The sequence below is a fragment of the Rhea americana genome, unplaced genomic scaffold (genome assembly GCF_003343005.1).
Source record: "Rhea americana isolate MKP2758 unplaced genomic scaffold, rheAme1 scaffold_38, whole genome shotgun sequence".
Classification (NCBI taxonomy): domain Eukaryota; kingdom Metazoa; phylum Chordata; class Aves; order Rheiformes; family Rheidae; genus Rhea; species Rhea americana.
The window spans coordinates 2,472,648-2,544,736 of record NW_028186512.1 but is presented as its reverse complement, the minus strand read 5'-3'; the positions used below and the strand labels follow the sequence as shown (position 1 = coordinate 2,544,736).

At 39.4% G+C, this 72,089-nt stretch overlaps 2 protein-coding genes across 4 annotated transcripts; both read left to right on the top strand.

Moving 5' to 3' along the window:
- Positions 1 to 43,465: 43,465 nt before the first annotated feature.
- On the top strand, positions 43,466 to 50,554 carry LSM6 (LSM6 homolog, U6 small nuclear RNA and mRNA degradation associated). Of its 3 annotated transcripts, none has more exons than XM_085313180.1 (4): positions 43,466 to 43,547; positions 45,027 to 45,139; positions 48,666 to 48,779; positions 50,305 to 50,554. In XM_085313180.1, the coding sequence occupies exons 2-4, from the start codon at positions 45,046 to 45,048 to the stop codon at positions 50,337 to 50,339; spliced, it is 243 nt and encodes an 80-aa protein (XP_085169306.1). In that variant the 5' UTR covers positions 43,466 to 43,547; positions 45,027 to 45,045; the 3' UTR covers positions 50,340 to 50,554. The 3 variants fall into 3 exon arrangements, with proteins under 3 accessions (XP_085169306.1, XP_085169307.1, XP_085169308.1); XM_085313181.1 differs by lacking the exon at positions 43,466 to 43,547 and adding an exon at positions 43,600 to 43,667; XM_085313182.1 differs by lacking the exon at positions 43,466 to 43,547 and adding an exon at positions 44,033 to 44,112.
- Positions 50,555 to 59,619: 9,065 nt separating this feature from the next.
- Positions 59,620 to 69,529, top strand: REELD1 (reeler domain containing 1). The gene is made up of 6 exons (XM_085313157.1): positions 59,620 to 59,839; positions 61,038 to 61,260; positions 63,439 to 63,593; positions 64,301 to 64,625; positions 65,345 to 65,408; positions 68,930 to 69,529. Exons 1-6 carry the CDS (start codon positions 59,620 to 59,622, stop codon positions 69,527 to 69,529), a joined length of 1,587 nt encoding a protein of 528 aa, XP_085169283.1.
- The last annotated feature ends 2,560 nt before the right edge of the window (positions 69,530 to 72,089 follow it).

Sequence of the window (72,089 nt, the reverse complement as noted above, 5' to 3'; positions counted from 1 at the left end):
TTTGCCAGAAGTCAACTGAGTCAGCAGAATGAATTACATACCTTCACCTTAGCCATTGCATTTTGCAGACCAGATTAATACCTGGACACAGTCAGGCAAACTCAGTTAGTGCTCTTCATCTAGGTTAAGTGGTTGCTGACAATTTCTACTGCCTTACCACCTCCTCCTCTCATGTCTGTTGATTTCACTGTCTGTCTTACCACTTTCCAGTTCACGTCTAATTCATGTAATATTATTATGTATTAGAGGCTTTTTCTACCTTAAAACACAAAATATAGGTTGATACACTAGGCTTTTACACTCTGTTGTATAAGTGGCAGCCTATATCAGAGGAACATAGGTAAGTTATCAGAGGTTTTGTGTCACCTGAGAGTTATCCTCTCTAAAACCAATTCCAGCTAACCTAGTTTTGTCACTGAYAGAATTTCAGACATGCACTACCATCAGGCTTTGTATCAAAGCTTTCTGAAATTAATGGAAGATACCAGTCTTGGGGAGTTTTAGACAGTAGATAGCAAATACAAATTAGGCTAGTGTTCACTGCAGTAAGAGACTTAGCCATTTTACATAAACTAGGTTTCTAGGTTACCTGTTGCCAATACAGTGTGTTAAGCACTACCAGTTGGTAGTTCTTCCCATCCTATGGAAGGTAGGATCAATTGCCCTAAAGAAGCTTTGGTCCCTCCATGGACTATAGAGGGAACTGAAAGAATAGCACAGCCTAAATCATCATATCTGTAGCTGGCTAAACCTACCTTAAAGGCATAGTCCAGCTCCCTTAGAAATCAATTATCATTTCACCACTCATTTAACTAAAAGAAATACTGTCCAAGCTATCACAAATACTCTGAAATAGCCTAGTAACATGGCATGGTAGGATACTTAGTGGCAGTACAGTTTGAGCAAATGCAAGCAATTGCCACCCACCTTATCTACTCATTCATCCTTCTGCATCATACTAGCAAAAACATTTGTATGGCAGCACAACGAACAAGACTGGACAACAAACGTTGCTAAAATTCACACAGAAAAAACAAAAGCTCAAAGTCACTCACCATTCAGATGGGTTCCTAAAGACCCAACAAACTGGAACACCAAAGCAGAAAGCAAGGGGAAAGGAACTGCCTAAGCCTGGATGGACATTAAAGCTGTTTCAGTAAGACCACACATTTTTCCTGCAATTCCTTGGGCTTTTGTACACTGTTAATCTTTGGACATACCACTTTATTCTTGCAAATCACCATCTATACAGATGAGACTAACACATCCCTCACCTTACTGGGCTGTTGTGACCTTAAATATATTACATATTTTGAGTTGTTAATGTAACATATTATGTCATAAGCTCTGTAAGTATGTACATGTGAAGAGCAACAGTATCAGAAGCCCACCTATTAGTTACTATTCTCATACCAAATCTGTCCCTTCAAATTTCTCAGCACCTAAGGCAAGTTACACAAAGGATTATTTGCTCACCTGCAACTTATTAGAATTAACAGTTACTGTGTTTGCTGATGTTTTGGAGAGCTTCTGTAGTAGATCACATTTCTATCAGGAGTATATCACAGCTACCACAACCAGAAGGCCTACACTACAGAAACTTCAGCTGCCAGATCCTGTAAATTTTCAGGACTGGTGAGACCTAGTAAATATTCAGTAAGATAACCCATTTCCTCAGATAAGAAAATCAGGAAATGTTGCGAATATTCTAGGTACTGTGACTTAAGCAATTATACTTTCAGGTAAGATACTGATTTCTAGACTGATCCTGGAGGTCACTCCCATTGAGGATTAGGGTTTCTCAGGTTGGATAAAGAAATTGTCCTTTTTTCCATACAAGGCAATTAGGTAACTTGCAGGTTTCTTGGTCAGAATAAATCTGTCACTGTGTCTTGCTAAAGAACCTTATCACTGCGGCCATACTTCCTGCATTTTTACTAGCAAACTGCTAGCAAACTAGATAATTTACTAGCAATCTGCTGCAACTCTGATGGAGAYCAGGTAGCATGGCCCTACTCAGGTGTTCCCTGATTACAGGTGGAATTGCAAAAAAATCCCCAAACTGCTTCACAGGATGATAACTGGGTAGTTGCTCTTAGTATATTTAAAAGGTTTAAAAGAGATGCAACAACCACAACTTTCCAGATCTAGTACTATGGCACTAGAATATGGCATCAGAGAAGCTGAAGTAATAGTAGTGTTCTTGGTTTTCAGAAAGCAGCTTTACAGAAAGTGTAATGTATACTCATTTTCATGTCTATAATTATACTGATATGTCCATGAATTCTTTCATTCCATGAATGGCACCACCTTTTGAGTAACAGATCATTGGTATCCATCACTGATAAGGTATTACACTAATGTATCATTAAAGCAACAGATGTATTAGTGCAAATATTGGGTGCACATTATTGGGGCAAAGCACTCTCACGATGATGTATTTCTTAGAAGATGGCACCATCAAAAGAAGGCAAGACCCAGGAGAAGACTTTTGCTGATTTTAATAGAATAAAAGATATGCCTTCRTGCTCCCTATAAAAATACAGCACCACTATTAATTGTATTCCCATATGTATTGGTAATTTGAGGATCATATAGCTTGGGAAAGAATTTGCTGTAGCTGAGATGTCATTTAAAAACAACCTATCAGAGTACTTCACAGTTTCCACCAGAATGTCTGATCTCCTCAGCCCTCCAAACTTCATATCAAAATTCTCATAGTGTCAAGAGCCCCAAGATGCCTGTCCTGTGCTTCAGCAATGGGGCTATGGAAGAAGTTCAGAGGTTGGTGATGACAGGGCCTTGCAGAGTTTGCATGAGGAATGGGGCTCCATGAGCTAGGCGTCTCCAGCACTGAAGTTGTACTTAAATTTAGTCACATGCAGCTCTAGAGGCCTCAGTCTGGACACTCCTGTTCTAACCTCTATGTATCAACCTTATTGAAGACTACCCATACCAATGGATTACATTCAAATTTATGTAAAATCAATGTACTTTTAATGGTGAGTCAAATAAAACAAAGCATACTTTGGAAAAGGGTTCAAGAAGCTAAGCAGCACTTCCAGAAAACTCTCTGGTTTCCAGAAGTCCCAGGTTATCACACTATGACATATCTCTGGGCAGACATCAGGGATATCCCTCCTGGCCCAGATTGTTTCAAAGGAATTTCACATATTTAATTACAGAAGGTGTATACTGACTTATGAAGGTGAGGGCTCTGAATCAGTAGTTCTATGAAGCAGTCAACCTTTGTAGTTTACATATTTTGGTGTATTAAGTTTCTCACAGTAATTACAAGTGAAATGAGAAATTAATTAATCTGAAAAACCTTTAAAATAATTTTTTAAACAGAAAGGTCCAGATTACAATACCTTTAGTCATGCAGAGCTGTGCTGCATTGCTCAACTCTCAAGGAGGAATAACTCGCAAGGGAATATTCAGTCTCAACAATGATCAGTCTAGTCCTAAACGAAATAGATTTGAGAGGTAATAGCGAGTATATTGGCCACTTTGGAAATAACTCTGAGCAGCTGGAATATCAGGGGTAACAGCAGAATAACTGCAGAGAAAGAAAAAGGAAGAGAACAGTAAGCATAGCAGAAAAGGTAAGAGAAAGCGAGAAAGAAAGAGAGAAGAGGTAAGACAAAAGTTGGAGCTGCAAGGATAGAAGGAAAAAAAGGCAGATTTTTCTCCCTAATTTATAATGTCCAGTATTTACAAGTTTTATTGCATCAATTACATGCATGCACACACACTTTTCAATAAACAGAAGCAAACAGGCCCACTGGACCTGATTTATATTGTCTTATTTTGGTGATGCCACTAATGTTTACACTAAGCAGGTATAACTTTTTACTAGATTAATGCGATAAAGCTTTTCAGTGCCAAAAAGGACTACAGCAGGGGTGAGGCAAATGGGAATCAAGATTATAAAGATTATTTTGCAAAGCTTCATTCTAGTAATGTGTGCTATCATTTCTCTTAAAAAAATTAACTTCAAATTTATAAAGTGATAAGGCAGTTGAATTAAGATAAAAAAATAGTCTAACTAAATCTCTCTTTCATTCTCTCTCAACAAAACAGATATGTGAAAGGGTCTATATATTAGTACTATCAGAGTTAGGCCAACACACTCTCATCATGGAAAAGTGGATGATGTAAAATTATTCATGTATGGCATGTCTTCATATAATTTAGCTTTGTAGTCAAATTATTACCTAATTTTCTCTTCCTCAAATGTTCTCCAACAACCTTTTATATTTTTCAGCAATACTTTCATAATTGTCAGAGAGCAAAAGATACAGTTCTTTTTATCAACTTATTTCCTACATGGAAAATACAGTACCATATTCTTCGCCAGTGTAAATTAAATTGTCCTTAATGGATCCATGCTGATTTATTCTACCTGTTTCACAGGATACTATTTGGCTGATATCAGGGAATGGAAAACAGAGATGCATTTTTTATTTCTAGTACAGTACCACCCAACAACCAAAAACAAAGAGAAGGGCACTGCATCAGACACTGGAGAAACAAAAAATACAAAACTATTCCCTCACCAGTAAAACTTACAATCTAGGATTTTGTTTTGTTTTGTGACTCAGGTTCACAAATGATGACAACCCAGTGCTTTGACAGGTCCGAGCAGAACAAATGCACTATGGGGGAAGGTCTTATGTAATATTTGGAGCCYTTCCTCTCCTCTTCTAAATAGATGAGCATCTGCCTAAAAATTTAAGCCCCAAAGTCAGCTATGCATTGTTCATTTCACTAGTTATTCAGCTCAACAAAAGAAACATTAGTACAGAGTGATCTTTCATATATCATCTGGTCAATCTCCATGCAGATTTGCTCTTACTTTGCAGAAAGAATCTCTAGAAATAGGTACCTTCCCAGATGGTATCTTTTCTGCAGTGATTTTTAACCTGCAGTCTGTAGAACTTAGAGAGAACTAAGTGGACTAAAAGGAAATTAAAAGAAGTAAACTGACTTTGAGTAGGTTAAATTTGCCATATACTTACATTGGAAATCAAAAAGGTTAAAACTCACTATTTCTTTGAGATACAGCTTTACATTCTTTTATCCATATTAAGATCTCCTTTAACAGTATGTTCCATGTATTACTTGTCTTCTATCCATTATCCTATACTTTTCTTTTAGTTGGAAACTAAGAATTTTCCTTAAAACTTTTCTTTAAAATAGAATGTAATTATGCAGAAAGTCTCTTAAGAATCTGACGCAATTCTTTCTCTTGAATTCCACGATGGTTAAGAATGCCAGGACTATTCAAACATAAGAAAAACCCTCTAGGGTCAGATCAATGTTCCACTGACCCTAGGATTGGCTCTCTGATAGCAAGAAAAAGATGGGGTGGGAGATTCTGGCAACTATTCCATTTTCTTATCCTGTCACCTCTCTAGGTGCTCCGGGCAGCACACGACTAGGCAGCATCTACCAGTTACTTGAAGTTCCTTGAAACTCTTCTGGGAGCCGTGGGCATGACTACATGTTTTTTTTTTTTTCAGTGTTCGCCTTCAGTTCTCTATCTTCATATGGTTGATCCTCACATCCCTTCTCTTTTTTTAAATCTGTTGTTCCCATGAGCTGTTTTTTAATCCTCAATCAGTTGGGTTTTTCTCCTTTGTTTTCTTTTCCCTTAGCTCTCCTTCTCCCTAGGAAGTTTTGTGCCTGACCCTAAGTTGAAGCTAATCAGGATATTAACAAAAGGAAAAGCGAGTCAGGGAGAGCCCATGAATTTGCAGCTATCAATAATGTATTTCCCCCTGTACTTTTCTGGCATCCACAGTTGTTGTTTTAGAGATCTGAGAGGTTGCATCCCTGCCTAGTCATTCTATCATCCGTTTATGCACCTTTTGTCCCTGAAGATGTCTAATTCCTTCTGAACTTGCTGATATTAGTAAGATTTAACTAATCCATCACATTTGTGATTCTGTGAACCTCGATATCTTCTCTCACTCTTCTCCTCTCCAGACTGAAGAGTCACAGCTTTTTCAGCCTCTTCTCACAAGACTGTTGCTCCATCCCCATTATCATTTTAGTTGATCTTCTCTGTACTTTCTCTAATTCCCCTGACTTCTTGAGACATGGAAACCAGAACTGCCCACAGTGATAAAGATACAAGTGCATCACAGCTTTGTATGGTGACAAAATGTCACCTCTGTCTTGTACTCTGTACCTTCCTGATAATACCCAACATCTCACTGGGACATTTTTTGGCTGTCACAGCACACTGAGCTGATGATTTCAGAGAAGTGTGAACAATGACTTTCCTGAGTTCAGGAGTTCAGCACCTCAGTTCTGAGTTCAGCATCATGTAGGCAAGGGTTAGATTACTGTTCATTAGATGCATGATCTTCCATTTATCTACACTAAAAATTATCTGCCATCTATTTGCTTTTTCTGTCATACCCTGTGACCCAAAAGCATTCTCATCTGCAAATCTGAAGACTTCCCTGTTTCCTTCTGGCTCACTGTTTCTCTTTCACTGTTCTCCAGGTCTTGGATGAAGATCCTGAATGAAACTTGTCTCAGCACTGATTCCCGGGGAACCTCACTGCTGACTCTTCTCCACCCTCAGAAGTGGCCATCAGTCCTTATTCTCTGCTTCCTATTCCTTATCAAATTTTCAGTCCATACAAGGACCTTTCTCCCAGGCTCATGGCAACATAATTTCCTCTGGAAACCTTGACAAAGGCATTTTGAAAACTGAAATACATTATGTCCAGTGGATCCTCTTTATCCATATACATATTGCCACCACCAAAGAATTTCAGGTTAGTGAGGCAGCATTCCCCATTACAGAAGCCAGGTTGACTCCTTCTCAACAGATCATTGTTTATCCATGTGCTCAAGGATCTTATTCCTTATTATGACCCTACCATCGTACCAGGAATAACAGTAAGGCTTACTGGTCTGTAGTTCTCTAGATCCCATCCAGAGCCCTTCTGGTAGACGGGATTTGCCAATTTTGCAGACAGCTATCCACCTGCCCTCTGGCACAGTGGCTGTTATCATATGACAGATTACATCCAGCAGTTTTGCAATTTTGTATTTGAATTCCTTCACAGCTCTTCAGTGAATGTTATCCAGTCCTGGTGACTTACTGACATCTGACTTGTCTATTTGGACCAACACATACTTTATATTTACTTCAAATAGATAAATCAGAGAAAATAAATCAGTGATAAAGAATGCATCAAGGTTTGGAATCTGACAGCTTCTGCCATAAAGAGTGTCTCAGAAAATTCACTGAGCTTCGCTCATCAGCTAACGACACCTTTTACACCATTTTGTGGTCCCTCTGACGCTTGGCTGGCTTCCTCCTTTTGGTGTATTTAAAATTTTTTTACTATCAACTTGAATATTCATAAAGCACTCTTCAGATTCTTTTTGGTTATCTTAATTTCCTATTTGAATTTGACCTGCCAGGTTTTATGGGCTTGCCTGTTCTCATTTGGTCAAGCTTTCAATTTTTTAAAAGCCAACCTTTTCCCTTTGATGGACTCCATCATTTACACACTGAGCCACGCAAGGGATTTTTGGGCTGCTTTGTTTTCTTTTTGAGTTGCGGTACAGCTCTCCCACAACTATTTATTGAATGAGGTCCTATGCCCCATTCGAGACCAAACGCAGAATTGCATCTTTTCATCACTTTCCGCTCTAATATTTTATGCTCAGCTCCTTATAACTTGACCAAATGCTAAGTGATTGAGCTGAAATTTTCCATGTCAGATGACTGCTTGGTTCAGCACTTTCTGAGAATAAGACTAGCAGAAAATATGATACAAAATATGTTTGAGACTTTTGTTTTGAAATATTCTATATCCCCAGGCTCTGGAAAGAGACCTGAAATTTCACAGGAGTGAAGGATCAAGGATGTGCTTTTCTGCCATTTCTTTGGAAATTCACTCAGATTTAACCCAGTTATAAGCCTTTGAAAAAAAAATCACCATTTGCAGGAAAGATCTTATAGAACTTAAAACACCTAAAACCTCAGAATATTCCAACCTCAATGCATGCTTGAACTTAGAGGGCTGACCACACAACTCACCCTGTTGAGTATATCATTACAGTGCAACCTCGACCTATTGAAGCTCAAAAAGGCATTCTTTATAATGGCCACTCTTAGCTTGCTAGACACCAGGAGGGAAAACAGGGTCCTTGTCATGTCAGTGACTTGTAGGAATCCACAGAGTACAGGAGAGAAAGTTGTCTAATTCACATACAGAACAAAAACCACATCTACTGGAAGACAGGGGATGGACTGGGAGAAACATGCCTTGCTGTCAAAAAGCAAGTGAGTGAATGTCGGGGGGAATCTCTGAAATGGGACCCAGAAGAGCTACTAAGTCTGGCTTCACAGCAGTTAGGATTAGAAGCCTCAAGAGTAATAGCTAAAGTTAAGCAAAAAGAACAGGAAAGGAGGCCGTGAATGGGAAAGCAGTAGGATTGGGACAGGGTCAGCTTAAAGAAGGAGAGACAAGAAAGGGCTTGAGCTTGCAAAAGATGGGCAAGAGCTCCAGCGTGCATTTGGTATGTTGCTGACCAGACTACAGAGTGGAAATCGAGTCTCCACTGAGATACTGGTGTCCCTTTGCTGCATCCCATTGTACAAAGTAACAATCATTCATTAAAGATTATCATAAGGTATATATGCCCAAGGGGCTGAATTAAGGTTTTATTGCAGCATTGGTTCTAATACTTTCTATATCTTGAGAGAACTAATTGATCATCCTTTTAATATAGCTTTCTGGGTGTGGCAAAAGTAGAGGCTGAAGAAGGGTACAGTTGTATTGCTCCAGCAACTGAAAGGAGCCAGGTGGAGATGGTGAGGAAGGAACAGATGTGGTACCATCGCTACTGAGTAGAGCAATCTGAGCAACTGGGCTGCCCCTCCCCCTAAAGGATCACGCTTCCACTTTGGAAGTCAAGTAAGAATTTTAAAGAACAAACAGGCATCTTGCCTAAATTACATAATAAGTTGTAGACTTTAAGGAGATATGAAAAACCTGTAATTACATCGATGCCTGCACAGATCTTGGTATTCCTCTTCTCTAGCTGTCTTGAGGCAACTGATTTCTTCATTTTCTTATCTTATCCTTAATTCTTACTAAATTCTTATTATCCTTAATTTTTTTATTAAACTAGGTTGTATATACAAAAGGCCACTTCCCCCGACACACACACACTTTGGCATAAGTGAATATCAATGTGGAAATGACATAGAGATCTAAAGTAATCTGCTGGAGGGCTTTCTTTTCTCTTTTTTATTTTTGTATCAGAAATGAAATGAATTAGAGTAAGGAGCCTCCAGAGGTTGGTTATATCATTCTGCAGACTGATGTTTTTCACAGTACATTTATATACTACACTTTACAAAGTTCTGCTTAAAATATAGCGTAAAGTTCTTTCTAAAATACGTAATAATTCAGTAATTTATATTTTACCAATATGTATACATTTAATACAATGTACATAAAAATAGGATGCCTCCTTGGTGAAGACTAGAGAGAAATAAAATAGCAGCAATAGTTCCTTGACCTTTTTTCTTATTTAAAGATTAAATAGAAACTATATTGCTTCTTTTGGAAGAGCTTGTCTAATTCTTTCCCAGTGGCACAAGAGGTCATTACAATCACCAGGCCCCTGTCATCCTTTCCTCTGTAATGAAAATCTCTAATAATATGCATGGTTAATAAAATCTAATTGCATAATTCAACTGTAATTTCAGTCATGGTACCTGCCAAACACATCTTTCGTAACATATGCTTCTATGACATGAGTCCCTCCAACTCTACTCAGCTTCCTTATGAAGAATATACACTTTTAAATATTCAGTAATTGTGGCCTCTGGGTCTAAATGCAGCAAAATTTGGCACATTGCAATAAAATGAAAGGTCACTTCTCAACTGCTGCTTCTCTGAAGGTGACATTTCTTTGGTCAAGCTTCCTTACACTGTGTAATTCCTTCTTCTGTTTATTTTACCACCCTTCTACCTCATTAGCCCTTTCAAAAATGGGATTTCTTTGATTGTGGTTTGTACAGAGGACAGAACATATTGATACATACTTACAGAGTGTTAAAATAACAACTACATAAATGGAATTATTTAGGGACAATGTGTAAATGTAGCTCAATGAAGCAACACACAATAATAGCTTCAAAGCACTGAAAATGAAAGAACAGAATCAATACTGTGGCACAGGACTGTTAGTAGGTTATCTTCATTCTTCTGCAAGGAACGCATTTGACTTTATTACTCCTAAACTCATTTTGCTAGACAGATACTAACTCTCACCTTAACCATTCCCAAGACAGCCATTTCAGCACTCCCTTGACAACTTCTTCTTCTACTTCTACACAAATAAATGGGGCCAGAATCAAACTGTACCCACCTGCACTTGTGAAAACTATCTCAATCCTACATGCACTCAAAAGAATCAAGAGCAGTTAATCAGATTTTTGTTGCCTAGGGACAACATTGGCTTACCATCCCAAAAGCCCCATGGCATCTGCTTAGCCTTAGACAAATGAGCTGCTCTCCTCCTGCCCTTCTCGCGTGCTGAACTCCTGCTCCTCTCCTTGGCCAGCATTGCCAACTTGAGTTGAAAGACAAGGAGATTTTGTGCCACCACGAAGTCCATTCCCCTCTCCTCCAACAATCCAGCCTTCTACCTGGCACAATCCTCTCATGGAGCTAGCCTTAATATCCCATCCAAATTTCACCTCAACATACAGTTTAGCCTAGACTTGTCCTGTTCTTCTCCACTGGTGAGACTAAGCCCTCTTCTCCTTATAACATCCCTTTATTTATTTTTACAGATGATGTTTCTCTTCAAGTTTTGCTTCCTTATAGCAGGCTATAAGGCATGCCAAAATCTCAGTCTTCCCTCATAGGCCTCATTTTTCAGCATTTTGGTATTCTTGTTATTGTCAGCTGCACTCTTTCCAACAGGCTGAGGTAATTTTCAAATCTATTGCCCACAACTGAATGAGAGTTGCATAGGACTGTATTAAATTGAACAATTACCTCACTTATCTTACTGTATTAACAAAAATTGTACAATATTAGGCTTTTTAGTAACAATGCCTTGTCACAGTTAGAAACTGTGACAAGTGTGAGGCACTTGAGATCTGTAGTGTGGTTGTTCTGTTCAAGAAAAAAAAAAGGCTTAAGAGTTGGTAGTAATACTTCCCTGTGAAAAATAATGGATCTCAGAGTGCTGGAAAATGAAAGCCCGGGTTAGATGTCACAATCAGCTTGAGCAAGGTCAAGAAATGAAGCTCATCAGGGAATATGCAGTTAAAAGAGTAAGCAACTGCCAGGCCCAAGTTGAGAAGCTGGAGATGTCTAAACTCCAGGTGAGGAGAGGAGCAAGCAGGCCTGAGGCAAGGCCTGGCAGAAGCACAGCTGCAACCAACAGCCTGGCTCTCAGAGGTGATCTGAAAGCCCCTCAAGCTTCAGGAAATAGTTGATGCAACCCCTGCATAAGCAGCCACAAAGTGAATTAATTCAGCAGTCAGGCTCCAGCTGTGGTTGGTTGACTTCCATCAGATGCTATGGTAACAGGGAGCAGCTGGCATAAAGCTGGCCAGTACCTGATGGCCATCAGGTGGCCACCTGAAGAAAAAGGCATAATTCTTACATTAGCAGGTGTCTATTTATAAAAAGTATTCTTTATTTGGATTATGTATAAATTTTCATTCATTTTTATCCTACACTTCTGGTCTCAATTTCTTTCTCAGACATGTCAAACTACAAAGAAATTTGATCTTTAGCTCTCTTCCTCAATGATTTTATTTTCTTTCTTTTTCTAGTCTCCTCTCCTGCTGCTCCCCTTTAAAATTCCCATGTTTCTAACACTTCACTTCTACATTAATTTCACCTCCTAATTATGTGCAATGCCACATACAGAATCTTCAGTAAAAAACACTGAAAAAGGAAGGAAAGCACAGTGGATAGAGCAAAAAGATTCACCACACTTCTCTGTAAACTTACTGTAAAATAAACTTTACTGTAATACAAACTTTCCTTTATAGTTCAAAATTGGGCAGGAGGGATAACTGAAGAAAAAAAAACTTTTTTCTTATATTTATGTTGATGCAGAAAAACAGCCATTTCGTACTTTTCTAGTGAGAAATATGGGAAAAAGCTAAAANAAAAAAAAAAAAAAAAAAAAAAAAAAAAAAAGAGCAATGAGGAAAAATTTTTCTTACGCTTTCCTCAGAAAGAAACTGAAAAAAAAAGTTTAAAAACAGAAACTAATAACCTGTTGCTTTTTCAACTTTTAAGTAATGGTAAAAAAGAAAAGAAAGTTTTCCTCCTACACATTTCTTTTCTTTCCAAAAAGAGCAAGACAACAAAAGGAGCTTAACAGCAACTATCAAATTAAAAAAAATTAAAAGGTTACAAAATTTTGGTATTTTTTAAAAGAGATTCATTGTGACTTTCATGGGAGTGATGGAAACAGAGAATTAAAAAAAATCATTTTAGTGGTAAAAGGGAACAACTACCTGCAATCTTTTGTTATTTCACAGAATAGCTTTCAGTGTCATGGAACTTCTAAGGAATGATTGGTCATTTATCTTATACTGGTTTGATTCTTATATTCCAGCTCAAAGCTGAAGTGTATCACTGCCTTTAAAAGCAAAAGGGGATCTATAGAAATAACTGTAATGGGGAGGCTTAGCTCTACCTATCTTGTCTTCCACAAAATGTCTATTATTGCAGACATCAGTGCAGAAAGCTTAAATGAGGCATGCCACCTCAGAGACTCTTCTGTTGCTTTTTATGGTTTGTAGTATGTAAAGGTTAATTGTTATCTTTTGTATTCCCCTGCAGAGACTGAAGAAACGTAGAGGTGTTCAGGCATCTGTAAACACAGAAGTGTTTGGAAACTTGTGGCAAAGGTGCATTCTTTGCTACCTTTACCCTTTCTCTCCTGTAGTTCCCAGCATTGTCCTTTTGACAACATCCCCTGAAGTATTCATAAAATTATTTCAGAGGACAATGGAGTGTCACAAAGGCTAATTGACTTGTGCTGCTGCAGTGATCCATGGCTGTATACACACAGACAGCATTGTTTCCAGCCAAATGTATACATGCATGTGCAAGTGGAGCCTGGGATTTGAATTCATAACCTTCAGCTCCCAAAATTCAGGTCTTCAACCAGAGAGTTAAAAGAACAGCTGTAGTAACAGAAAAATGCTGCTATTCATGAGCATGTTTACCCTGCTGAAGTAAAGAGCAGCAGTGCATTTTCACTTTGGCCAGAGTGACATATTTCTCAGGCAAATCCACTTCTGGAAAAACACCACAGTTCCTTTATGGTTTTCAAAGTAGCTGTGCCTGCCTAGTACTGAACAGCAAATACTGGAGTCAGACTGAGCTGCCTCAGTATTTCCATCTTYGTGCCTCAGTTCAGGATCTTCTCCCTCTATATTCTACTCTTTTTTTCCCCCCACATTTCATTTGGCTTGTCTATTAGTTGGAAATGTAGTTTACCAGTATATGAAAAAGAAGCATGAGGTGCACTACTCCTAATACCATTACTGCCATTTGATTAATAGTGAGAACATGTTCACAATTGTGGTAATATATCAGATCCTAGTAATGTTTCTGAGCTTTCTGTCTAGTCTAATACTCTGGTCTAAGGAAATTCTTTAGGATCTAAATAGATACTGAGAGGATTTTCAGTGCTTATACTTCTTAATTTTATAATGAAGGATGTGGAGGGACATGTTTCCAAAAACTTTCTGAAAGATTACATTAGCCAAACTGCCTGCTGAGTCAAGATAGCATCACCTGCCTCATCACCTGCATAACAAAACCTATAGATACAGAAGTGCCCCTGATCATCTTTGGTAGTTTTTTTCAGAAACCAAGAGAGCTATTTCTACTATATAAGAAGGGCTTCAAATATTCTTTAAAAACTATTTATAGCATTTACTCTGATCTCAGCACAGCTATACTGTGCTTTTGGTGAAAACAGGTTTATCATAAAAACACTTCACAGGGCAAAATTACTGACATCCAAGGAGCCAGATCTCTATCCCAGGAGCAAACAAGTGGCGTCACATTTATTCATTCGCTCACTTCAACCCATTTTCACCTCTCTGCACAGCCCAAGATCCACACTTGAAAACAAGATGCCCCATTTGTCAGTGTGGAGGCACAGAGATGCCTTTTTTAAGTGTCCTCAGTGACCTCCATCGTGGTGACATGACACAAGGTAAAACAAAATCCTTAAGCCAGTTCAAAAGAGGTGGTGCGATTTCTTTCATGCTTTTCTCAATGTGGTAGTTAAACACTAAGAAGGAAAGAAAATGAGTATGTCTTTCTAGCATGGAGTACTGTATAACCAAACCAAGACCTAGGTTATGCTGCTGTAACATGACACAAAAACATCAGAAATGAAACATGAATCCACACCTTATTAAAACTGTTGATATGGGTAGTTGTGCAAGATTTTAGTGCTGAACAGAGGAAAGATGGAAAAAAAAMCAGAAAGGTAAAAATCACCATAAATAGAGAACCATCCAAAATAATGAAATCTTTTCAAAATATCTTTTCAAAATTAAAAACATTGTATATTGATTTTTCTATTTTGCAAACACAGAACAGCTACAGCTGTTTTAAAAGCACTCAAGTACATGAGTAAAATTTCTTCAGAATGTTGGTATTTTTAATTTTAATAAAAACACCACTGTGTGAAATGCATATATCTGTTTTGCTTTCTCATAGTACAAGTGCAGAATAACAATCATGAAATTAAGTTGCACCGACTAGCTTTTATTGCTTTTCATTTCTAAATAACCCAAAGCAATTTTATACATCAGAAGGGTCAGTAAGACCAGGAACTCAGCAACTATCAATGTGAAGCTACACGCCGTGACACTAAGTTGCTCAGGCCAGGAAGCGTAAATGCCATAGCCAACTGATACTGAAATTTATGAAGATAGAATTTAATTACGTAAAGGGGCTTGGGAAGCATCTAGGACTGCTACTCTTACAAAGAACCATTATCTGCCCAAAATGTCACCTCTAACAGCACAACATACTTGACAACTTAAGAGTGCCAGGTATTTGCTGACTCTGATCGCTTCCTTTTGTGTATTTACATTTTGTGAAGATTTACCATTCAAATACAACCCTTTTCCAGCTTAATGAAATCCAAGTTCATCACAGAGTCAAGGTGGTACTAGCTCATTAATCCATCATTTTGGTTCTTTTTTCCCCAAAAAAGGACAAAGGGCTCTATTTGTGCTTAACACCAATTACTATGTTTACTACAGGATCAAATATTTTGATGAGGTATTTTCTGAATGTGCTGCCCATCTCCATGGTGCAGTACTTTTGGCTCTTGGCTGTCTGTTGTCAACAAGTAATAGTACTGATGCATTGTATAGCTCATTTATAATCATTAGGAAGTGTAGCTAAATACCAGTCCAAAAGATATGACAAAAGTAGTTAAAAAGGGGGGGGGGGGGAAGGGAGGGAGAAATTGCAGAAGGGAAAAAAAAATCAATTTCAGTAATAGCTTGACAATTACAATTAAATAATCCAAAGCTCAAGCTGAGCATTTTTGTTATACACTGCATGAATGATGTTTGTACTTTGGAACCTTTAAAATATTTAAGCATAGAAGAAATGAAATGAACTGCAACCAGTTAAGGTCATCCATTTAGGAAAAAAATTGATAAAATATTAAAATGAAAGAAATAAATTTTCAAACAGAGATACTAAGGCTTCATAGAGATGTATTATTCAAAGCAGAGGAACATGTGTGACCTCTAGTCTATTACATAATGGAGAAGTGATACAAAAGTTCAAATGAGCCCGAACTGTAGGCAGCAAAGACAAAGAGGGGAACATGGAATAATCATTCTGTAAACCAGTGCTTCACTTCCAGGGTACTGAGATTGGACCCCAGTATTAAAACATTCCTCTCCCAGAGTCAGCTATTGGATCCAACCATTACATTGGGCTTAAAGACTTTGGAACAACCATGGATTTTTAATTACAGATTGATTTTGTGTCTAGCTGACTTTGTTCCTCCTCAGGCTGGTATTTAAAGCAGAGGTGCACCTAGGCTGCAGAGTTCCAGTGCCTGGGCTTCCTCCAACTCTAGAATCGTAACTGTGTCCTTACATGTCCTTTATAAAAAAGGTCTGAAGTCAGGACACTATGGGCTGCCTGAGGTATAATAAATCATGCTTTTCTCTTTCCATGGTCTCTTTCTATGGTTGTCTCTTTCCCTCTGCTGGCTTATGGCCCACCTCCTTCTCATCCATTCCTGTTCCATCGGGGCTTATTTACATTTTGGGCATCTTCAAGGGAAGCTGTCTAAAACTCTGGAAATAAATTCTCCTTTTTTAAATTTCTTAAGGCCAGAGGTTGTATTTCTGACAGGGTTTATTATAAAATAGGGTTCTGCAAGTATTACAACTCTTTTGTATATGAAATACTTGGGATAAATCTCTGCTAAATGAAGAAGTAGCTGTCTGAAACAAGAAGTATCTTTAAATCCCAGTGAAATCAGTGGAAGAGTCAGAAACTTCACTCTTCTGAAAAATTAATTTCTACCTTGCAGAGGCCCCTTGCCTCCAAGTTCAGCATTCTGATGTAACTCCTGTCGGCCAAAATGCTCAAGGTTCATGGAGCCAGCAATGTTGTGCCAAATGTAAGGTTCTGAACTGTGCTTCAGGGGCCAAGCATCAAAAAGTAACATGATGCCAAAGCTCTTTCTTGGACATAGCATAGCCTCTCTAGAGAAGATGCTCAAGAGCATCTAAGATATCACRAAAACAAGTATCACTGACAGTTATTAGTGATCTTAAGTCCTCCAAATGTTTTTGATCATCCTCCCATTCCTGCTTTGTTGTAATTTACTCCATTTGAAAAATATAACTTTGCATTTGCAGAACCATTTACTTCTAAATCTCAAAACTTCTTCCAAAACTAAGCATAAACATTATTGGATGACTTTCCAACAGTCCTAAGTGAAGAGATAGAGACAGTTTACAAATGAGGCACTCCATTCTTGTATCAAGGATGTAGGTGTAACCTATGATACTCATTTTCTGTTCCCGGCACTGCAACAGTGCTTCCTTAGTGACTTTTGGCAAGATGTGTAGTTACCTCACTGGAAAATGGGGATAATAGCATGGGTCTGACCTTTTGGAAATGGTATGAACAAAGTCCTAGTAAGGCTTATGGAGGACAGAGAATTTCAGTGGAAGAGCTGAGACCTGAGTTGTGGGCTTAAGCACTATACACTTCAGGAACACTTTGGAAGAGAAAGGCCATTAATTAGATCCTAGAGTTCTCTTTCAAATTTCAAAAGTAAATTTGGGGGGGAGGAAAAATAGATCAGATAGCCAAATCTATCCTCTCTCAATACCTTTTTCACTGATCAGCACACACAACTGAAGAGGCTCCTAAATTATAAAAACTAACCACTATTTCTTAACAATTCACTAGCCTTGCATTTTTCTGATGTCTGGTATTTCCATTTTTTGTAGTATAATTTTCAGGAACACAAAGAAACAGGAAGTGCTTAGAAAAAAAAAGTAAAACAACACCTTCAAGCAACAATCTCAGAAAGTTTTCCCTCATATTATGTAAAAGTTCAGAGCACATTTTAGTTGTCAGTATACTTTACGTTAGAAGCTGAAAATACAACTATTTTCTTTCTCTTTATCTCATTAATCAAGGAGGATTATATAATATGAAGCGTATAACAGAGTATTTCTGTGTAACAAACTAAAAAAAAAGGACTGAATTTCTAGTCTGACTGATTAGAAAGCTATTGCTATAGTTCTAAAAGAATGTTTTTTTCCTCTTGAGCCAAAATGAATTTTTCTTTTAGATAACTAAAACCAGATCAACTCAAAGGTCTATATCACGAAGCATCTTTCCTCCAGCAGAAGCCAATAATAAATGCCTAAGGAAGTGAATCAGATGGGGCAAACACAGAAAGATACAGCCTCAGTATAGTCCTGTAGTTTCCACTCAACTATGATTCATGGACTTTCTTGAAGCAGAGTTAGTATCTTGATATTTGTACGTCCCTTCTTGATGATGTCTAAGTACATTTTTAATACATATAAACTAGTGAGATTTACAAAATTCTGTAGCAATGATCTCCACAGTTTAATTACAAGCCATGTGAAAAATACCCCCATGATCTTCCTAAATTTCAGCTAAACAATATATGCTGGTATTTGTGTTCCTGCTGAACCCAACAGAAAAAAAAATCTGCTTATATTGGTGCAAAAAAGATCAGTATAATAACTGCCCAGAATAAAAACGATCAATATATTTTAATTAAAATCAGTCCATTGTCCTCAACATTTGATACAGGGGATATTTGCCAAGGCTGAAGAAGTAAACTACATTTTCAAATAATGGAGTCTTCCTCTGACTAGAGTCACATAACCTGAAAAACTTGCACCAAATGTTTTGAATATTTTCAAGAAAAAACCTGCTATGCCTTCAGCACAGACAGAGAAATTTTGTAGCCAACGTAAACTTTAAAACAGCGCTAAATATGTGTGCTGGGGGAGGAGATAACAGAGCTTTCTATTAATGGAAAGCAGTCTGGCTGAAGCCTGAACTGTGGTGTCTTCCCTCCCCATAATCATGGCATTAATTACTGCATAGGTCAAATTATGTTTCTGTTTGAAAGAGTCTGGCAATTTATGTGAATCAGAGCATGCATATTTAGATATACTGAATTTCCTAGGATAGACTTTTATTCTAGTTTGATGCATGGGGGCTAGTAAGTTAGTTTTTCAATGAAGACTGCTCTGTTTTGCTCTCCTGCACAACGGCAGTCTGGTTCTGTAATATATAGAACAAGCACACATTAATTGAATCTGAGGGCAAGTATACTTCCTTCTTCAACCATATGGACAGGATTTTTCTTTAAAATAAAAAGGCCAAAAAGTGACTGGAACAATGCCCAAAGGGGAGAATTAAGACAGACATTTAAAGGTGAGCTCACTAGATTTATAATAACAGGGGACACTATCATCCTTTCCAGACAGCTGCACAGTTAGCAGTAATGCTTATATCACAGCAAAGGCCCAGGAGATTCTTCTTTAAAAAATAATGGATACAGCTTTTAATAAAATGGGGAAGCTGCAGCAATCCATTTCAGATACTGATAATAAATTACATTTTTCAGATACGAGATTACATAACCCAGACAATCAGAAAAGCATCTTTTGTGTATCAGTGTTGTTAAGAACAGCTGCTCTAAAAAGTTTTAAGGAATTAAGTGCTTTTCCAGAAAGAATAGCCAAGCACTTTGAACAAAAATAATACTAATTATTTAAGCATATGAGAAGCCTGAATGATGTAGTAGCTAAGGGCTAATGGCAGAAGGTGCTGCTTCTAATAATAACCCAATTCCACCACTTGCAGAACAGTTTGTGAAATGACTTTGAAGGCATCAGAGACACTAGCAAATTAGGAAGAAGTAGAGAAAACATCAACATATTGCAACACATAGTACGTAATACTTGGCATCACACAGAACATCACTCTATTATTTTTTTCTGGTGGAACTACAGTGTAAATTAATGGTGTATTAGACATTTGTATGTGCCACTAACTGATGTACTAAGTCACACAGCTTGTACAATATAATTCAGTAGGAGAGGATCACCTAAAAGCCCTTTCACAACAGGCACCTGTATCACCTCTAACAGGGCCAGGAATGTTCTACCCACTGGAAGCAAACTCAGTCAAGACAAGCTGTCTTGGTCATTTGTAAAGCCATTGTGTAAAGGATTAGTTTACTCCCATGTGCAAGTGGATATAGGAATTCAGTTGTTGAAATATCAAAATAGGAAGCACAATGTGGAAACAGGAAATAAGCCTGAAAATCMCAATATTGTTAATCATAAACACATTAACAAATACTTAAGACTTCCTTTGGCACCCTGTTATACTTAAGAGCTCTGGTTTACCTTCTGGTGCTAAGACAAATGGATTCAATGTTCTAAAATTTTTCTCGGTCATGAAGGTTAGACTTCTAACTTTTTGCATAATGATAGCAAATATCCTTGTATTACCACAGCTATGAGAGCTAAGAGTTGTAAAAGCCCCTAAAAACCATGACCTTGTGATAAGGTTGTGAGAGCTGGTATCAGAAAGTCCAAAGACATTTCTGAACCTTCTATAAGCTCCCTTTCTTCTTCGTCTGATTTTTGACTTTGTTTATGGTGCAACAATTGCCACTGAAGCCTACAGAAGTTAAGACCCCATTACTTGAAGTGTTCAGTGCTTTGCAGGATCAGACTCTAAGCAGGGCTAACAAATCAGTACAATYAGTGCATTTTTTTAATGTACCTTTTTAACTGTGGAAGAATCTTTACCACCACGTTTTTAAAAATAACTGATTCTAAGAAGATAAGCATAATACAGCGAACTAGCAAAACTCCCTCTTTGGCACCACCGATTCAATTCTCAAGGTCATTGAACCTTTCACCTTTCTCAGATAGATGACTACTGCAATATTTAATATGAGATAAACCACACAAACATTTGACTGGATTTGACCTCTAAGGCAGCTTATAAATGCAAGAGCTTGTGTAACCTGTACCTCGGCAAGGAAATGAATATTTCTGCATTATTCCCTAACTCCAAGAACTGCAGATTTCTGAATCATCAAATATCAGAAAACATATGCTAAATGTTAGTCAATAGTACCACTAAAGAGATTTCTTAGATATACTCTCTAGTGTCAATGGCCATTCACTCAAGTGCTGAGTACGGGGTGAGTTCTAGCCATCCCTATGTCTGGTAAGCTCCAGCTCAGAAGTGGCTACACATCAGAGAGAAAGTGGTGAGTCTGTAAGAATGTAGGAACAGTAKTACTAGGCCAGACAAAAAGTCCTTCTCGTCTAGTTTCCGGTCCCTGACAGTGGCCAAAAGTAGATACTAGGAAGCACAGTAAAAAGAAAGCAAGTCTGTACTTGTAATGGAGCGTATACTTTCACAAGAATATTCTTCAGCCTCTGACAATTTATGATTTGGTCTTTCCTTGAGCTAACAACGGTTTCTTTGTGGTTTATAATCTTGTACTCTCTCCTTTGAGCTCATGTAAACTTTTAGCACCCACGCCCTCTATGCCAAGTAGTGCTGCAAAGCTTATCTATATACTATATGAAGAACTAACACTACTTCATTTTGACTCACCACCTGTTAGCTTCCTTTCATACAACCCGGTTCTTGCACTGAAACAATGGGCAGTCAGCCCTTACTCACTCTTCAGGCCGGTCACAATTTTACAGATAGCCCCTCCCAGACAGCTCTTCCAGACCGAAGTGTAGGTACTTGGACTGTTTCATATACCATTAATGCCATCTCTGATTCTTCTGTATCTCCCCGGGAGGGTGGCGTTCAGGTTGCTGGCACTCCCCGGTGCACACAGCCCCCCACTGGCACGCTCCTGTTGTGGTGGAGCGGGACACAACCGCGTGGGCAGCAAGGACCCCACGCACCCACAGGAAGTGACAGTTGGGAGCCGGCTCTGACCAGCCAGAGCCAGATTGAAGCAGCCCCCCGCCACCTGGGGCCAGGGAGGGGCTGGTGCGGGGCGGACATCCCGGCAGACAGCCAATCAGGGAGGGAGCGCCAGGGGCAGGGGCCAACCAGGGTGCAGGGGGCGCCTCCCCACAGCCAATTGCTGTGCCCGAGGCAGTGGGGGCTGAGTGGGGTCTGCTGGAGGGGAGCGAGGAGCATGGCCCTAAGGCACAGCTGTCCTGCAGGAGGGGAGGAGGCCGGCTCCAGAGACTGGAGGCTGCGGAAAGTAAAGGGCAACCCCCCCCCCCCCAAAAAAAAAAAAAAAAAAAGGATGCAGCATCAGGCAGCCAGGACACCAGAAAGCACTGAGCATAAGCATCAGGTGGCGAAGAAACCAATACACAATTGAGCAGTTCACCCCAATAAGTCCCTGGCCAGCTGTCCACTGCAGTGGACCCCTGATGTTATGATACCAAGTTTATGTTAACAGACAAATTATTTTGAATTCCCTGCTTGCATTATATTGGTTTTACCTGTGACAGTTTCTAATAATCCCTAATGTGTAGTTTGCTTTTTCTTTTTTTCATCTGCTACAGCATTGAGCTGAACAGCCCTAAGATCCTGTTCTTAGGGATAATGGCTGGCTCAGAGACAAGGGTTTGTATATGAAAGCAAGAGAGGTTTTCTGTTCCACGTATATCACTTTATCTGCCTGGTGATACTGCAAGTACCCTTTGTTTTTGGTCAGACAGATACGAAAGCGTAAGAGCTTTTCTTCCTCTAGAAAACACAACCAGAGTGGAAATCCAGGTAGCCAAGAATATCAGTCTCTCATGACTTTGCTGTTTAAGCATTGGCCTGGTGACATTTCACAGCAAACCCAAGGTCCGACTCCACTGAAGGAGAAGGGCAGGAGAACAAGGGAAGCTGCAGGGCCAGAGGACAGCCACAGCCAAGGCTAAACCCCACGTCCCAATTCTCTCCTACTAGGATGCTAGATTTTAACACAGAATCTGTACACGTATTTCTATTCACATACAGTGCATGTTACCTTCATGTGTGACAAGGTTTCTCACAGTGGCTGGAGTCACAAAAGAAAGCAAGCAAAGCCTGAGGAAAGACACTTAAACTTGTCTACCAGCATAGCTCAGGCTGAGGTCATTCTCACGTAGTTGAGGCACTAGTAGTTGCTGTCATTTCCATCACTGCATCATTCAAATCTGCTCTGTTCGTTCAATAATAAGTTCTGTTATCTGTTGGTGGGGGCACAAATGGCTTGTCTGCAGTTGAGGTTCTGGTTATGCTGAATATAGACCAATGAGAGTGGAAATACCCAAGTGTAGACAATCCAAGACAACTACAGAAAATAATCTACTGAGTTTCAAAACAGGTACGCAAATCGTTTGTATTTCAGAAGCATAAATTCTTTATGAAATTATGACCATTTATTCACATATACTTCAGAGTGAACTTCAAATGTCTCTGAAAGTCCAGGCCAAAGATTCTTGTTTTAATCCAAATTTCCTCAAAGTAGCAATCAAATTTAGAAATTGCCTGTAAATTGTGGGAGACCTGGAGATTTTTTTCTTCCTTCTGTTGTGGCATCAACAGACACTATAAAGGGAAAAAAATCAAGCTGCATAGCTGGAACTAACATTCTCATCTTAACCAAAGATGAAGCAACAAAGAAATATGTCTTGTTCAGCACGATTAAGAAAGCTTCTGGAGAAGTTAGGACCACTTCAGACCAGTCTTTGACTAAGAGGAGAGAAGAAAATCACTACCAAAAAAAGTTTTAAGACAGAAAGTACTAGATGCAAATTAATGTAGTATTTTGATATGTTCTTAACACTTTACTTGTTTGATAAAAAGAAAAAATAACTAGCAAATCTTTCATTTCTACTATTGCAGCATTTGTCTATACAAATCAATCAATTTTTGTTTCACTTAGGGCCTAACAGAGACAGTGCTGTCTGTACTAGCAAGTAGCAGGAAAATATATGTAACTGTCTGTGACTGAGGCTATCTAATCAAGGACATATTTTTGCTACTGAAAACAAGTACAGCAACAGATTTTTATCTAGTCCTTTTTTTAAAAAAAAGAATGGAAGCTATGGTACACTGTATATCATGCTTAATTATGATGAACTGGAATGAACTTCTGTTCAGGTTTTTCCTACATGATTGTCAGTAGAGATTATTGTTCCAAGCTCTTACTGCAGCTACATGAACTCTTCCGTGTCTTATTTCAAGTTGGCCCAAACTTTTTTGTCCACCACACTTCACACTAGATGATTCAACATTTAAAAGATCTAGGATCAAACTATTGTATTGGGTTATTTATATTTACCTTGATCCTAATCAGCACAGTCCCAAATCTGAAAACACCTAACTTAAAGCATGCAAATGCAATTACTTCAGAGAGATACTGACATATTTAAACACATATGATTTCAGGTTCAAGAACTTAGTGAGTTTCCACCAGCTGTTTACCTGTGCATCCTACCTGGATACATTGGCTGCTGAACGCCCCTGCAAACTAAGGTGAAATCCACAGGCTATGCAACTGCTTGCAAGAGGGATAAATAGGATCAACTTGCCAGAGGTATTCTTTGTGTCAGACTGCCGTACACAAAATGGTTTGACAACCTGTGCTTTCAAAAACAACAGGCCAAGGTGGGTAAGATCACTTCCCTCAATCTGAATCATCAGGTACTAAGTATTATTTTCATGACAGAGGCAATGATTTGACCTAGATTCTGTTGCAAAGGTTATTTACATGCAAATGTTACATATATTACTACAGTTACAGGAAGCTTTTAAAATAAAAATTAATAATGCATAGTAATGGCTCCCCATATGTGTCTAATGAAGAACAAGTTGCTCGTAAGACCCGCTGACCCTGATGGCAGTGACAATAAACTGCTGCTGCTATCGTCCAGGCTGACAGGGAGACAAATACGGCAGCAAGTTCCCTGCTTTCTTCTTCTTGCCTGTAAGCTTACACCAGCAGGGTATTACTTCTGAATATGGTAAATGCAGTGCTTTTATATACGTGCGTTCATAAATATATGTATATAAACACACATGATTACACATACACACACACAGATATACAAACAAAATATGCTAGATGAGGTTCCTTGGCCTTCTAGAATTTGCAGACCTCTCACTGACTTTTTCCAAAATACACAGTGCTCAGTTCATCGCTTTCATTGATTTTACCCAAGCAGAACCTTCCTTTCACTCTTGCTTGGACTATTTTGTCAGCTGAGCTTCTACATGGCTATCCAGCCAAGGATAAGCCAACTGCAATTTAATGTCATACCTTTTCATAAGCTGCTATTGTATAGATTGCTGACTGCTTTTATCTCAGTGGAAAAAGTCCAGTATCATGGCTGAGTCCCTGAGACAGTAGGAGACAAGGTATTTCTAAGCTGATTTTTATTGCACTCCTTACTGGAGAGCGATGAGCTAATGTTGGAGCTGATGTTGGGACAGGCTCCAGCTCTTCTCCTTTAAACATATTTCAAATGGTAAGAAAGAACATTTCCAGCCCTTTGTTGCTATGGGCTTCTTAGGCTAAAGTTCAGTTTGAAATCTTTTGTATTACATCAGTGACTGACATACTAGACTTTTTGCTATGTGGGGTTGGGACTTAATATTCTGTGCTTTGCTATATTATTTTAAGCCTTTTTCCCTTTGAATGAGCTGGTTATGGCACTCTTAATAAAGTGATGACACCACAGAACAGTGCTTCATTTTCCCTATGTTACTTATTTTGCATGCAAAAAACTATATATGCTAAAAATTGCATTAGGATGTTCAGTTAAAACAACGCTTCTTTTAAGAAATGTATTAATGATAATAATTTTAATATGATGGCAAGATCTGAGGAAGTTAGTGATCATTTGATTTTACAGAGCCTAATAGTGAACTAAATATTTTAGTGTAGACATGCTACATTTTAATGCAGACATCAGACACGTTTCCTACCATAGTCTTAAAATGGAGAAGGGAAAGATGACTGAAAGAGATCTTCAACAGTTCAGAGTGGCATTTAGATGAGTTGCTTTTGTGAATGTTGAACATTTTATTACTTCTGGAAATTGTTCCTTTCATAAAACAACTGTGATTTTTTCAAGTATTTAAAAATCTTAATAATCACATAAATGTATCTTATTTGAGTTTTTTTATTGGCAAATCAACATACTTAGTCCTGATAGGTTTAAGAATATGTTTTGTGGAGAAAACAGAAGGAAGCAAGGGTAACGTGTGGGCAAACAGGGTCAGGCAGCATGAAAGTAATCCTGGAGAAGACAGTTCTAGAGTGGAACCAACTCAGGAGCACAGGAGAGAAAACCTGGTGTAACTGAGCTCATGTTTTCATTCTCAATAAGCAGGGTTCAAAAGTAATGTGAATCAGTGAACAGAAGCCTCAAAATATTTACAGGCATCCTGACGGAGAGAGAAGTTCTCTTGCTTAATGGAGTGACATTAAAAAAAAAAAAAAAAAAAAAAAAAACGTAAAAGCTGAAGCAATTCTTCGGCACAAGCTGAATTTAAACCAGAGCTGACTGCATTTGAAGGCTGAGTTCAAAATTTTGCTCAGCTGAGTAATCTGACAGATACCTCTTTTCGTAATAGCTCTATGCTGAATCATTCATTTGGGGGAAAAGCATGATTCTGGCATCATAGCTTAAATTACAAAAATTGTGAGATTACTCTTATAATGTAAAAGGGTAATATCAGGCTTATTTAGTAATCTCCAAAGTTTTCCCAGGATATTTTTTGTCCAGGAAACATAGATACTGCAATGCTTAAGATCCTATGTTTTCGAGTCTTACAGTAGTAGTAATCTTATAGCTGTCTTCTCAAAAACTCCCTGGAGTGTGTGTAACCTCATTAGCCTTCTTGTCCATATTTTACAGATGGAAAAACTGACGGTGCAAAGGGTTCAAACTTGTAATGGCATAAACTAGAGTTTCTCAAACTATGATCTGCATATGAGTAATTGTATATAAACTATTTCTGAATGGTAAATGATGTAAAGTTACAACTGACAATGACCACACCCCCTAAGGATCAGTTCCTAAAAATGGCAAAGCTGGAATCCCACAATTTGAGAGTTCTCGCTAAGAAATTTGTCAAATATCTCTTGGGCTTCAAGCAAAGATCACTGAAATAACTGGTATCCTTTCAAAAAATTTCAAGTGGGCTTGGATCAGGCCCATAAGTACTTAGTCAGCAGAGCTAAGAGCTAAGGCATTAGGCATTCCTGAATCCTGTTCATATAGCCCTGATCACATTATACTCTGTAAAAGAAGTACTGGATAGATGAAGAAGGAGAGAGAAAAAAAGAAGGCATTATATGTAATTTCACATAATGAGAGAATTGCTTATAGTGAACAAATAGATAAATATGTAATTCAAGTATCAGTATGGGTCAAGATAAATACTTCTCGAATCCCTGTAAAGGGCGCAGTTAGCAAACCCTAAATTAAGCTGTCAGCTATGTACTTTTTCCAGTGTCACACAACACAACTGTAAGAGGCAAAACACTTAGCATTACTGTTGTTAAATAACCAAATACACAGCACATGAGTTTTAACAAACAACTGCATTCCATCATCCTAAAAATGAATGTCATTTTATTCCTTAGCCTGTAACTTCTCCACTCAGGAACAGCGTTGCTGCTAACAAGAGGTACTCTGTGGTAGGAGACAACTATCCTTTTCTGTCATGGATTTCTTTTATTATTGATGGCTATGTTTGGGTGGCATTGATCAGAACTGGTTCCTCACTGACCACAGTGCCAGAGCTTTAACAAGAGACATGCTTATACTTGATGCCAACGACACTGTCCCTCAAGCAGTTCAAAGGCACATTCCTTCCTTAGATCTGAATGATTAAGAAGGGCATCTGTAATATAGCTGTCACTGCTGCTGCCCTCTCCAAGTGTTGCAATGTAATGCAACACTTTGAGGCATTAGAAACAATTCTATCTCTATACAAAGGTAAGCACATTCCAATGCCTAAAATCAATCATCAGCTACCAAGAATAGATCATGACTGAAAAACTCTTGCTTATCCTTTTCAGTTTCAGAATAATAACTCTACTGTAGGCCTGTCCCTAACTGGCATCACCGAATGGGAGGGGCAAAACAAGAAAGCTTAGAGCATGAACATATTTTTCTTGGTGTTAGACCTCCCTCTACTAATTAAAACTTATTTCAAGATCTCTCAGCTGACTTTTGAGCTCCATGCAGAGCTACTGCAGCCCTTCCCAAAGGAAATTTTAGAATGCACCAGATGCAGAAAGATGAATGATGCTTCCAGAACATCTTTAATTGAATAAAACACATGATTGTTAATAATATTTAATTACAGAGGATATCACTGAAATTATATTAGCTCTAGAAGAATGCACAAATATATAACCAGGGCCATATTTTAGCACTGACACACTCCTACGCCACTTCTGTTAATATGATCAATAGGACGTTGACTGATAGGTCTGCACTGGACTGTTTCCTAGGTACTGGCAAGCTTGTGCTATGGCTGCTGCTTTAATTTCAATCTATACACAAGGGAGGGTCTCAGATGATTTCAGAGGGTGTGGAAGGGCTCATTCATTAGTCTGGCTTCATAAAAGCTTATTCTACTGCAAACATGTATCCGGCTACACCTATTCTAATGTAATTAAAAGACTGAATAAATCAATGTCACAACAAGTATCTCCCTCCACATACCTACTAGTGATCTTAGCCCGTAGGAAAGGGCTTTCCCTTGCTGTAAATTCACAATATGTGGTTAGCCTCCAGTACAGCAGGAAGCATGGGCCAGTAGCGTGGGCAGTTCAGTGGCTTCTAGTGCTCTCTAGCATTTCCAGGCTTTTGCAGCTTTAGATGCTGCTCAGGCTTGCTTGTCTCCATGTTCCTGGCAGAATGGGCAGTGCTGATATACATGTATCTCTCTGCTGTCCTGCTTCAGAGGTCTCTGCTGTTGTTAGGGCAGCAAAGAGGCCCTGTCACTGCCCCCAGGCACTTTACAATGACAATGTATTTTCATGTAGTAAGTCCCAGTATGCTCTTTTTACAAAGAGAGAAGCTGGGTCATAAATGTTTAGGTGGCTTATCCAAGGTTACAGAGCACTATCAGTGTGTAATTCTGGGACTAGAAGCAATGCCTTATGTAACTCTTGGGGAGAGCAGCATATTTCACTGAATCATACTGCCTCCAAACCATAAATAACGATACTTGGGTTCAGCATATTCAGATCTATGAGCTATTTTGTCCCTGACTGATGGTTAATGAAATCAACTGCTTTTGTCCTCCAAAACCCGGAGGGAAATAGGGTATATTTCAAGCTTACCTTATGAGTGAGTCCATTGTGGAACAGATAACAAGGTGGTGGTTCCCAGGAAACTTTTCTATAAGTTTAAATGTATAATTTTTTGGAGGCATGCATATAATTTTTAAAAACAGAAACAGCAAGGAAGCAGAGACTGGCAAAAGCACACCACACAAAGCAGGACTAGGTCAAACTCATACATCCCAATTTGACAACCAGCAGCCCTCCAAAAAATTTCTTGACTTAATACATTAGTTAGGGCAATGTGGAGACTTTTGAAGATACTCTTKTCAGACACATAGAGATGCCTCCCAAAGCACAACGCACTCAATATTTGGGTTCATCTATTACTTCATTGACAAATAGCACCCAATTCTGCAGTTCACCCAGGTGAATGAAAAGAAGGGCACAAAGTCTACTATACACCTTCCTAGGGTTTCTGTTTATCTTAACATGTTATTTTATTATTGTTTTATAGTCYGCAGCATCTCAGCAGGAGATAAAGAGGAAAGATGGCTGAGGAATTAAATTATCTATAGTGCTGAGCAAGCCTAATCCAGTCTATTGTGGTTTAAATTTGCCACCTGACATAATAAGGTAGAAAAGGTTATGTTACTCTTCAGCTTAAAATGCAGCTGTCTAGGAAGCCCTAACATCCCTCATTAAAAGGGATAGTGCATGACCTAGCATTGAGGTTAATACTAATATGTTCCCCTGGAGCCATGACTGTGGTCCCTCATTACCATTATCCTCTGAATGTTGTTCTAAACACTGGCTCCATAATTGATAAACAGATTCAGCCAGTTTCAGACCTCAGAGACAAGTGGCTAGAATTGGAGACAGCTATCCTTTGAAACAGGCAGGAGAGCACCTTTTCTTTTTTGGTATTAAGTATCTACAGAACTTTAATCAATCTTCATGTGATGCTGATAGTTCACAGATAGAGCTACAGTGCTCAAAGGAAATAGGTTATCCTTTCCTCCTGTGAGTTGCTATTTCTAAGAAGTATTTGATGTGAATCTGAAGTAACTATACAATCTGAATTTGAAAGGACCATTAACCAGGAAAAATTAACAAAATACATAGAAATGACTGAGCTCAGATGACCAGTTTTCCGGCCATGACCTTTAATTGTCCATAAAGAGAAGATGCTTTAAAAAGCCAAATGTCATTCTCACCAATCTGGTTATTTAAACAGAATGGTGAATGATGCTGCATTTGTGGAAGGAATCCAAAAGCAGTTTGGGTGGAAGAAAAATGGATGCAGTTAGAATCCAGATTTATTTAAAGAAGAAAAATCAGTATTTAAGCACATAGTATATTATTTCATGTTTCTTTTACTGTGAAGGCAATGTAAATATGTAATTGCACATTGCACTAAACATACATATAAATAAAAATAAACTGTGAATGAAATCTATTTTTCTCAAAAAAAATCTAATCTTAATACTCAACCTATATATATTTAGGGAGAGTGACAGAATGTGTGAGCACGTGAGCATGTTCTTAAACAATTTATAAGCCATATCAAGTTACTTATATGAGTCTCAAACATTAGAGCTAAACTGCAATTATGCCTCTTAATTATTCTCCTATGGCAAAAGCATGAAGCCCAAATTCAACTCAAATGCATGCCTCATTTTAGGGATACATACACTCAGCTAATTGGTTAGCTTATTTTGTACTGCCTGAACTAGGTACACGCACAATCACTGACAACTTTCAATATAATGTGCACTCACTGAAACCAAATGTTTGCCTATCTCAGGGCAGAGTGAACTGATGAGTTGAACTTCACACCCCAGATATCAATGAACCAGTACTTAAATACATAGGCAAATAAAATTCAACTCTACAGAAGTGTTGTTCCCCTACACTATCTCAGTTTTATTAAACTCACCAAGATTTGTGTCGTCCATCTGATGTTACAACCGTCGCTCTCTGGAAGGCATTGTATATCTGCTGAATGGGAGAACATAATTACTTCTCAAGTTTTTGAAGAAGTAAGGTAACTAATGTTAATAAAGACAGTTACTTATGAGGCGTAGGTTTAACCCAAAACTTTTAAAGTAGCAATTTATGAGTTCCTGATCTAACATGCACTTACACAATAAATTGTATTATTATAGCACCTAATGATTCATGTCATGGACCACGACCATCTTGCACTAATCATTGTACAAGTACCTACAAAAGCAAAGCACTTCCCCCAGATAATCAAGTATAAATGAAGATACGGTAGAGGGATAAAACATGGAAAGCATAAGGAAACAATGAGAGTGGTTGATGTAATGAGTTAGCCTGCAAAAAGTTGATGTGGCATTGGTTCTTCTTCCGCATTTCTACCTTCCAAGTGTCATTAAGAATAGCTAAAAATGCCTTAACTTCTTTCCTAAGTGTGCTTTTCCAGGTGACTGTATGCCATAGAGATACTACATGATCACAAATGAGAGTATTACATTAAGATCAGAAGAAGAATGATTCATGAAGCAGTGGGACGTGTTCTAGAAACATCTGCAAATCTTTAGACAAAAGGGCTGTTGCAAATGACACTTCTTGGCCAACAAGATTCTTTGGGTTGACGAGCTACATATGTGACTTTAACAACTGGCAAGCATTTATTTGAGACTGATTTTCAAATAGCTTATGAATGCCTCTGTCCTGATTTTTTTCCTCAATTTTTATTTAAACTATCCTGAATTTTATGTATGGAGAAAGAACAAGCTTAATTTGAGGCAACTACAAGCCTTCTGTCAATTCAATTATCTGTTTAAGGACTCATTAAACTTAGCCAAAGATGCTAGAGTTGCAGTGCTGCTCCTGTCTATTGGTAGTTTGCGTCCCTGAATTCTCTGTAACCTTTGGGATGTTTTATCTTTCGAGAAATGTGACAGTGTGCCTTTTTAGACTGGCCTCAGCAGAGCTCCATAACCAATATATCGACAGATATAAGATAGCATGGGAAGTGAAGCAGTTCACAACTTACATACGTCCATGAAGCTGCTTTCATCTCCCAGGCAAAATCATTTAAAGCCATTGTGGGACCTTTCAAGACATTAAGTTACATAAATGGCATACAACTTTTTTCCAGAGATCAATGAATCTCCAGCAGTATCACATAATACCTTAATCCCCAACATTTTTCCTTTCTGGAGAATATAGTAATCGTATCTTCAAGTATACACAGGGCTAATCTTTAGAATGTTTCTTCACTGTCAGAAGAACAGGCTCAAAATGAGTAAATGAATTAAATCTTAGTACCAGTATTTCTGACATTTTCTACTGAAATGTTTTATTTCTACAGGTAAACTTGAATTTGTAGTTTCTTTTCATTGCATTTTGAAGAAAACAGTTGTTTCAGAGCAAACTTTAAAAAAGACACCTCTTAGAATGCACTTGTAAAAATTAAATACAAAATGAAACCAACTGTGGAATCTTACAGGGATCTTCATAAGGTCAACAGTCTTTTCTAGTTTTGCAGACACATGCATATGGATCTATATGGACATTAATGCTTTCTCGTAGGATAATACTATACTGCCTAGCCAATGCTGTGGCTTCCTCCATGTTTTTCCTTATCTGAGTATTACTGTTTCAGTGCCCTGGAGTGCTAGTTAGGAGGAGATGATTGTTCAGATCCTGCTGAGAACGATTTTCTTTTAAAATTAAGCTTTCTGCAAAGATAATAGAAAAGCAGAAGACTTACTTCTCATGTTGACAACRTTCTTTTCATCCCTTAGTATGTTCTTCAAGATCAAACTGTCAAAATAGAAAATAACATGATATTCCAAGTTGATTTTCTTGGATATTAGTCTAAAGGCAATGAATCTCCTCAAGGTGTATTTGCCTGCATACTTTGATTTCCTGTCTTTAACTAAAGTCACTAGTCAATACTAACACAAGATATTCACTGGACTTTGTGATTTCTTGCTGTCTTATGGACTTTTGAGCATGTATTCTTGTATACAAGATTTAAGGATGGTGCAGCTTCAGAATTAAAGAATAAAACCTTAAGAAAAGAATATTTTAAATTAGCCTTTAAGATCACTGGCAAATATTCACAGATAAAGTATTAAATCTGTAGGTCTAACCTAGAATAACAAACCTAGATTTTGGTACTGGGTTGCTGTCTTTCTCTCAGTGAAATAACCAGGTGCCCAGCTAACAACAGACTGTATCGCTGTCAATATCACTTTCAAGTTATTAGGTCTAATCAATGTGAGATAAAAGGAAAAAAAGGTGGTCAACAGGCAATCTAGCTTCCAGTTTAACACTCCCTTGAGGATTTTCATTATCCTTCCCTTTTCTGTTCTCAAGGTTAGCTCTAGCTAGACTATTTCTAGCTTCAACTTCCTGGAGCTAATGCACATCCACAATAGCTTTGCTCCTCTAACGTCAGTGTGCCCTTCCACCCGAGTAAGCAGAGTACCGTCTTTTTTCTATTATTTGTGACCTTTTCCTGGGTTAAAAGGTCACTCCTGAAGCAGACAGGTTTCACTTCTTATGGTGATTGCAGTGCAAAAAGCAGGCTTCTACCTTGTTAGAAGTGACATCACTGTACATTAAAGACATCGTATCTCCTTTCATATTAAAATGCCTGTCAGTTCTCCGGCTCAAAGGCAGTAAATCTGCCACAGTACTCTTGTGCTTGGGGAGCTTTCATTATGAAAATATGAAGATAAGCACTCTGCTTTACTGTCAAAAGGAAAAAGTAGTCTGGTAGTAATGAGGTTACTTTAAAAAATAAATATACAATTCCTTAAGCATGGATTATTTAATGTGGGGCAATTTTTAAAAGTAATCCTTTTTATTTCAATTCCTTAAAAAGCTCGGGCTTAAAAAACAACGTAAGTAAAACATAAATATACAGTCCTGTAGAATTTATTAATGCATACATTTTACACATGCACATGCAGTAAATCATGTGATTTCCCCTTTGACTTTAGCCCTCCAGCCTCAAGAGAAATGACATACAAGAATTTAACCTGTTTTTCATCTTTATATCATAGAGATACCAAAGGACTTGTATGTTCCGCCTGAAAGTGTGACAACGTTCAGCTATTATCTATACTACTTTAGAAATTACCTAGTAGCAAAATACCTCCTAAACAGCAAAGAAAAATACAAACATTGATCATTTTGTCTCACGGCATCATCAGGATATTAATAATACCTTGCTATTCTGTAATGCTTTTCCTCTATTGATCTGAAAGCACTTTAGATATATCATTCTTCTTGTTTTACTTAACAGAAACTGAGTCACAGGGAGATGAAATGACCTGTTGCAACATTCAAGAGTGGCTCAGCAACAGAAGTGAGAACAGATCCTACATTTTTGGACTAGCCTGTGGAATACTTGACTTCTTTATTTCAGACTGGAAATTTGCATCACTTGCTGGTGTACCTCTTAATTGTTCACACAGCATGTGATTATTCATTTGTAATAGGCTAAAATTATCACAGGTATCTCTTCGTTATAACAAAAAACTCTCCATTTTGGGAGAGAATACTAGTCGTACTGCTATTCGCCATTTCCTTATATGTGAAATGGTTAGAATTCTCTGCACCTGAGGAAACTTTAGCATGGAAACATAGGATATGTATTTTCAGATTTCATCTTTCAAATGACATATTCCATTGTTGATACACTACTCAGGGAGCTGAAATGAATGACTCAAGGGTTATTTATGGATGACAAAACCTTTCACCTCCAAGGCATTGATTTTAATGTCTGAATCCTACATCCAGAGACAGAAATATATATTTAGTCTGTGCTGTGTGTATTATGTGAAATCAACTGGTAGTGTCAGATCTGAGTAGACAAGTGCCCAGGTGAAAAATATATGAAAAAAAAGGCATATGATGATTTGAATTAGGAAGGTGAGCGTATGGAAAAATTTTGGAAGCTGAGGAGATGACATAGCTGGGACAAGGTCTGGAGAGGCAAGGCCAAAGTATTCTGTATGTGTCATGCAGGAGGCCAGCGAATGAGCCTCTCCGTAGAGCTGCAAGTAAACAGGACCAAGAAACAAAGAAGAGGAGTAAGTGGCACATAGTACAGATGGGGCACATACTACAGATATAGTTCACCTCCAGTTTTTCCAAAATGCAGAGGGGATTTTGTTTCTCTTCCAAGCAGAATGAAGACAAAGTCCTCTCTTTACGCAGAGCAGAGCAGAGCAATCAGAGCTGTAGTTCTTTAATGATCCAATTCATAGGGATTTACAACCTGCTTTGAAGCAATACTTCCAACACCTTCCTAGCCACAGAAGTCTGCAAGGACTACTGATCAAGTTTTTGTATCATCTTTCCTCTCCTCAGAAGAACCGTAGGAGCCTTTTCAGTTTCACAGTCAGAGGTCTTGTCTGTGCTGAGTGGCTTCTTAGCATTTGCCATTGTTTTGAACATCTATGTCCACTTGCAGGGCAAGGGTGCAGTTTTTAATGAGAGGTGGCCTGGATAGCTACTTTAGATTACTCTCATCTAAACATTCTAGGTAGGATTAGGTGATGGGAAGAGACAGGTGTTGCTTTTACACTAAAGGTCCTACAACTCGTAGGGCTAGTGGAGCTGCACTGATAGCATGGATGGCAGTTTTCCCTGAAAGCTCAAAAACAAAGCACAGATTAGTGAGACAGTTTCCCTGTGTCATTCCTCTCTCGGAACATAATGTTTGTACCTTTTATCACAGATCTAGAAGAGTTAATACATAACCTTCAATATAATTTTATATTTTTCCAGTAATACTTTTTTCTTGTAAAAGCAGTCAAGACTAAAGTATGTAGGAATATTTTCTTGTATGTGTGAACACCAGGGAATCAGAGATGAACACAGCATTTGAGGTTTTTACTACCTTTGAGACTGCTGGCTCTGGAGACTGGGTAACAGGGAAACAGTTAGATCATACTGACAAATCTGTATCTGTACTGTCCTTATTTTTACTAGTGTATCAATTGAAATATAATGAAATTAAAAAGAGAGCTACATAATGTACTCAAATAAAAATTAATTTGTGACTTGGTATGAAACTTAATACCTTTTTTTATTCCTAACAAGACTGTTCACCATGTGTATATACAGTTTCTAGTCCTCCTTTTTGATCTTGCTTTCTTTTTTTTTATCTTATAAAATAATTATATTCAATTTTGATCCCTTAACCTCAGAAGTAGTGATTTTGCAGTCAATGGCCAGGAATTGGGGCCACTGAAAAATACCAGCTCATGAATGCCCCACAGTGACCTAACACTGACATTAAATCACACTTTTTTTCTAAAGAAATTGAACTCTCCAACACTCCAGCTAGTAAAGGCATAGAAAGAACAGAGTCATTATACCATAATTGCCAATATTTAAATATTTAGTAGATTTTTTAAAATTTCCTGCATTAGCAGCAGATTAAATCTTTATGTTTAAAATTACTGAAATCAGGAATATTTGATATTTATATATGTATATCTTTCTTATTTTCCCCATCACTTCCCAAACATTTTATACTAATAAAAATAGCTTCTTCTATCTAACCAAATTTTTGTTAATTAAATGAATGTGGGAATTGAGCCACTGAGGATATAAGTGATTCACCCAAGGTCACCCTGGAAGCCTTTCACACAGCCATATGAGAACACAGATATCCTGAGTTACAACGAACACCTTGCTTCTGTTTCCACTATCCTCACAACAGTAACGTATGTCAGCAGAGCAAACATTGAGGTTGTAGCCTTTACCTGTGGCATCCAGTCTGGCTGAATTCCAAAAAGGTACTCTCCTCATACAAATTGAATCATCTTTGTATACTTATTTTCTAATGTAATTTCATTTTTATGAGTTTTTTTTTTTTTTTTTTTTGCATTTTGGTAATGTCTAAGGAGGTTCTGCATACTGCATACACATACAAGAGCACCAAAAAAAAGGGTTTGCAACTTTACAACTTGAAATCTTGATCTCTCTTTTCATGTTTTCATTTTCCAGTATTTTGTTATGGCATGTTCCAGGGAAAACTCTTCAAATTTCTCAGAGTTATCTACACCTTTTTATATATATAAAGTTGTGGCCTGCATCAATAAAACTCAATTTGCTACTATTAAACTTACTACATATTTAAACTGTGCCAGCTGCTTCATCCAATGAAATACCACTACTGGGTTCAGGCTTATGTATTCCAGTTTCTGGGAGACTGAACATGTGGATGGAAGAAAAAAACAGAACTTATTTTAGGCTTGATTAATCCACTGCTTACTGAAATCCATGGAAAGACTCTAAGATGCTCTTCTAAGGAGCAGCCAACACAGATTTCTTCCATACATGCAGCACCTGTGAAGGTTCAGAGACATGGAAAAATTAGGTTGAGAGGCCAGAAAAAATCAGGTGCTGGCAGATCCTGTTAGTTCCTGAAAAGAGGCTCATGTCTTCATGACTTCATAAGGGTTAGATGATGCTTCTGTCCTGTGGCATCAGCTGGATCAGCTGGAAGTAGGAAGGGTAAGAGCAGGATAGAAAGGTAGCAGAACACTTTTTTGTCTTTCTCCTTCACTGAATTTTGGTACAAGGTATGGATTGGTTTTACCTCACGACTATTTAGAACAGTTCTTATGTTTACTTCCTCATTGCCCTAGATCTGTGTCCGGAGAATTTCTGGGTATCTGGGAACTAACTTTGCAAATGTTTTACATCAGCAGACCAATCTGAAGTAACCATTTCAAGCCCTGTGTCTGTACTTAAACTTGACACTTGATTTTGCAACCTGAAGTCCTGCATTCACATCATCAAACTAGCTATGGAAACATTTACATTGAAGTGTCATTTGGAACTGATACTCCCCAATGGGAAAAGAATAGAGAACATGTGTTTCTATAATGTAAATATTTTCAAAGTCTAAACATAAAGGACTGGGTCCAATTTGATCATATTTTGGAGAGAATCTAGCTAAACATTGCAGAAAAAAATCAAGTGGAGCTTCCAGCCTTTACTAAATATAACATAAAGCACAATTTTTATGTGATCTGTTAAACTACATTTTAACTGAAGAGAAAGTAGGAAAGACAAACATGTGACAAAAGCTAATTATGTCTCTTAATCTGTATTGAAACGCATGAGTATCTTGGGGTGACGAGCACTACATAAGAACCTGAAGAGGACAGGATTTTATTAGGCTTTTCTATCTAAAATCTGTTGCACAGAACTGGTATTTTTTGACTACAGTCCAATTCAAAGATACATTAAATTTTTAATTGAGAACATGGCTGGGAATCAGCAGCTCTGATGATCTTAGCATAGCATGGCAAATAATGTTGGATAACTAAGCCTTCACTTAAGGAAAAAAGTCTCTGATCTTTTTACTGTATGGGCACAGGTACAGCATCACTCAAATGCTGAGGAAGCTTGAATTCTCCCATGCAAAATGCATGTCAAACCCCTTATGGCTCATGAAAAAGCTTATCTATTGGGGGAAGCCAAGGAGAAGGCTCCCAGGAACTTTGAGGGAGTTGAGTGAACTCTGAAAGCTTTGGGGGATCTTCAGAAAGTCTAGCAGAAGGAGAGAAAGCCTCAGGCTGAGTTCCCACATTATCTTCTCTCTCTTGAGCTCCCTGAAGGCCTGCTAAAATGTTTTGATGATCTTCTGAGGTTGGCAGCAGCAGGGCTCCCATGTTACCTGGAAGTTTGTTGATAAGGAAAGGGGGAGGTTCTAGTGTTTAATTTCTGCTACTTCTTCCTGCACCCTTCAATACCTTCATGTCCTGTTCCTTGCTCAGGACATCAGATGACTTCTGACAAGCAAACATTCAGCAAAGAGATATGGCTCTGGAAGAAATAAGAAGTGGACAGAAAGGGTAATTGTTACAGCAATATTAAGGGAGTGGGTCTACCCAAGAAGCATGGCATAGAAGTGTGGTATGGTCAGCTTCCACGGTCTGATGCGTAAGTGCAAAGCTGGCACCAATTTATTCTTTGCATGTAGCACAGTTTCAAACAGTACAAGGTGAGAAAGAGAACCCTCAGCAAGTTGTACCCACCAGCTTGAAATTAGCTGGAGGCTGGAGGTCCACAGAAATGTGGGGGATGCTAATCCCCATTCTCCTGGCACAGGAGCAAATTCAGGATTGAAAAGCACCCAGACTATTCACTATGAAGCAGCTTTCTTATTATCAGATTGAACAGCACAACATATCAGGGTGCTCAGTTCTCCCTTAGGAGAAAGCATATATGGAGCTTTCCAGATGCAAAGTATGTGGAAAGAAACCATACCTAAGAGTCTTGTCCCGATTTTGCTTTTGTCCTGGATTTGATATTTCTGAAAATTTTTAGATGAAATTTCAGTACAGCAAAGTCATTGGCAAAATTCCACTGACTTCAGTGCGAGCAAAAACTCAACTTCAGTCTCTCGAACTCTAGAAATGCAATATAGTGTTGACTTCAGTGCCCTCAGAAAACCCTGCGATTACAATGTTAATCTTGAAATCTTGCAAAGCTTCTCCACCTTGACACTATCCCATGGAAGTTGACTTGTCCTTCTTCCGGCGTGCTCTCAGAGACTCTATACAAACACTAATTCCCTGGATTTGGAATTGATTCTTGGCCCCTTAATCTGGTGCATCTTTTTTAGACTTTTTTTTTTCTTTCTAATCTAAGGATGTACCAAATTTGATGGTTAAAATCTTGGCATATGCCATGATTTTGAAGAGAATATGTTTGTCCTCTGTGACTCAATCTTCAGTTGAGAATTGTTTACTGTATCTTCTTTCATCCATTGGATTACAGCCTGGGATTATTTAGCTTGAATTCAAAGTCAGCCACAGACATTCTTCTGCCATCTGGATTGTTGTTCTTCTGCATTTAATTTATGTAAAGTTCTATTCACAAGAACCGGAAGAATTGGGCAATTTTTTAAACACGTTGTGTTATATAGCCATCTTGCTCTATGGAAATGCTTTTAATTCAAGGAGCTGGGGAAGGAAAATCTTCCTAACTTTGAAGCAGTTTTTATTGCATTAAAAAGAAAGAGCAAGACTGTCAAATATCATTTCATTTTTAAAGGTTTTAATTAGGTCCTTTGAACAAAGATTCCGCAATGCTTTGCTTTTCAGAGTTAGCAATAGTGTAAGTTCCACAGACTTCCATCATTAGGTTCAGTTGACAAAGGCCAACACAACTCTTTTCTTTGTAACTTTGTAACCATTTATGCTTGAGGTGAAGATGTTAATATGGAAATTTTGTGAGCTGGGAATGACTATGAACTCAATCATTGTAATTTATGACCTTTCATCTAAGGCCAAATGTAAAGGCAACTGCAATTGTTCTATATCTCAAGGCCAGCACATAGCAGATGTATGAAATTTGGAGTGTTAGACATAAACTTTTATTACCAAATTATAAATAATTTCTACCACTTACAATGTTCACCTTTCAAGTTCATCTTGATTAAAACGCAAGGGCAGCATCTCACTGATTTCAGTGAGTTATGAAGCTCAGAAAGCTCTGTTGTAGTACACTGTGAAAGAATAAAGCAATACAGTATTTAAAGGAATCTACTGATAGCAAACTCTGAAAAATTTTAAGATCTAAATCCTTTTCCATCTAGATGACTGAAACAAAATAGGATAGACTCATTAGCCAATGGGGTCTTACTTTTATTTTCACTCTTGAAGCCTTGAAATCTTTAGAGACTCCGTTGAATGTGGATGGTCCCTTTGAAGACCACCTTCCTGAGGTCATTTCAATTTTGTCATTCAGGAAACAGAACATTCTCTGGGTTGTGCATTAACAGATGTTATTACATAATCTTTCTGAATGTACAAGAAAGGAATTTTCCAGGTGCAAATCACACTACTACGAACTGCTCAGCAGTATACATCTTATTGCACGAAGGTCAATTCACCACTAAGAATAGTGTGTGAGATTGCTTTAAGATGTAAAGCAAACCACAGAAGACTAAGATTTGGGATCCTGACTTGATTTCAAGCCATGAATGAGGGAAGCTAAGGATACAAAATTCTTACAATCTTAATTCCCATAACTCAAAGTAGACATGTTTATAAGCTTAATAAAGTATTAAGCAGGAAATTACAAGGATTTTGCTAACTGGCATCAAACAGCAAAAAGTATCCATACACATGCAAACTATAGCTACACATATATGCCTAAACTAACTGGAAAGGAGCCTGTTGGGCACTAGACAAAAATAACTCAGCAGTGACGAGCAAAAAGGAAATACAACCTCCAAAAAAAAGAAAAAAAAATAAAACAAAAAAGGAAGGCTCTCAAATCACAAAATATCCCTAGCCAGCCTTGCAAAATTGTAATGAAAATTTACCAGTCCAAGCATGAAATCTAGTTGCCCAGACTTTATCAATAATAATAAAATAATAATGAAAAACAGAATACTTCCTCATCAAAATATTATGCACTGAAGCCTGGCGGCCAAATTAAACTTTGTAAGCCTGCTCCCGTAGTAACTATTTTAGGCTCCTTTTCTGCTTCAAGTGCTAGATATAATCAAGCACAGTTGGATCCTCCTGATTAATATGATGGTTGCCTGGCAACGTGGTCACCATGTGGCCCTACTTTCCTGACCATGCCTCTTCTTGAACTCTAGGACAGTAAGGTGAACTTTACTGGGTTTGAAGGCCTTCCCTTTTAAAGCTCTTTAGCCTAAGCTTGGGGGGGGGGGGCAGGGAAAGGTACTGAATGTGTTAAAAAAGAAGATAAACAACTCTAGAGGGAAGACAGCAAAACATTTACTAATCCGTATTCTGAAAAGGCATAGTACATTTTCTTTGTATCATGAGAATTAATAGTTTTACTAAGATATTAAATCAATAATGGAAGAATAAAAAATCCAGTTCAGAAGTTTTCACAGATGATTAACTCCTGTCATGGTACTAAATCCCTAAAAAAGAAAGGACTTCCCAGACATTATGGTGATAGCTAGAGGAAAGGGGAAAAGATGGGTGAGGGAGAAGTAGAAGACAAGTTCCACTTCTTGTKTTATTGTATTCTTTTCAGGTGACATTGGGGGGAAAAAAACCACTTAGCTTCTACATTCATTAATTCACCTGTAAAATGAATTGAACAACACTTTCCTATCCAGAGTTGTAGTACAGATAGCTACACTGAAATCTGATAAGGCCTATGTAAGACAAGATCATTTGGGAATAAATAGAATCTCATTATAGTAGAACAGAATTATATACTGGATCATATCATTTTTCCATAAGAAATCAATGAGATTATTTTCTGGTATAAATATGAGCAAGATATATAAAAATGCATCTTCATTAACAAATCAGAATTTAGGTTATAAACTATCAGTAGACTCGAAAGGTGAATCACTTGCAGAACATCCTGATAGATTTTGGAGGAGTTTTATGAGAAATCAATAACAGTTTTGCGTTGTCATAATTCTAAAATAGATATGAATACAGCATTTAATAAGACAGAGTTTCTCATAATATAAAACAGAAACAGAGTAACCTATAATCTCACATTTAAGAAGCTTCTTCCTATAGTCTTAGTCACGTTCAACAGATCAAGAAAAATATGCACACTGGAGTCATGATAATTGGACGCCCCGTGCCCCTGTTCAGGTGCATGCATTATTTTCCCTGCGTTAATGAAAGAAGCAAAAATTACAGTCATAGTTAAAAGGGAAGGAGAAGCGAGAACTCTAATGGGCGATTTGCTGGTAAGCTTTCCTGAGTGCGAGTCAAAGGTGTGGACATCTGGCGATGAAGCTTCCTGAAACAGCTCAAATCAGAAGCTGGAAAACTTTGTATTTGCGTGTAGTGCAAGAACAGTTTGAAACGTGCCCAAGATTCCACTTTTCATCCTGCTTGGGAAAAACATAAAGAGGGTCATTGCTGCTTGAGCTCGCCAGGTCACAGGACTGACATGTATCACCAGCAGGAACGGTGACTTAGATACAGAAAAATGAAGCCCTGTACACTGGACAAACTGGATAGAGGAGAGACAACAGACAGCAGCTATCCCTGCTCATCTAGTGATAACCAACTGCCTGTATCGATCTTTGCATCTCTAGCTTTGTGAAAGCAATTCTGATTATTCAAAAAATGCAGTTAGAAAAGTACTATAACAAATGGCCCTGCATAGGTGCTAGCGACTAACCTGGCACAGCTAGAAAAAGCCTAGGAGAGGCTCCTCCAAGATAAGCTCGAGGCACTTGGCGGGCTAAGAGATGTGCACCGCAGAGAGAGCTCGGAGCGGGCTCCCCAGCGCTGCCGCGCTCGCTCCCGATACGCCCCGCTGGTAAACACGGCTGGGTTTCCAGCGCTCGGCACGGTCCTCTCGGCCGCCGCCGGCTAAGGAAACGGAAGGGGCTTCTGCAGCGCCGAGCACCGCGGCGGCGGGGGGTGGGGGCAGTGGAGGGGGCTTTCCCAAGGTCTAACGGCTAACGGTCAACGGCCGGGGCTCAACGGTCGCGGGCAGTCACGCACAGGTGAAAGGGCGCCGGGTCGCGCCCCCCCACCCCCGCGTGAGGAGGTGCCGCGCGGCCCGTCCCRGCCCCGCCTCCCCTCGCCAAACGCGTTTTCGCGCCGGGCGTGTTTTGTCCCTGCCGCCGCGCCGTAGCGGGGCGGGGTCGCTCGGCCGCGAGCAGCGGGAAGGGACGCGGGCGGCGCGCGGCGGTGAGTGCGGCGGCCGTTGCCCCCCCCCCCCCCTCCCTTCTCCGCCCCAGAGGGGCCTCGGGGCCGCCCGCGGCCGGCGCCTCGGCCTGGAGCAGCGTAGCGAAACGGCAGGCTGACCCGGTAACCGAGCGGCGCCGGGAGGCTTTTCCCGGCAGGGTCTGTGCGCGCACGGTGTCATCCGCGTTGTTTTCCCGTTACATCCACGCAGGATTTGTTCCCCCGCCCCGTTCCCCGCCGTTCCGGCAGGAGCTGGGAAAACGAGCGCCTCCAGCCTGGCTTCTTTCGGTCGGCGCTGGGCGGTCTGGTGCCGGACGGCGGTTCGAGGCGCTCTGCCTCGCTCCAGCGCGCCGCAGCGGCGCTTCCCGTCGCGCTCGGGATTTCTGTCATCAGCCTTTCTTCAGAAATAGTTCCCAGCGCGTGTATGTTACCAAAAGCCGTTTTCTACAACATATATGCTGTCAGAGTTGACAGCTGGTAGAACAACTAGCAATTCTAGTTGTTCTTAAACACACACAAAAGCAGCAAGTAAAAACAAAAACTGTGAACCCGTAGTAGTGATAAATTGGTAAGTGTAGTGAAAGCAGATCTTGCCCAGTTCTGTTCCTATTCAGGCAATGTGCCTGACACAGTACAAGCTATTTCAAAGCATACTGGTGCGAAAGCTTTATCTATAAGATSCTATGCAAACAAGTATTATGCTGTAAATATCACATGAAATTGTAAGGTGCATGTTAATATGAAAACGATCAAAAGTCTCAAAATCCTCACATTGATGGACTGTCTTGTTGCAACTTGCCACAGAAATCGAACAGCAAAAGGCTGACGTAGTAATGGTGTCAACTCATCATTCCAACTATTTTCTGCAATTAATTTAAAATGCAGAAGAGCTGGTACTTAAACAAAATGACYTAAAATAAGATTAAAGCAGAAGTCAAGCAATACTGAACTAGGGCCTCATAGCAAACTCTGCTTGTATATTGTACCATGACTTTTTAAACCACAGCATTCTTTCAGGCTTTTGCACAAGTTATTTACAGTGCTTAATTCTAAACTTACTGAAACTTAACTGACTTGTTTGAAGTCATGCTTTCAAATTTATTTTCTCATATTTATGTAACTGAGATCAAATATATCAAATTGTTTCAGCTCAAACTTATGTATGTAGAACATGTACTGGCTTCCTTTTCCCATCCCTCAAAGATAGGAACCAGTTACTAATTACTCAGTAATTTTAGTAAATCCATTTCAGCAAAGAAAAATCAAGGCCTTTAGCTACATTGAAAGTTTACAAGATGCACAGCCTGGCATCTTGTATGCATTAAATCAAGGATTCCGGTCAAGACTTTTGGAAGTTATAAAAATGTCAGATGGAAAGTTTAATGCCATGTCTCTGTTGCCCCAACAAGATTAAAAAGTTTAAAGTCTACATTTGAGTGTGTTACTTATCCAAATGTTTCTTCCCCGTTCTTCTCTTCTCAGCCTATCAGGGCAGATCAAGATGAGTCTACGGAAGCAAACCCCTAGTGACTTCCTAAAGCAAATCATTGGACGGCCAGTTGTYGTAAAATTAAATTCTGGAGTTGATTATCGAGGTAAGTTCTCCCTCTGTCTCCCACATTGAGTAAATTCTATGATATCTTTGTCTGGGAAGAGTGGAACAGATGCAGTGCTTTGTAAAAGCAAAGCAGTTTGACCCAAATTCTTGGAGTACATGAATATAGATCTCAGAAGATGATGTAAGAAAAAAGAAAAAGATCAACTCTGAAGAAACTAATGAAAAGGAGGTAGATTTAGAGATTAAAATAACTTACCTAAATCATTAGAATCCTTAGTCACRTATCATTAGACTAGAGCTTTAAAATGATTCCAAGTTTCTAAACTGAGATTGACTTGAATTGCAATTCCTGAAATTTCCAGGCAGTCCCCTTTGCAGTTCTCAACTAGCCTGCTTGGTTTAAACTATCCTTTTCCTTCACCCTCCTGTTCTCCAACTCCTCATACACCTTGGTCCAGAAGAGCATTGAGCAGTAAACCTTGCCTACCGAGCTACTAAACAGTCATACATGAGAGGTAAAATGGAGTTATTTACATTCATTCTTAAACAACTGCCTAGACTTGTGTTGCATCAAGACTCATGGAAGCGAAGAGAGAGCTTTTTTGGGTTCAAAAAACTGTATCTCCATATCGCCTATATCTCCAATGTGTTTTAAAACAATACAGCAGGTTTAATCCAGTATTCTGTAGCCCCCTTGTAAATCTTTCTGAGCTGTACGTAGAATTGTAGTTTTCTTWAGTAGTAAATGAAACCTCTCTGTTCAGGTAAGTGTCCTGTTCCTTTTAGGATAAGACTGTCAGCTTGTCAGGCTGTTTTAATAGGATTCAAAATTAAACTAAAACTTTTCATGCATCTCCTCTTAAGCACAAGTTAGGCATTTTATTATGGAATAACTTAAATGTTATGGACCTGCTACAGATCACTACTTCAGAGGGGTCATTCAGTTGGCTTCAGCTTTGTGCTTGAGAGAGGAGACTTGCTTGTGCTGTTAAAGAATCTCTGTATTAGGACAGTTTTTAATTGTGATTGTTCACTGACAGGGCAAGCAGCACCTTCTGATTTCTTTTTAGTGTCCGTCTTGGGCAGTGATATTTGCAGTCTGTTATTTCTTTGAGATCCGCATATTCTGAGTGCTTCTAGGTGGGATCTGTGGCTGAAAAAGTTCACTGTTTCTCATCTGTCTTTTGYCCTTCTTGCAAGGGACTAGTAACAGCTGATTAAAGTCAACTAAAGCAAGTCATCATCTACCTAAAAGTACAGGGCTAAACTGGGTTTAGTTTTTGCATAYACTATTTTCTTTATGAACTATTTTCTTTTGGTACCTTTTCCCCAGTAAGATGCATCTGTAGTTGCTGTGGATAAACCACTCAATCTTCATTAGGCCTGGGACTCTACTAGTGTAGTACGCCTACAAAGAGTTGACCAATTTATGCAGCACTACTTGGCATGGGATTTTTTTTCCTGTTCTCCTTATTTATTTCCTCTGTTCTCCTTCCTTCCCACCAGCAGCCTCTTTTACTGTTATCCTGCCAGAGTGCAGTTAAAAACAGTAGGTTGTTCTCATTTGAAAAATACACACTCAATTCATTTTCTATAGAAATCCAACATTTGTTTAAAAAAAACCCAAACATAAAAAAACCCAGCATCCCAGGCTTTTATTGCAGATCTATCTCGGTTCTGCCTTGAGGCTGTGTTGCTAATTCTGTATGTATGCCACCACACATGCAAACGTGACCTAATACAAGTGTTGCTGTGTAGCTGTAAAATACCTTGATTCTGTGCCAAGGACATGCACATGTCTAAGGAAAAAAGCCTTAGGAAAGTTCACAGGTAATTAGTGGTAAATTAATATGTATAATTTGTATGTGTAAAGATGGGTATGTGTATGGAACTGAAGATAAAGTACTAACGTGGGTRGGCTATGACAATATTTGATGCCGTTACTGGCCTGAGAGTAGAGAAAATAGAAGGGAAGGGAGAAGAGTGAAACAAGCATGAAGGCACTCTAGGAACAAAAGAGTTTGAAAATACTGCCATTTATGGCCTAGTGAATAATAGCTTAAAAAAACACTCCAATTACAAYTTTGGACAGAGTTTTTTGCTTACTATTGTTACTTGGAGCACTTGGGATTACTGGTGTGAAAGAGTTCTAACTTTCATTTTGTTTGGTTTTTTGTGCATTTAATAGCACTTAGTGAGCAGTCATTTCTTCCTGTTTGTGTGGCAGCAGACTAAAGAAWAACTCATACAGGAAAATAACATTCCCCCAAACGTTACAGGTTAGCAGGAGAACTTAAATTTTTAATTATTTGATGGAAGATATTACAGTAACACTTTTGAAAAATAGGACTATGTCCTAGAGGAGGATTCTGACTGGAGTTCTCCCTTGTTCTCCAGGTACAGCCAATACACAGTATTTCTCAAATTTTAATGCAAAGTGAATAAATTAGATGCTTTTCAAATAAAGAAAAATATAACTTTAGTAGTATTGTCTGTGTGCAAAGATGAAGTGGGAAAAATACACAGGCAAGACTGAGATCATAAAAACAGCTTGTTACAAGTTGTTTTTTGTGCATGATTAACAATGCATTCTCTGACCAATTCTTTAATTCTTTATATCTGTTTACCCCCACATTCAGTTCCTTACATAAATCTGTTTGTTCATCAGATAAGTTGAATTTGTAGGTGGCTGTGGTTCTGATTCATTGCAATGCCCTTACAGGTGGGTATAAATACTGGAGAGGGATTTTGAATAAGGAATGTGCCMCCATACTGCCAGCACATAGGAAGCACTGTTTGAACAAAATACAGCATGAACAGGGGCTACAAGAAGAAAGAATATAAATACTTCTCTTAAAAACAGTGCTATCAAAGTGTTCATTTTCTTGACCAAAACAGTATCAAATATTACAAAGGCAGAGAGTGTTTTTGATATGCAGTAATTAAACAGTATAATTTTATATTTGTTGGAAGATTTCAGTATTGTTTGAAAAAACTTTGCCTGTTGAAAATTATGTAGAATTTTTTTTTGCACGGAAATAAAGACTTGCAGCCAATGTTCTTGTAGATCTGTAAGCATGAAAATACGAAATATAAAAAACTTCATGGTGTCCTTTATTAAAAGGGCTATTTTTCAGATAATTAGCTGACAAATGTTGATGAAAACTCAATTTACAGGGTTTTGTCCTTAGTTTAGTCAGTTACAGCTATCTTCACAGGTTTTTTTCAGGTAAGTGACTTAAAAACACAAGCAAGAAGGGACTTCTCAAACTTTCAAAGTGGAAATCTTTGAGCTTCTTCAAGTCATGCCTTGATGATCTTCCCTCGCCTCTTCATTCCCCCCATCCCATATYAAGTGATGATTAAGCCTGGGATTCCTCACTCCTATCTTAAGAGTGTTCTTAAAAGAATTATGTGGAGAACCAAYTGTCTTGTCTGGACAAGGTTGGATTTTTATTTTGTTAGGAAGATACGATTTTTTTTCTGTACTGTTAAAATCCCATGCATTTTTAAGATATGTTTAAGTTGATACGCGTTTCAGGTGTTACTGTTACTCTGTTCAGGTGTCCTGGCTTGCCTGGATGGGTATATGAATATAGCTCTGGAACAGACAGAAGAATACGTAAATGGACAATTAAAGAACAAGTATGGAGACGCATTTATCCGAGGAAATAATGGTAACTTTCTCCCTGTATTATTGCTTATAAGAAGATAATGTTTGTTTAATTCTAAATTTGAGGAACGGTTGAAGTGGCTGCCTGTAGACCTTCTTGGAAACCTTAATGTATTTATTTTCTGAAGTGGCTCTTTTCAGTGTCTGTGCTCCTCATCATTCCCATGTTCATTTTTCTCTCTGAAGTTCTTTTAGAGAAGCAAGCTCTTTTCTAGCCTTCCTTAGAACTCGGTTTCCTCCTTAGAACTCAGTTTCCTGTTGTCTGGCAGGTTTATCCTTGTGTACTTATTGCCTGCTTAGGTGGCATCTGCTCCATAGATGTTTCTGAGTTTTGCTAAGTAAACTATTTTACAAATTTATGATACGGTAGAGTATGATACAGAAAATCCTGCTAATAGCTAGACTTCAGTATCAAGCCTTTGAATGTCCCAGTGTAGTGGGTAGATTTTACTCCACTTCCAGAACAATTAACATCCTGCTCCACTATGATACAGACTTGCTTTTAATTATAGATTAACAAGTAGCCCAGGCTGCTGAAATGGGACTATGGTGTCAGATCCTTAGTTGGGCTGTAATAGCAGGCATGCCAGGGAGAAGAATATCTAAAAACAAACAGAAATTCACGAGTCAGATGTGAAGAAACTGGTGGAGAAGGTAAATGAAGCAGAGTTGGACTAAGCCGTTTGAGAAGAAAATGAAGGGAGGGAAAGAGGGAATAAAAACAACCAAGAACTGAATTCCATTGTACATAAGAGAGTCAAGGAGAATGTGGTACCAGTGTGAGAGACGTKATTCTGTCATGGAAAGAAGAACAATCCTTGAGTAAGGCCAAGGTTTTTTGCAAGGAGTTTGGATTGTTAAGGTAAGGAGTGCAGTGACAGAGAGCTCGAGAATCAATTATGGAAATAATCTATTATAAAAAAAACAAATGGGTGAGAGACAGAAGACTGAAGAATGGGCTGAGAAGAGAAGTTAGACATCACAGGTATATTAGTATGATTTCTATAATTTCCTGTTGTGAGTATTCAAAATGCATTTTTCATGGTTCTAACATGAAGGAAAAACTTTCTTAGAAARCATATGGGAAATAATGTTCTGGTATTGCCAGTAAAGTAGGTAGAATGTCAGCTGTTATCATTAGCTTTGCCATAAATGCTTGGGATTTCCACCTTTTGTTGGAAGATCAGAACTTGTGTGTCTGACATCCTTAATCTCTATGCTTAGAAATTCTCATCCACTCCTCAGTAATGCTGCATGGTAGCTGACTGTAGTTTCCCTCTGTTCAGCCTACATCTGTTGGGGTTTACAGTTTGGCTATGAATATAATATTAAAGCAAAATTATATGTAATGTGTAATTTTTATAGCATTTCTTGAAACCTGATTTTACAAGTTTCCTATTTTCGTGCTGAATGGGATACATTATGCTTTTATTTTACCAAGTATTGAAAATCAGATATTCTAAATGAACAGGCTTTTGTACCTTATCTACCAAGGCACTCTTACGTGTTTCACTTTCTCCTTTTCACAGTACTGTATATAAGCACACAGAAGAGGAGGATGTGAAGATGCCAGAAGGAGGCTATTTTGTAGATCTGAACCTCTCTGAATTGATGAGCCCTATTTGATCTGTAGCTAATAATTCACAGGTGAAACACACAGGTGTTTTTTTTTTTAAATAAATGTAAACCAGTGTAAACTTCTGGAATGTTATTGTTTCAGTTTCAAGGCATTGCTTTGTTTCACTGTACAGAAAAAAAATAAATGTGAAGTATGTAGTAGTGCTGTGAGATTAATTCAAAGCAACAGCTTATTTGATTGGAAAGTGAGTGCAGTATAATTGCAAATTGGAGCCTTGAACTGATGGCAAAACAATAGTTTAACAGAGATTAGGAAGAGAAACTARTATTTTGGTGAAAATGATGTGTCCCTTTTAAAACTGACCCTCTGTTTTCCAAATACCAAACTCTACTAAGAGTCATTGGGTAAAAAGTTCAGTTGCCGACTGTTAAATTAGCCAAGAAATCTTGAACTGTGGATTTGAATCAGGGGAGGTAACAGTGACACTTCAACAATAGGAGTGAAGAAAGAATTGAATCAAATGGAAGAAAAGCCCTAAGGGTTAGTGCTGTGCGAGTCAGTCACCAGTGAAAAAGCTCTCAGCTGGAATGCCAACACAGCCAGCTCCATGTCCTACTGCTGCTTCCCACTACTTCTACACCACCCCCATGCAGTTACTTTTTTTTTTTTTTTTTTTTTACTTTTTTTTTTTTTTTTTTTTAAATTTTTTTTTTCCTTCTTCTTTTTTATTTTTTTTTTTTAAAAATTTTTTTTTTTTTTTTTTTGCTTGTCTCTGCAAAACACAAAGAACTGCTTCAATAAAAAACAATTTTAACTAATATCTAAAGCTATTCTGAAAACAGATGGGGAGTGTAAAAAAAAAAGGGGGGGGGAGAGAGAAAACTTATGTAAACATATCACATATATCCTGTTTAGATAGTCCATTCTTACTCTCCTATCTCCTTCCCCCCAACCTAGTACTATACATACTCTTTCTGTACATGCTAGTCAGAAATGTGAATGCCTATATTGAGCTCAGTGAGTAAATCCAGTTCCGTTTTACATAGCTGCTTCTACCAATTTGTAAAATTCCTTTTTCTCCTTTTATTTGCAGTCAGCTAAGAAAAAAAGCATGGATGTTCAGTTACTTCTTAGTCCAAATGACATTACACTTAATACCAAGACTTTCAGAATGTTTTCTTATTGCTCAGGACAAAGTTACAACTTAGGGTAATATGCCTTATGGTGAGGTTATTTGCCAATTTTTTAATGAGTTTTCTGAAGCCCTGCTTTATTCTTTGGGCAGTTTGTGTTGCCTTTGGAAACAAAAAATATTTCGAATTGTGGATGACTGAAGACAATTGTGTGAATTTAACACTGGTCCATTCTTTGCAAGTACCAATAGCTCTAATGCAAGTAAGATATTGTAACATTTCAATTATCTAAGAGAAGGAATGCAGGTTGCTTTTTTTTTCTTAATGATCAGTATAATTCAAAATTATTTTACAATTAATAGTTAACCTTTCTACATTAAGTAATTCAAAAGCCTCTACAGAGCACACAGATAGAGATGCCACTTTACAATATGCTTCAATAATTAATGATTTTTGACAAGAGTTTGAAAAGGGTCCAGGAGGCAAGTACAAATCACCAATTTGCTCTTCTGTAAGTGGCTTCTTTAAAAGAGAGAAAGATGTGCCTCCAAGAGGAGCATACAACTTCTCATTTGTTTTGTCATGTATGTATATCTGGCAGGTTACTGTGTCCCTTCATTCCCTGTTTTAAGAGTAGTTAATGCTGTTTATTCTTTCTCTCTTCCTCCTCCACCTTTCTGCCCCTTTTCCAGCTACCCAACTGTGGCTACATATTTTGTGTAGCGTTTGCTTTATTCTAAAGACTTTGCATCCCTAAATTTGTAATTGCAGTTCTGTTTTTACAAGCCTAGTTACAGAACAGCTTTCAAGTGYGATCTGCTACTTCAAAAGGTAGTTCTGAAATGTCATCTAAATACATGGTCTGCTCACCCATATTAAACACTGAACTCCATAAATACTTTGTACTTTAAATGCTGAGATTTTTTAATGTAATCTAGATCATGAAGTTACTGTTACCTCAGTAGTGAAAAATGTATCCRGCACTACTCACCATGTAAAGTGGTAAGAAATTTCATGTTAAAGAGGAGCCATTACAATCCATATTTAAATTTCAAAAAAAAAAAAAAAAAGGGAATTAAACATCTAATTTGCACAATTGCTGACCTTTATGTACATACTGCATGCCTTAAATCAATTTTCAGCCTCTACATTGAAATTAAATGAACATTTAATCTTGTTTTCAATTATAATGCTTGGATGTAGTTCATTTTAAGTTGGTTAGAACATTCATCTTGGATTTATTTTACTTATCTTTTAGATTTTGTTTTGACTTACTATATGTTCTGCATCACAACATACCTGTTATAAGTAAATCAAACACTGGACAGTCAGTATCCAACATTTAAATTTTAAGGTGAACTATCCCATTATATAGGTATGTAAACATGAAAAGTAGAGTAGTATATTTCAGAAACTCTCAATATTTAAAAAAGAATCAGTCTAATTTACAAAATTCTTTCTGTTGAGAGAAGGACCAACAGCAACTACATGGGTTTTCTATACTCTTACAAGTGTTCTTAAAAGCATATCTTCACACACAAAGACGGTATTAAATACTAATGCTCATGCTCTTCATGTTACTTAGTTTACTATATTGTAATGCTCTTGCCCCAGTATTTGTGTAAAAAGCAATTTTCCTTGTGGACTGAGCAGACAGTATATCATAATTAAGCTGAAAAATATCTAGCATGTCTAGGTCAGGGCTGAAAATGACACATTCCTGTAGCAAGTTAAAAGCATTTGTCCATAGGTAAAATCACTTGTCTTAGAAAAGAGCATCCAAAAGATGTACATAAGTAGTACTTCTATGTGGTGGGATCACTTCAGAAACTAAGGCCATTCAGCCATTGTGCCCCTCCTAACTCATTTTCAAGCTTTCAGTTCAGGCAGCCTCTAGGAAGAACAGTAACCCTGCCTATGCTAAATCCTCACATCCAGTGTAAAAGTCAAAAGTCTCATAAAAATCAAAATTGAGAAGACAAACGAAGTTGTATCTCTTTGCACAAAAGCCTGGCGAGGAGTGACAAGGCGCCCTCTTCTATGGAAGCCAAAGAAAGCAAGACAGGAAGAAGGGACTAATACTTACTGGGTGGTAGAGGAGTCTGGGCACTCAGAAGTCAGGTTACTACTAAGGCCTGCAGCACCCTTGAGTGCCCCTATATAAAGGGAACAGAGCATGCTAGGAAAGGATTGCTTTAAAGGCATATTCACTGATGACCTGTCAGTTTTACAATTTGTTTGCCACCTGGTTCTTAGTTCAAAGGGAATTGTATGAAAACTGCCCTGTACGTTACTTATTTGAATTCTTTGCATTTTTTTTATGATGTTAAAAATGACAAAACAGCTACCCAGAATCCATTCGGATAGTATTTGCTCATTAAGTCTTAAGGTTCATACCTAGTTCTAAAACAGGTTTTGAAACACCCTTAGCCTGACAACTCTAGATTTCTGCTGCATTGTTCACAATAGTCAAAAATGTGTGGAAGCGTTTGCAAGTTGGCAGTCTTAGAACATTTGAATGATGGTACCAAAGCAGTGTCTGCCTCTCCAGTGTGCCAACCCATGCCTGCGGCTAGTTCCAGCTCATTGTCGTTTCTGAAAGCAAATAAATTGCAGAGCCAGTAGTTTTAAAGTCTGAAGTTTCTGTGCGAAACTGTTCTCCAGGGCAGAGATTTTGGACAGAAGTAAACTTTTCCTGACCTGTGCAGGTTATAGTACCAAATCACAGGGGTTTTTAGGCTGAATTTTTAAGCGAATGAGGCCACATTATATGTTGCATGTGTGTCTGTGTGTCAGTTCATTTCCACCAGTAATGTGAATCTGCTTGCCAACTTCAGCGCAGTTTGATAGAGGAATAGCAACAATAAACTGGCTAGAAATGGAAAGTCTTGCTAATAATGCTTTTACTAGAAGGACAGTTCCTTCCCTCTAAACAGGTATCAGAAACATCCTCTCTCCCCTGCTCTTAGACACAGAGCCACAGACATGCACAGATCAACCTCGAGACGCCAACTGGTTGGTATTATTCTTCATTCTGCCTATGGAACTACTTTGTTAATCTCTCTTCCGCTCTATTTAAATGTTGGATACCATGGTTAGTTTTAAAGATGATACGAAATTTTCTTAAATAAAATAGTGCTTCCTAGTTTGTTGGTTTAATGATCAGTTCCTTGCGATCTAGATTTAACTAACCATTGCCACCTCCAACCTCTGAACTTGTTGATTGATCTGGCCACTTGTCTTCAACGCCCAAAACATTGTTTCAAGGAGGTGGGTACTGGCTCAACAGAAGAACTGCTTACTGGTTATAACCCTGATTGTTGTGCAGTATCAAAGCATTTCTCAACCTGTCAGTGAAGCAACCAACTTGTGTGACAGCACTGTGTTGTTTACATGCATGCCTGTGTTACATACTGTTCTCCACTGCAGCTGCAGCACACCCACTGCCTCTGTTGTGCCCCTGATGATGTGAAGACACAGAAGCAGTCTGTAAGAAGGAGAAAGTTTCTGCATCAAAGAGCCTGGAACTGATTCACAATCTTCCTATGCACTATATTGATGAAATTTCAAGTTATGTGGTCTATGGTTTATCTCAGTTATCTAGCTATTAGAGAGCATGCACTTTTATTCACTAATACTGTTTTAAAATCCTAGCTGAGGGTTTGTTTTCCTCTCTTCTAGAAATCTGCTACATAAACACTGCTGAGAAAACAATTAACAGGGTGTAAATTGTCTTGTATTCCCTTCTCCGAGCCAGCTTCCTACTCACACTGAAATTTATGTCAGGAAAAAGCCAAAATTCTCTCTAATGACAGTAGTGACATGTGATCTTTTCTTGCCTGTGTCTGGGCCCCATTGTCAGTGATATGCAGAGCCTGGCTGAGCTCACATGACTSTAGTAGGTCAAAGCACTGTCCAGAAAAGGCTGAGGCAATGCTGTCCTGTTGGGTAATGTAACCAAAGGCTATGGAGAGGACTGTATTTCTTATTGGAAACATATGCCTGTCATCTGGCATTAGAACTTGCAGTTCGAGGCTGCTGGTAGGTGCTCATGTCATCGTAATGACTGTGACAGGATTTTTCCATCTGTAAGTGGAAGATGATTGTAACATTTGGTTTGGCTGCAGCTTTGAAACCACTGAGTTCTCGGCTTCAGAGCAAACAGTGAGGATGAACTCTGCATAAGACTGTTTCAGATCAGCCCAGCAATTAGAGCTGGATCCATGCAGCACTGTGCAGATCTCTCAGAGCAAATTCTGGATTAAGCTGGTATTCCTGCATGTAATACCTGCATGGCAATGTGCAGCCTTTAGCTACAGTTCGCTCCAGCTTCAGAAGTGAGCTGAGCCACTTCAGTGCTGTCTTATATCCTACACTGTTACAGCTGAGTTGGTTCTGGATCAAATTTGTTAGAAGATATTCTGCTTTCTCTTGGTATCTGTGTGGTAGAGGCACAGCCTCATGATCCAGAGTGCTGACTTTGAGCAGCAGCTCTAGATCTGAACACCTGACACTGCTGCTTCRGGCTTCACTTTTCCTGTGCTGGTTTACCCTCAGGTAAAAGCCACTGGAGAAATGAACCTTACTGGAAATTGCATACTGAAAACTTCTGCTCCGTGCACAGCAGCAATTGAAGACCATGCAGTGCTCTAACACTGCACTGTGGTTCAGTGACAGACACATACCTAAAATATTATTTTCAGATCTTGTCACTCTGTATCAGAATGGCTGCAACAGGTTGGGTGGGTTCAAATGTTTTCCCTGCAGATTGTCAGAGGACTGGCAGTGCTTCTGCATTACACTGGAATTAAAAGCAAGGAATAGTTTAATTTAGGAATAAGTTAATAAGGAATAGCCACAAAAGACTGGCTGCTTTCAAGAAAGAATTAGTCATTAATATAGCATTATTTGAAGGCACTCATTTTTTTATAGAAGCAATAATGCAAACTTCCTCTCCCTCCAGCTACTACAACTAATAATACTCTGTTTCCAAAGAAAGGGGGGAAAAGAAAAGAAAAGAAAAGAAAGACAGAAAGCCAAAGGAAGAAAAAGTGTGAGAGAAAGCAAGAAAGCATTCTATCTTGAAATTCAGGTGATTTAAGCCCTCCCTGAGACGCAGAGGAGAAAAGCCTGCTGAAAGCCCACTGCCACCAGCTTCCATACTTTTAAAACAATTAAACAAATGAAAGATGGGCTGACAGTGGTAATATCTCAGAGCCAACCAAGCATCTTCTTTTGCTTCTGAGAACAATCTGCAGGTTAGGGAAACAACTGAGAATAGTGCTAATAGATGGGGATTCTGCAATTCTGCCTTCAGTTTTCAGGAGAAGCCCCAGGCGGAGTTCCTCACAGCATCTAGTCAGCAGTGGCATGAACAACAGTAGCCAAAGCCATGCGTGTAGAAAGCTCTGCATTTTCCAGCCTAGCAAATACACATGGGCTCTCTTGGTTACAGAGACAACTGAAACTGCCTACAGCAGCCCGCACTCTTGTGAAGTGTTGCTGTCCCTTGCCCTCTTCTTAAGAGAGCTTTGTTCATCTCCAGATCCAGTGGCTCTGATCCATCTATTTGTCTGAGACACTGCAACACACCAGGAGTTAGAATTAGCTGCTCTTCCTGAATTTGTGGCATTCACTGTTGAAAAAACGACAAAGTAATTCTGCTGTTAACGCACAGATTTCATACTGGCATACAGAACAGATGTTTACACAACCCTGCATGTAGCACACATATGGCTGTGTCTGCTTTCAAGCTTTTTGGCTAAGGCAAGTAGTCATTGTTCTTATCAGAGACCTGAGGACAAAAGGGTGAAATAAGGACAGGGYGGCAGCTTTTAATAGAGTTTCTTGGCTCTGGTGGGTTTGTCAGATATTAACGGTTACTCCTGGCATGGCCAATGCAGGATGCACAGTCCAATGATTTCTAGCAGAATTTTGCTTTTACTGTCAAGTAACTTACTTGTAAACACAAGTGAGAAGACATTCAGATCAGAAAGTATCACAGACTAAAGGGAGAGAGGCTTGGCTTTGTTTTGAAAATCTTCAATTATGGAAGTGGAGGAGGGGGCGGGAATGAGGGCAGTGGGCACACGAAAAAGTCCTCTCCTGCTGCACTGCAGTAAAGGAATTTCAGGGTATACTATAGAAAAGCCATGGCTTGGTGCTGCCCCCCCCCACACACACACCACCACCTCTGCCTTGCTAGTTGCCTTCATTTTCRTTGCAGAAGCTTGGAGAGAATAAAGGGGTTGGGTGGGATATGAAAACTAATACGATTAAGGCTGGAATGGGGCATTGACAGAGAGTTCCTGTAAGTCCTGGGTATTAGCAGTAACAGCTGCTGCACTTCCCATTAGAGGAGAAAGTGAAGAACTTTCCTGAAAGGATGTTTCTCTGGCAGGCTGCAGGGAGCAACGGCGGCGGGGCCGGTGGAGTGCGTGTCCGAGGTAAGCGAGCTGCGTCGGCACAGCCTGGGACTGCGTGGGCCCTGGGGGGCTGCAGCCTCACTCCCTGCGCTGCACTGCACAGGGCGCAGGCATGCAGCGGGGGGGAGGCAGGGGGAGCCACAGATGCTGCCTGGGCAACTCCAGAGGAAAAGAAGTGCTGCACAGAGGTACTTTGATGAGCTTCTGGGAGAAATCACATCCAGCAAGGGAGACTGAAGTACATCTGGAGGGGAGGCTGTCCCACGAGAATGAGGGCATCCCACCCGTAGTGGTGTAGRGGCTGGAATATTTTGCGAAGGCTCCTCTGAATCCCACAAGCATCTGGCATCTGGCACACAGCTGATTGGAGTGATGATGCTGCATAGTAGATAGTTAAACTACATCCATCTGCTCCCTGCTTGAGGCTAGGAACAAACAGTTTCATGTGCAGTGGCAGTTTTTTAGAGACAGTTGGAAAGTTTTAAAAGTGATATAAGTGGAGGTGCAAGGTAGACCTCCTCAGTCTAATTTCCTTTGATTTATTTACATCTACTTACTGACTGAGTGTAAGGTAACCTAAGCCAGGAAAATTTGCACATTGAAAAGATGTTAGAAAGAACTACATTAAAAGCAGCACAACCTGCTTGAGGATTCACATTACTACTCACAATAAATACTGTGTGCTCATTCTTCACCTTCACTTTCAAATGTGAATAACAAGAATAATAAAATCCAGTCCATCCAGCCAATCTGCAAATGTTTTGTGCCAGCCACCAAATCTAAGAGGTACTAAAGACATGGCATATAGAAATTATTAAACTTCTGTAATGTCAAGAAAAATGTTTGCTCAGATTAAATACTAGAGAAATCTTAGCATTAGCCAAAATAGCTACATGTTTATCTTAGGCTGCTAGTGCTAGTTTCAAAGATAGTATCTCTGATGTCTCATAATCAACAAAGAGTTTTGACAGAGAAGGACAAACTARAATGCTGCTGGAATGTCAAATACGGGTGGTATAGTTAGCACAGACATTCTGCGGTCGCAGGGAGCCCCACATCTCCATGACTTGAAGCACTGGCTGCTAGAAGATGTTTTGCACTTATGCAGGTCACAGCAAGGTGCAGAGAGGTGTTCTCCCTGCACGCGGCCAGACAGCAATGCGACATAGCTCTGTGCTGTCTCTGCCTGCCGGTGAGCAGGGAGGGGCTCTACTGTAGCACAAAGCTTGTGAGGAACTGGGCACAGCTCAGTTTCCACGGAGTGGCTCTACAGATCTAAGGCATAGGTACTTCCCCTTTCTCTTCCCCATGGAGCAAGTTGTGTATGTATGTGGGCTGGGAATGGTAGAGAGTGCCGAGCTGACTTGTGAGCACGTCAGTACAGAGCCTTGTCCTCCAGCTAAACACAGGAATTTTTAGAGCCAGTGTGCCTTAGCTATTCACTCAATGGATGACTTCACAAGAAGTGCATTCTCTTGTGGGGTCTCTCCTTACCAGCCTCAACAATTTACTTCAAAATGTGAAATTTGTGGATTGCCAGAGAGGCTCCACGTACCACAGAGATCATTTATTCTCCTTYATTCAAAGACTGTGGGAAAGGCTGTTCTAGAGCTCAGTTAATTCAAAGGTGACAGACACACTTGTGGACTGCAGCTGCCAGAAGTCACTGCTTTGAAGTTAACTTGCCTGTTGTTTTACTGATATAAGATGGAGAACGGAAGGAAAGTCCACGCAGTTATCATTGGATGGGCATGCACAACCCTGTGCTTGGTTTCATACACTGCTGCCTTCTCTCGCGGTGCGAGTCTTTCTGCCTGCGCTGACATGATGCCCAAGCACATGAGAGCTCAGCTGCACAGTCCCAGGAACAACTATGTTACTATCCATACCAATATGTCCTTGTTCTTCCCAGGTGACAAGGTACCAGGTAAGGAACAACAACTTATTGTATATACTAGCACAATCATGGAAAAAGCCCTAAAGCAGTTATTAGTTCTACCCTGTGGTAGTTTTGTTGACACATACTCAAATCATATTCAGCCTTGACTTTAAATCCTGTGCACTGAGCAAAGAAGTTGTATGGTCTATGCTCAGAGAAGCAATTATTTAAGATGAAATGTTTCTWAAAAAATGATGAATGCACCTAAGAGACAAGCAATAACTAACCTCTGGTGGTGATGTTAATCTCTGTGAGGGATGGGAAGAGGGTAACTTCCCAATGGCACTGCTCTGTGTGAGCTATACCATATCTCTCATCATGTGGAAATGAATGTAATTAGAAAGACTCGTCACCTGTTAGGTGTATAAAGTCTGGGCATTTTTGTCAGCAGTTGTCATGGCTGAAAGGATCACATTCTGCTTGCAGGCACTTTGCCTAAGTTTTCTTAGGTGATGTCTGACTCCAGATTTTCACCATGTTGCAGGCCAAATGTTTGCTGCTGGTAGGTTGAGATGCTTTGGGTGGGATTCATTCATCTCAACCATGTCTCAATCATACAGGAACTCACCACACGCAATGGCGCATGAGAGGCACCTCCGGAAGGTAAGCGACCTTGCCTGACTCCCATGCCTGTCCAAGGACAGGATGAGTTGCCCCGTCAGTGACCGGCCCTCTTCACTGTGCGTGAAGGTGTCTTAAGTGATGACCTTGACTATTTGGTAGGTTGGGCAGGATAACTCCTTCCCAGCATCGCTGCACCTGAGGAAGAAGCAGACAGAGCTGAGATCTACCTTTCTTCAGTCTGGCCACTTGCCTGCTTATTTAAACTACTTCTTCTCCAARGACACCATATAATCTTTTGCATACATGAAGCATGGTACTCAAACCTTCTTCTTTAAAAATGGATGCATGCTGTCCTACACAATATGCTTAGCAGCTTATAATCAAGGGAGGGGAAAAAAAAGACTCAAGTAAATTATCTGTGTAATTTCATACTACAAAGTCAAGAGTGAAGTCTAGCCTTTTGTGTCTAGCATATCCAAGACAGACTGTAAGGACAATATTAGATTTTTTTTTTTTTTTTGTACAGGATTTTTTTCTGATTTCAGTGGTACCAACRAAAACTTCACTGCAAACAATTCATCTATGACACAAATCCCTTCATGTGCCATATTTTGTCTTGCAGTGACAGTGCGGAGCAGCCGAGATTTTATGGGCTTTCTGCTTCAAGCTCGCAAGGTGTCTAACGATGAAATTGCTGGCACATTTGTTTTTATTCCTCCTGGTTCCAAACTGCTGACTTGTTTTGAAGATGGTGATACTGTCACCCACTCGGACAAATCCCTGAAAAGAAACTTGTCCTTTGTGTGGAAAGCTCCAGACCAACCCATTGGAGACATCAAGTTTTTGTAAGAACATGTTGGTTCCCAACCAGAATTTGTGTCTTCTTAGTTAAAAAGTTGGCTCTATTTTTCCATTGTACCTGTCCAACACAGTGGTTGGATATATTTTGAGTCCCATATAGTTAAATACTTATCAAATGCTACAATGGTGTCCCAGCTGGTATATAAATTGCCCTTTATATCTGCTAGGTAGTGCTCCTTTCTGTTTACTTGGTCAGTATTTTCTCAGAATAAATACAGCAGCAGATGACAGCCTAAGCACTTAGGAAATAGAAATACTAAGGTTAAAGAGAGAACTGTGATCAYTTGCCTTTCTAAGTAACACAGCCCACAAGACCACCCTCTCTACAGGATAATGTTGTGTATTACTTCTGTGATTTCAAATTTCACGTTTTTTTTTTWAACTTAAATAWAAACAGAATTATTCACAGACAAAGTTACTGTTTTAAATCAAGTAATAAGAGAAAGCAAGCAGTGAGTCAAAAATTGACCTCATTGTTCTGCATCAAAGTCCAAAACTGTCCAAATATTTTGGTTCTGTCTTGGAATGAAATTAAAATTTTCTAACTAGCTGTTGGAGAGGAAGCACAGTGCTTTTTCATTTTGGAAGAGATGAAATTGTTATGTATTGTCTTCACACAAACCACTCACAAGCTGCTTGGCTAGATCCTTGGCTGCTCCCCAAAACATCAGTTTTCTGGTGAGTCCCATGGTTTGTGCATCTCACTGTGATTCAACATAAATTCATTGAAACAGATACGTTTTTGCTCAGAACATCCATTTTGCCCATTGTTTTATACTGGGGAAACACTATTAAAATGTATAAAGCTAAAACAAACAAAAAATAACCTAATCTCACCAATACTTTTTCCTAGCCATCCACTCTGATCCTTCCCTCCCTATCTTTTGACCCTCTAAAGTTGGCTTCTGGTAATGGTTCTCCTTCCTCCATGCCATGCCAGGCCGTGGCTCTGAACATGGGCCTCTCTCTTCTCCATGGAAACCTCCAGATATATCTTCCTCCCTTCTCTCTCCTATGTCTCCAGACACTCCCTGTATATCTGATGTTGCTACTGCTCCCAYATTTTCCTTCTCCCTCTGCATTTTTTTTCCAGTTGTTCTCCATTCTTCCCTCTGCTTCCTATCAGGTTGCTGGGTCTTGTGCATTTGGGGGATTTCAGCTGCCCTCCCCCTCCCAGAGTGGCACAAGAAGCAGCAGTGTCCCGCTCCAACCTCCATGGTCACAGCATGGTGGCCCCTGGCAGTGCAAAGAGCCACACTGGGGAATGCTGCACTCAGCTCTATGCTGGAGCACACGCTACATGATGCCAGAGAATGGCAGCAGCCCATCTCCACCGAGTTCCTACTGAGACTGTGAAAAGCTGAGGTTCCCACCCCCATCCACTAAACTACTTATAAATTGGTAAACTTTCGGCAGATTTAATGCAAATAGCAAAAGACACATCCTAACAAGGGTGTTCCCCAGCCACAYTGTAAATCCTTCTTTTAAAACTTGTTTCAGAGCATCTGAAAAAATTCCTTTTAAGATTTAAAAAGCTCATAAGTGTTGTTTAACAAAGAAAAAACAGGGTTGTTTTCCCTTATCTCATTCTCAGAAGTAGCTGAGCCATCTAAGCTGAAATTCTCCAACAARCATCCAGTTTAAATAAGGCTGTCAAGATGAATGGTTAAAAGATTGGTAAAAGGCAGTTTTCACATCTGACAAAAAGCAGCGTGTTGGGAAGGCTCACATACTGAAGGGCTAAGGGAGAGTGCCCTTATTTTTTTCTACCTATGCTGCTGTTTGTACAAGTTACATTGACTTCTTTTAATTAGTAAATACCACTGTTGTCTCCTTGCCTACGGAAGATTATAAGCAGAGCTATTCAAAGTTTTCCAAATGTACTTCTGTCAACGTAGCAGATATAATAGCTTTCTTTTCATTTCGTTCCCACACATTTTTTGACTGATCTTAATTATGAGTGATCCTTCGCTCATTATCTTTCTTATGGGACCTGCTATCTTTTATTTGTAATATAAAATGTGTGATGGGCTAACCCTTTAAAATATTTTTGCAGTGCTTCTGCCTTTAGATTAAAGCATTTCTTTTGATTAGCTAAATGTTCTGATGTTTTATTAATGGTATAGAGTAAGTAAATCCTTGCATAATTATATTTTTAACAGCATATCTGTGGTCCAGTCATACTTTGTTTACTGGGCAAAGATTGAATCTGCTGTTGTGGCTCAACAAGTGCAAAACAAAACATCTGCTGATAGCCATAAGTCCAAGCCTCTAACACCTGCACCCTTGCAAGAACTCACTGGCCCACAGGTAACAGGTATGGCAAGCAGAGGTACGTGTTTGGTTATTGACGGCTTCTACAGAGCCTTTTGACAGCTTATTCCACGTGACTGTTGAAAACAAGTAGCAAACAAGCTAGAGAGGCCCATTTAACTCTTATAGCTGTTGGTGAGACCCAAGATGGCTGTGAAGAACTCTGAAGTGAGGGCATGTGTCAGCTTTGAAGGTAACACAGGCAGCCCAAGGAGGGTACCAAAAGGATAAAGAGTTGCTAGATCTTAAGATTTCAGTGCAAACCCTGAAATATATCAAGTTTTACCTAAAATCTCAATTCCTGAAGACAAGCAAGTGCAATTTGCAATACTGTCTAAACACACAAGTAAATTTGTCTCCAAATGAGGCGGTTATCCTTCAGGTATGTATTTATACAGCCTCTGCTCAGTAAAATGTTCCACAAAATTAGACTTACATTAAAGTCTGATCTGCTTCTCAACATTCTTGGTGTAGCACCAAGATTTAGTTTTAATTATTTTACATGAACAGAATTTGGGCAGTGGGCTTTGTTGCTTTCCTTTCCATCTCAGTTCTACTGAGAGATCAGTGATACAAAAATAAAAATTACTATTATGATCCTTACTAGTCAATTGTAGCACCAAGTGCAGTTTGAAGTAAACAAAACGAGGAAAATGAATAGACAACTTCTGTTCCTCTTCTATTTTGTGTGTTGTCTCTGTGTTTGACAAGACACCACCTCTCCCACTGCGATTACCAACTTCCCTCAGTACACAAACAGTCTGCCTGGAGGGCTGACTGGCATGGCTGTAACAGAAGTACTGGAGCCGGGTTTTGGTGTCCAGACAGATACACAGCCTGTTGCTGACCCAAAGCTGTTGTCTCGGACTTTGCTGAGTGCCACGGCCTTGGCTGCATCCAGCAGAAGTGGAGGGAACAGCAATTTCAGTGGTCAACGGCTGGAGCCATCACTTGCTTTCCAAGAACTGCGCCTCACAAGTGCTTTGCCAAGTTTCCTCTTCCAAGACTATTCCACCAGCTACACCACCTATGACGGGTACTGAGTGAGCACCAAATGTGATAGACTAGACAGTGGGAACAGCTATTTCTCTAACAGTGCTGAGGAAAGGAGTTAATACTAGTTTCAGTTTGGCTGAATAAGCGTCCTTGTAGGAAGGTGTTTGTGGCTGTGAGGGAAGGTGAGGAGGTGTTTGCTTGCTTAACTTTTGAAAAATGATCCTTCAGAGATTGCGTATGACAGAAAGTGACAGTGAGACACTATTTCAAAACAATTGAAGAGCAGACATTCTTCTGATCATCTCAGTAGAGATGCCCAGCTAGGTGACAGAAAAAATGTGATAAAAAATTCAGAACTGACTGTTGTAATACTCTTCTAAAAGCATTTGCAAGTATTCAAGTAAATGATGTACTTAGCAGAGCTTTTCCTCCATYTGCAGGGAAAAGAAAAGAAAGAAAGAGGATGTCTACTCAGATGCAGAAGTCTTTGAGGGTTAGGGCTGTATGGGCTTTCATGCTGTGTTTTACACTGGGGTGTACATGATGGGTATGGGGATAAATGAGAAGACATTAAAAATAGGGCTCTGTACAGTGTGTGTTGACTGTGTGTATCATGAGGCTATTCTAGCAAGTGGCACTCATAATAAATTGTGTATACTGTAGACCCTGGAGATTCTTACTTTTTTTTTTTTTTTTTTTTTTTTTCCCAAGTGATAGACATAATACATTAACCTTGTCTTTCCTGTTTCAATATTTCAGAACACAAAGTATTTCCATCACTACCAAAACACACTTGTGTGTGACATGTAAAGACAGCGGGCAGGTAAGCACTGGGGATGGGGAGGGTGTCTTCTCTAGAGACAGGAATTGCTGGGAGCTGGTGAAAGGACTAACAGAAGATGAGGATAAAACCCCTCTATTACATCACAGCACCAAGCAGCCTATGTAGGTGTCACAAGTGACTAAAACCACTTTGAGACTGTTAAGAATTTTAATTTTAAAATTTTATCTGAAAATCGTTTTTTATATCTTTCTTTTTTCACTTTGAGCCTGCTGCCTGGGTTTCTATGAGTCCCACTGTAGAAACAAGCTAAAATAACTTTTCCATRTGTAGACATGACCATAACTACATGCTGCTGGATTTTACTGGGCTGGAAATTTGCATTTATTCCAGGAGGCTGAGATATGCTTTCCAGAGATGCAGTGATCCCAATAGGTACTAACCATTACATTTATTAGAGGCGCAGGGCTTCGGCCTGTCTGGCCAAGGCCAGGGGAATTACATGCTTTCTGAGGGAAGTTCTATATCTCTCTGTGAACATGATAGACCTATATTCTCCTCAGCTTTAAAGCCTKATTTTGCCCAATAGTTTTAAGCATTTCTTTCTGCATAAAGCGCTTTATAGTAGTCACCTCTTTGTGGTATCAGTGTGGGCCTGCTCTGTAATAAAGACAAAAACATATACTGCATGTAAGGTAATTTCCTGAAATGCCTTAGGCACTGAAATGCCTAAGAAGAAAACATGTTCCTTAATGTGTTCACACGAATCATGCAGTGCAGAAAGCTTAAACGGGTACTTCTGCGTAGGAATGCAGCAGTTCAAAAACAGCTTGATATTATTTAGGGAGCTCAAGGTCCTGTTTTCAGATCATTTACTTTTCCCTTACAGGACTTAAGTTGTTCTTACTTGAGACCTAAGTAAGTTGCTGTCCAGGGACAGAAAAGTCTAATGTCCCCTTCAGCTGTCATGAAAGGTACAATCCCAGAAACAGTTTCTCACTTTGTTCTAATTTATCATGGTGTAAATCATAGTGGAGATCACCAAAGTCAGAACAGTTTCCTCCCTGTGAAAACAGAGCAGAGTGAGAATGGTCTGGAGCCCATGGGGCATTTGATGTCTTGTTCTATCATTGCTCTTCCTGCTTACCTGTTGGTTGGGATCCTCTGAGCCAAGCCCTGGAGGTAGCTGTCTCCTARGATGCACAGTACAGCTGCAATTTCCTCTTTCAGGGGAAAAATCCCTCCTCCAATAAATCCAATTTATTGGATYCTGGTGCAGTCCTTCTGCCTACTGCTGCTGCTCCCTGCTTGCATGTTTGCTTCTTCTGAGCTTTCAGGAAGGTGGCCAGCAGTTATCCCTTTGATAGGCAGCCGTGTGTGTTTCCTTGTGCTCAGCCTGCGTTTCAGATAGTGGTAGGATGTCAGGATGGAGCAGTGCCAGCACAGGAGATTGGGTCAACCAGGAAGGTAGAGGTGGTGGTCAGCCAAAGGCTTGAGTTCATGGGCAGGTGAAGCTGAGCACTGGTCTGAGATGGTTGCAACAGCTGAAGATGGCAGAAGGGACGAGCTGGTGAGAGCGCCATTCGGGAAGGGGTGTTACAGGAAGAAAAGTCCAGAAAGGCGTAAAATGACAGCGGTGTCGGGCAAGTGAGTGGCTTTACTGAGGGAGGAACCATGAGCTGCAGGAGGCCTGCTGGAAATCAGCTAGAGAAGGGAAAAGATAGAGAGAGAAGGGAGAGAAAGTGGAGGACAGAGGGCATTATTCAGATGGGAACTTGCGGAGAAGCCAGAAAGTGAGGATAGCTTAGAGACATGAGAAAAAAAGTTAACAGGGTAAGTCTAATAAGCAAGGGATGGAGAGAATAAAAATACAGAGCTAGATCAGGGTTGTAGGATGCCGTAGGAAGAAGAGAGGTAGCAGTTCAGGAATAAGAGAAATATTTAGTAAGAAGAGGAAGACAGAGAACAAATAAGTGAGAGATATTGAACATGAGCATCTGGCATAGCTATGGAAAGAAGTGAAGAAATGAGAGGACCAAAGGAAGGGAAGAACTATACAAGCCTTATACAAGGTGAGACAGAAAAGCATAGCAAAATTAAAATATTGAGAAATAAAGCAGGAAATTAGAGAAGTAAAAAAATAAAGGACTAAATGAGCAAATTAGGGCAAGGACTTGCAAGGCAAATCTGTTTTCTATATCAAAGACCCAAATCCTGCAGTATATGCCTTTAAAGTGACCTTCACATTTTGATGGCAAGTGATCCATACACATGCAATATTAACTTTGCCAGTCAGCTACTTTACAGTTTGCATATCAGCCACGGAAATCTTTTATTTGCTGCCTATATTTTACTATCGCCTTCACTTTCTTTTGAAATCATCTCTTCCACAAAGGATGCTCTGACCTTCCCCTACCTTGGTTCACAGCTAGCCAGGGTTCCTACCTCAGCTTTGTGCTCCTGTCAGACTGGCTTTCCAGCAAGATTTAGAAACTGTTAATGACAGTAGCAGGTGAGAGTTTCTCTGGTGTAATTAATGGATGTGTGAAAAAGCCTGCTGGGCTGGACATGCTGAAGAGAAGCCAGCTACTAAGGGCCAGATCCAAATCTTAGTGGAGCCAAAGAAAAGACTCCACTATATTTCACAGGTTTTGGATTGGGCCTCAGGTGCACAGCGGGAAGAGGAAAACTCAGTGAGGGCCTCCTAAATTGTAAGACTGTCTCACAGTTGGTTTTGGATGATATCTGTAGTGAAGTCTGGACTATAGAACTGGCATGGTGTGGCTGCCATTTTGTGACTGATAAATCAGGTGCCTGGCACCAAGCCGAGCCCAAGGAGTACACACAAGCAAGGAAGAACAGCAATTCATGCTACAATGGGCCATTAGACAACACTGAGAGGCAGCAGATTTCAGACTGCATAGACTRAGAAAGCAAAACAGTCTTTGGGGAGAATCCACAAGTTATATGTAACAGTCCCAAAATACTTGTGTCAAAGGTCTTCTGAAGTCCTCTGGGTATCTCAAACCTCTCCATGGTTTGAGCCACAGCCTCGGAAGCGCAATACTGAATGGCAGCAGGCTCACTGTGGCCCTGAACATGAAGTTTGGCTGGAAAGATCACATCTGTCTTTTCAGCATGACCCTGGCTTTGTAAAATAATAGTTTATTAAGTGATTTTTTTGTGTGTGCGATGGAAATGTCTGCAAAAAATACCACCAAACCAGCAATGGGAGCTGCAGACTTTTACTTATACTAAGTAGTGACCTACCTCTCTGCCCCCTCAACATACTCTATCTACCCCATGCCTATAAGGACCAYCTCCCAGTGCCTCATCTCCCATGACAATTGTGATATAGAAAAGAGTTGTGTTGAATCTATCTTGTTTCGTAAAAGCTACTGAATAACCAGAGGATGAAACAGGGTTATTCCAACGCCAGGGGGGATGCCTGAACCAGAAATAACAGAGCTGAACTATACAGTGAAGTTGTTAGTGGATGAGAATCTCATCAGTCTCCTTCCTATTGCCTCACTGGCTATTTTGTTGTGTTTTTGCTTTCAAAGGTGAGTACTGAGAACTGGGCTGTCTTGAAAACCTCCCCGTATGCAACAGCTTCTCGTTCTGCCCGACATGTATACACTCATCTGCTTGAAACCACTGTGACAACAGCACAGTTTGGCAATTCAGACACTGCCAGCAATTTGTCATCAGCGTCAAGGCAAATGGCAGAAAGAAAGCCAACACTGCAGTCAGAAGAGGCAGGCTCTAGGGGTGAAGAAGAGGAGGAGGAGGAAGTCAGAGAGGAGGTGGCTGGAAATACACTGGCATCAGTGACCAGACCCTTTCCTGAGACCGCTATTCCTGGGAAGGGGCAAGACTCTGGTAGAGAGACTCGACTCATAGCAGCCCAACTTGGCATCCTCCTCGTCTGCACAACTGTCCTGGGCCTGGCTCTGGCAGCTGGGCTGCGCTGTATCTATGCCCAGTACTGCCATAAGCGGACGGAAGTGTCCTTCAGCGAACCAGACAACAATGTCATCACTGTGAGAGAAAACGGGGAGATGATGCACTTCCGGAAGATTCGGGAGAACAGCTTCGTCCTGGTTCAGGCTGAGTATAACTGGATCAGCCCATCAGGCAGTGGGAAAAAGACCATAATCTAGGTATCAATAACACTTAAAACAGTGAGATTTAGGTGAATCAGCTGCTTGTGTAAGTGAATATGACTAATACCTAACACAGATTATAGGAAGCAGTAGTGTATCTCCTGCATATGCAACCATAGAGGTAAACAAATTCTAGCTGGAAAATGGTGGGGATCCACATTTGTTTTGATCATGATACGGATGCAGTGAGTTCAGACAGAGGTGTCAGTCAAAAAAATTACAGCTGCTATAAAAATGTAAGTAGATGATAGATTGTTCTGTACATTACACTTACCACAATTAATATTGTATACCTGCTCATTAATTGTGTCTTTGCAGCCATTATGCTTCCTCTATTACCTTAAGGGTGTAGCCAAAAATAGAAAGGCTTCTTCTGCACTGTGATGTTGTCGCCTGTTTAATCTCAGCACAAGTTTCTAGCGTTACACTTTCCTCTCCTTTCTAGGAACCAGAAACCCCTGATTTAAACTACCATTCTCATTTAGAAGTTTACACATTTGATTTTATGCATTTGATATTTCTCAGCTCACAATATATTTGCCAGTGGATTTTAAGTTCCTATTTGAGAACAAAAAGCAATAGCTCATTAGTGGAGAACATTGATCTGAAGAACGCAGGTGCTCCTCGCATTGCTGAATTGATCTATGGGAATGAAACACACGGTGGCAGACATCCGCTTTTGGGGGAGAAACATATCTCTTCATCAGGTGCAAATGGAAGAAAACCTTTCCTATCCATTTGCACCTGATGAGGAAGCTTGTCTAAGCCTAACAGCCAGCATTTACTTTGTCTCTTACTTTGACTCTGTTCAGTAACACTGTGTGCAATAAACATACACCAAGAAGTAGTCTTCCCAGGTCACTTTAGAGATCCTCAGCGAAAGCTAGATGGTAGATTAACAGCATCCTTGTATTCTGAGTTTGTGCAAACTTCTCCCCAACTGTGTGGTTTTCCGCAGGAGGTCCWTTGAAAACAGGAAGAACCCTGACACATTCCAAATATGAACAGGTGTACAAAGGAAGGGCAAAGGTTTATTTTACTGAAGCTTTGAATGAGCAAGAAATAGTGCTGATAATGACCCTCTTGAAATGTRAATTTTAAAACCTTTCTGAGAGCAGTAATCATCCCTTCCGGCATCCTGGTGGAAGGGCTCAGATGTTCCCCTGAGATGTGTGATGTGCAGCAGATTTACATTGTGGTGCTGCAACTTTTGTCACAGCCTGCAATACTCCCCCCCTGAGCTAAGCAGATATTGACAGAATCCTGATGGCTCATACTTTCTTCCTGATGAGGGGGACACTGGATAACTGACATCCTGCTCAGCGGGGCACTGTGGCCATCTCCTACTATCTAACCATCTTCATGACTGACTATCAGTCAGTGCTCTCTTCTCACTTCCTCCCCTACGTGTCCACTGACTTCAGTGGAGACACCTGAGACATAAACAAGATCTATTCAAACCCTGCAGTTTGATTAAACGGCACGTCTTTTGCTAACAGAGACTTCCATGCTCAGTTCTGACCATATTATTGTACTATGATCAGCAATGATGCTTTGCAGTCCACACATGGCCCAATTTCTATCAACTTCTAAGCCTAGCAAACCTTGGACAAATAAATGAGAAAGAAAGTAAGTGTACTCACAAACCCAGCTCGCAAAGGTGAGCTTGGTGGTCTTAATCACTGCTTTTTCAGAAGAACGGTGGCCACACCAGGGTCCATCCATTGCAGAATAACCAAAGTTAGAGGCAACGCTGTAATTAAAAATATATTTGCTTCAGGACTCAAAAGTGAATGTTTTTATGCTCAGTAAGTCGAGCTGGAGTACTACATACTAGGCAACCCGTAAGTTTTCAAGTACAAGTCCACACACTTACAGCAGTGCTCCCCTCTGATGTCAATGTGCGTTAGATAGAAATCATATTTCTGTAACCCAATGTAGCATCTAGCATCTAAAGCAAACTGCAACAGTGACAAAGTTACTGTTAATGCCCAATTCCTAATAAATTCCTAATTAACTAAGAAAATAGGTCAATAAACTCTTAAATATTTAAAGAACTATCACATATTATTTGAAAATCAGTCAATTGTTTCTTACAATACTGTAGTTGCTTACGAATAAATTAAAAACACCAGTGTCCTCTCTCACTAGCTCTTTACATTTAATGTTATTATCAGATTGGTATAGCTTTAAAAGTGTAACTTTCTTTTCCCCAGTACTTTCCCATTAACCCAGAGCTTTTCTTACCAGGCTGACTAGAGAAAGTGACATCTTCAATCTGCAATGTGGAGATATTTGATTAGGATAACAGCACTTCAACACTATGCTGGGCCAAACTCTGCCTTCTGTTAAATTTATGCAGCTCTAGTATTATTATTAGTAAAAACAGTAACAGTGAGCTCTAACAGACCCATCTCCTTTGTATGGTAATGAGTTATGTTACTTTGTAGACTTGGCTAAGACCAAGACTAATAAGTGCTTGTATTTTTTTCTTGACTTCTGAATGATGTTTCATTTATTGCAGTTGTCAGGAGAAGAGGGATAAAGATTTTATCTC

Bases quoted from the DNA above. Each gene is read 5' to 3' on its own strand.
- REELD1 (XM_085313157.1), top strand. From the start codon at position 59,620: ATGGAGAACGGAAGGAAAGTCCACGCAGTTATCATTGGATGGGCATGC. The intron at 61,261-63,438 runs GTAAGAACATGT...TATTTTTAACAG, and splicing joins ATTGGAGACATCAAGTTTTT to CATATCTGTGGTCCAGTCAT. The intron at 65,409-68,929 runs GTAAGCACTGGG...TTGCTTTCAAAG, and splicing joins CATGTAAAGACAGCGGGCAG to GTGAGTACTGAGAACTGGGC.